General features: G+C 43.2%; 4 protein-coding genes and 1 long non-coding RNA gene across 5 annotated transcripts; all 5 read right to left on the bottom strand.

Moving 5' to 3' along the window:
• Nucleotides 1-1,155: 1,155 nt before the first annotated feature.
• LOC128458104 (ice-structuring protein A-like) lies at nt 1,156-2,596 on the bottom strand. Its single transcript, XM_053442759.1, has 2 exons — nt 2,256-2,596; nt 1,156-1,470 (listed from the first exon to the last, which is right to left on the bottom strand). Exons 1-2 carry the CDS (start codon nt 2,309-2,311, stop codon nt 1,251-1,253), a joined length of 276 nt encoding a protein of 91 aa, XP_053298734.1. The 5' UTR covers nt 2,312-2,596; the 3' UTR covers nt 1,156-1,250.
• Nucleotides 2,597-13,647: 11,051 nt separating this feature from the next.
• LOC128458108 (ice-structuring protein A-like) lies at nt 13,648-15,463 on the bottom strand. The gene is made up of 2 exons (XM_053442763.1): nt 14,748-15,463; nt 13,648-13,962 (listed from the first exon to the last, which is right to left on the bottom strand). The coding sequence occupies exons 1-2, from the start codon at nt 14,801-14,803 to the stop codon at nt 13,743-13,745; spliced, it is 276 nt and encodes a 91-aa protein (XP_053298738.1). The 5' UTR covers nt 14,804-15,463; the 3' UTR covers nt 13,648-13,742.
• A 10,682-nt stretch (nt 15,464-26,145) lies between these two features.
• Nucleotides 26,146-27,685, bottom strand: LOC128458106 (ice-structuring protein A-like). Its single transcript, XM_053442761.1, has 2 exons — nt 27,246-27,685; nt 26,146-26,460 (listed from the first exon to the last, which is right to left on the bottom strand). The coding sequence occupies exons 1-2, from the start codon at nt 27,299-27,301 to the stop codon at nt 26,241-26,243; spliced, it is 276 nt and encodes a 91-aa protein (XP_053298736.1). The 5' UTR covers nt 27,302-27,685; the 3' UTR covers nt 26,146-26,240.
• Nucleotides 27,686-29,237: 1,552 nt separating this feature from the next.
• On the bottom strand, nt 29,238-30,714 carry LOC128458114 (uncharacterized). Its single transcript, XR_008341987.1, has 2 exons — nt 30,421-30,714; nt 29,238-29,594 (listed from the first exon to the last, which is right to left on the bottom strand). It is a non-coding gene; the product is annotated as an uncharacterized LOC128458114 (long non-coding RNA).
• Nucleotides 30,715-37,814: 7,100 nt separating this feature from the next.
• On the bottom strand, nt 37,815-40,054 carry LOC128458105 (ice-structuring protein A-like). Its single transcript, XM_053442760.1, has 2 exons — nt 39,730-40,054; nt 37,815-38,944 (listed from the first exon to the last, which is right to left on the bottom strand). Exons 1-2 carry the CDS (start codon nt 39,783-39,785, stop codon nt 38,725-38,727), a joined length of 276 nt encoding a protein of 91 aa, XP_053298735.1. The 5' UTR covers nt 39,786-40,054; the 3' UTR covers nt 37,815-38,724.
• Between the last annotated feature and the right edge of the window lie 31,240 nt (nt 40,055-71,294).

Raw genomic sequence — 71,294 nt, 5'->3', positions numbered from 1 at the left:
GAAAACAAGTAACGAAGTAACCACAATGCTTGTGCCTTTATCAGCCAGGTGCTAAACAACTAAGCGTAATGCTTTTTCATGCAACAACGAGGAACACCTGCCATTTAGCGATCTTTTTCGTTTTTCAGGAACTACCTTTTCAAAATAAAAGTATAACATTTCTCCTTCCGTCTAAACCATTTCAAAATATTCAGAAGATGAATATTTTGAATGCCTGACCAATGGTCAAATTTTCATTTCAAGGTCCTTCATTTAAATTTTCTCATTCTAAGATCTGCCTTGTTCTGACCAGTTTTAGTTGTTTTTCATGTTCCATGTTTCCATTTTTTACACACTTACAATTAAATATAAGATTTAAAGATATAACATGTTGTCTTTATTGGTTTGTCTTAAAGGTTTTAACTTTGCAGATAATCCCTGGTAGATAACTTGTCATCCGCAGAATTGTAAGATAGAGTGTGAACAGTATTACAGAGGGTAAGCACAATAAGTACACCAACCTTTCCAATAAACAAATGTTGTTGCTTATAATTATTACTAGTAGTGACATCTGTAGAGGCATGAGTATTACCAGTAGCTATATCTGCATTCTTTATCAAAATGGCACAGCCTAGACATTGAGAGGCAGTACTTTTACTTTTAATACTTATAGTAAATTTAAAAGTAAGTACTTTTTACTTTTAATTAAGTAGGATTGTTGATGTAGTACTTTTACTTTTACTTAAGTATATATTTTCCTGGGTACTTGTACTTTTACTTAAGTACTAAACTTCAGGATTCCACCAACACTGTCCACATCTGTACTTGAAGGAGAAATACTCATAGAGCTGGTGAGAACGAAAATGTGAATAATAAGTCAGTATTTTAAAATCTAAATCAGTTATGAAACCTTGTAGACCTGCAGGTTTCAGGCAGCACAATGGCATCACTTCCTGGAGTCTACGTGTAAATATGAAGCTGCAGTCCGTTATCTGTTAGCTTAGCATAATGGAAACAAGAACCTCTTTAAGATCACTAACATATCATATCTTATGTATTTATTCTAACCCAAAGTCCAAACGTGACGCATCATGATTTCTGGAGGTTTATGTGTTAAAAACACGATCTACAGAAACTGTGAAGGAGTTTCAGAGATGAAATGAACAGGACACTTGGTTTTCAACAAACAGCTTCTCAGGTTTATTCAGCAGATTGGTAACATCTCGCTGGTCAGATGTTCACATGATCCCACATCAAGACGACCACGATCCTTAACCTCTGGCGGTGGCTGCGGCTGCTGCAGCGGCGTCTCGGGCGGTTTTTTCGGCGGCGGCTTTGGCGGCAGCGGCGGTGGCGGCTGCGGCGGCGGCGGCGTCAGAGGCAGTGTCGGCGGCTGCTGAGAAGGCGTCAGCGGCGGGGGCTACAGCGGCTGCGGCAGGGTCGGCGACTGCGGCAGCTTTGGCTGCGGGGTCGGGGTTGGCTTCATTGATTCTGCAGAGATTAATGGTATTATTAAAATTATTATGATAATATTATATATCACAACATTTACTGGTCCGTCACTTTCACCGAACCCAGTGATGACAGTGTTCAATATCTGTGTGTGATAGAAATTAAAGGCAGTTTTACTGTTCTACAAATTAGACAAGTTCTCTAGTTTTGTTTCATTTAAAATCATAATAATCAAGTAATTATTGAAATGAAAGGTAGGTCTTAAGTTGAGCTATATGCCAGTCTGGTGAGGTATATTGTGGTATATTATTAGTGTAATGCTGCTAATACTTCAACTCTGTCAGAAAACAGTAAAAAAAAAAATTGTGTGTACTGTGTTGTCAGCTTTATAGAGAATATGTAAGTCACTCTTGATAATTATGTACAACATTGATTTATCTCATTTACAAAATTTGCAGCATAATGCCCAGAAAAGAGAGACTCCAAAAGCAGAAGGACGGAACTGCAGCAAGCAGCTCAGGGTAGCAGCTCTCTTTTATCTTGGATCAGGCCATCAACTAGTAAAACAAATTATGGTTCATAATAGACAGTAGTATGAATTGAAAATATCCCACTGTGTTTTCTATTTATTCATTATTATTATTTTCAATTTTATAAATAATTTTGGCGATGGGTGCCCTTTTTTGGGGGTTTTAGCACTTGCCCCCCAAAATGTCTGTGCACGTGCCTGCCCCTCTGGGATAATGCAGATATCATTCCTTCCTTCCCAAGATATTTACAGTAAAACCAGATTTATAGAAGAAACAAAGTGAGTGTTCACGTACCTTATTGTCCAAAATAAGAAAATTAATTGTCCGACGGTGAAGAGTGAGAGAGCCATTTTGAGAGTTTTTAGGGAGCACTGCTTCACTACAAAATGAAGATGTGGTAAAGATACAGGCGAATGTGAGTCTGTTTTGTAGTAAATGGAGCCTGAGTCATCGCTTGACTGTCAACCAATCTGAGCAGATTGGCACAACACTCCCCCAGTTTTGTTTAAGTTCAAACATCTCATGAACTAAATCAATAGTTTAAATGTGACCCAGTTCACTTTGTTTTTCCCAGTTTAATGAACTCACACAGTTTTCCAGCCTGTGGGAAACGATGATGCCAGCGATGGTTCAGTCAAATCAACAAACTGCTTCTGAAACGAGGTCATGAACACGTTGCGTCAGGAAGTTAAACTCAAACGTGGCTCTCTTTGTTTCTGCGCTAATTCTCTGCTGCAACATTAATGAATGAACATTTATTATGAACATAATATAGTATAAAAACACAAATTGCTAACAACTTGCTAACTAAACAAAGTTGTGTATGTGAGTGTGTGTGTCTATGTAAATTGGAGTTCTCCCAAAATGGCGGCTGTCCAAAAGGTTAGCATCTTCCTCTGTGCTTCTAAGATGGTCGCTGGTCAACCTAAAGAAACAGCCCCCCTTCTTTTGAAGTGGTTTTACGACAGGTAGCGTGGGAGGAGATAACTATGTGAAGAGATATGCGTGTGTCTGTGTTGGTTCTAAGTCAGACAAAGGGTGTAGAATGAAATGCAAAGAAAGACTGGGGAGGAGGAGCCTAGCAAATTAAAATTACTTTCGAATAACTTATAACCAAAGTATCACAACACAAATCAAACTTATAAACACCACAAAAAATCGAATAAACAGTTTTGCTTAGCCTAGTATAATTGTTAAGCCCAGTTGTGTTACTCGTCCGAGGAAAAGGGAAAAAGGAAGTTGCAGTTCAGTTCGCAATTCTGTGAAGTCTTCTGGCTGGTCCTTTGATTTCTACCTTCGTGGTTCTGTTGAGCTGTGGAACTCGGTTGCTGGTTGAAGTTCCCCTGCAGGACATTGAGTTGCTACTAGGAGTTTGGTAGAGCTTGAGTTGCGAGGAGGTTTCCTTGGTGAGATGAGCTGGAAGCTGCACCTTTGCGCTCCTCTCGTAGAGTTGGACGCGTAGAGATGATACGAGCTGGAGAAATCAGGCTTCTCCTGTCTGCGATGCAGCAAGAGAGGCTGGACATCCTTCCGCCCTCAGACGGATTGAAGAAAGAGATCGGGGAGGGGGAGAAGCGACTTATATTGCCCAGGACCTCACAGGTCATGGGGTACAGAGTGACCAATAGGAGTGACCCTTGTGGCTTTTCACACCTCTGTGTGAAGTTGAGGAATCCTGGGAGACTGAGTTCCCTGTGATCTGGCTTTTTCCAGAACAATGGAACATGTGGTTTCAGGCTTTTGACTTCACATATAGGCTGAAGAGAAGGCCTTTGGTTTCATAAAGACACTGTCCCAACAGCGCCATCTACTGATCAAGTCTGTCTCTCTATCTTATACCTCCGGTACCAGAGCGACGAGCCCCCTCAGGGAGCCGGTCGACCCTCTCGCGGTGCTGGCCGGTCCCTCCCGGGAGCTCGTCGCCGTGGAGCGGGCCGCCACATCTGTGGCGGCACATCCTGAATCGAAAATGGTGGACTTCCCCTGAATGTTTACTTGAAGGAGGAATACTCATAAAGCTAGTGAGAGCGTTCTTTTTCTCGAATAATCAGAAATGTGAAAATCAGTCAGTATTTTAAAATCTAAATCAGTTGATATGAAACCTTGTAAACCTCTTTAGAAACTGACTTCTTTGTGTTGCCCTCTGCTGGTCAGACTGAGAATGCAGGTTTCAGGCAGCACATTGGCATCACTTTCTGGAGTCTAAGTGTAAATATAAAGCTGCAGTCCGTCATCTGTTAGCTTAGCATAATGGAAACAAGAACCTCTTTAAGATCACCAACATATCATATCTTATGTATTTATTCTGACCCAAATGCAAACGTGACGCATCATGATTTCTGGAGGTTTATGTGTTAAAAACATGATCTACAGAAACTGTGAAGGAGTTTCAGAGATGAAATGAACAGGACACTTGGTTTTCAAAAAACAGCTTCTCAGGTTTATTCAGCAGATTGGTAACATCTCGCTGCTCAGATGTTCACATGATCCCACATCAAGACGACCACGATCATTAATGGCCAGCTTTGGTGGCGGCTGCTGCTTTGGCAGCAGCGGCGGCGGTGGCTTCGGCGGCGGCTTTGGCGGCGGCTGCGGTGGCTGCGGCGGCTCTGGCTGGGGCGTCCATGTTGATGTCAGTGATTCTGCAGAAATTAATGGTATTATTAAAATTATTTTGAAAATATTATATATCCCAACATGTACTGGTCCGTCACTTTCACCGAATCCAGTGATGACAGTGTTCAGTATCCCCCCCCCCCCCCCCCCCCCAACATAAAATAAAATGACAGCTTCTTCATTCAAACTAAAATCATTTGTTCTTCTGCCTCTCAAACTCTGTTTCCTTCAACCAGCAGGTGTCACCAGATCATCAGGAAGTTTCCTTGAGGCCTTTTTAGGTTTAGGGCTGAAAACAGGAAGTGCTGATGTGAAACATTATGTTAATAAAGATGGTCTACGTTGTCATCTTGTGTTAAACAGGGTCAAACAGGGACTCCATCCGTTTTATATCATTCAAACCAAATTGATCAGAAACATGAGCAATGGAACTGGCCGGTGAAACTGAAGCAGACAGACTTTAACTGCTGCTGATGTTTCCACAGTGATGAAATAAAGATCACTTCTTCTTCTTCTGTGCATATAAACTAGTTTTCCAGTTTTTCAGAACAAACTTTCCATCCGACGAACACAGATGAAGATCTTCATCTTTTACCACTGGCTGTAAAACAAATGGCCCCTCTGGGATAATGCAGATATCCTTCCTTCCTTCCCAAGATATTTACAGTAAACCAGATTTGTAGAATCAGAATCAGAATTATTTTATTTGCCAAGTATGTTTGCACATACAGGAAATTGCCGTGTGTCGTTGGTGCACTGCACATAAAACAACAATATAAAAACAATATAGAACAAAACATATACAGTAACATAGTTATGGGCACGTGCGGTGCTAAAAAAAGTGAGTGTTCACGTACCTTAGTGTTCGACAGTGAAAAGTGTCTGAGTCCTGATGAAAACTTTTAGGGAGCACCTCTTATTTATTCACTTCGAGTTTGTGACGCAGCAGGTTGTCGGCTCTGACTGGTTCACCACAAAATTAAGGTGTGGCGAACATCCAGGCCAGTATGAACTTGTTTTGTAACACATTTTACATGGATGTCTCCTGCGTCATTAAAATTAATGACGCAGTTTAAATGGAACTCATCAGCTCGCGTGGTTCGTGTAAAAAATAATAAATAAACATTCGTATTGCACCACAGCTTGGTTGTATTTCCTCTTGTGAAGCTTTCTTTAAATCTTTGAAAAAATTTTAAGGACCCATCGTATGCCCATTTCACCACAGTTGATATGGCTCCTTGGGGTCTTAATGAAATGTCTGTAACATATTTTGGTCAAAATACCACAAGGATCATTTAAAGCAGCCCTCCTCAGATTGACCTGTTTTGAGTGTAAGTGAATGATTCTGAACCAAACCAGGGGATTTTATTTTTGAAATTGACACTTTGAACCAAACAGTTCTAAAAGTTGATTTAACTTTTAAAAGATGCAGCAACAGTTTAACTCGATGGTAAACTGCATTTAACTCAGATTCACTGATGAGAACTTCTTTGTTTCCATCTGAATTCTTCGCTGCAGCTTTTCACAGAGAGAACAACATGTGGTGACTCTTCAGTGATGAGGTTTCTCCTCTGTGCTTCTTTCATGTGTCGACGGTGCCTTCGTCTCAGACAATACAATTCTTCACTTTCCAACACACTGGTTCAGAAATAATCAATCTAACAAACCGAGGCGTCGTGTTTTCAGGTTGTTTGTTCGTCCCGTCCTTGTGAACACGATATATCAGCAACAGCTTAAAGGAATCTCTTCACATTTGGTACAAACACTCAGTTTGACTCAAAGATGAACTGAATAGATTTTGGTGTTTTAGTTCAAAGGTCAAGGTCACGATGACCACATGTTCTTGTGAAGGTGATTTATCCGAATCCCCCGTAACGTTCACTCTGACTCACGTGAGCTTGTTATCTTACGAACGCCTCGACTGAATCCTTTTGTCTCTAACGTTCACTTGGAATCACAGACTCAATGATTATATTTCAGAGGTCAAAGGTCAAAGATCATAGTGAATAATGTTGAGTGAATTCATTTTTCTATCGTCTGAGGTTCACTCCCTGTCTCGCTTTATATTTCTGATGTTTCTAACAGCCTCTGAAGATTGGTGATGATTCATATCTGAGAAATGTGATTATGATGTGTGAACTGGGTCACAAAGTGAACTATGACCCAGTTCAACTGTTTTTTTCCCAGTTTAACGTGACTCACGCAGTGTTCCAACCTGTTTGAACACGATGATGCCAGACAAATCAACAAACTGCTTCTGAATCTAGGTCATGGACACGTTACAACAGGAAGTTAATCTGAAACGATTGCTCTGTTTGTTTATGAACCAGTTCTCTGCTGCACCTTCATCACAGAAGAAAACACGACACACTCACTCTGAGTCTTTCAACTATTTTTTTTAACAATAAAAAAATAAAAATGCACAAATAAAATGGTATTTATAGATCAAGATATATAGATCACGTGAGAGCCGAATTAACTAGAAATGTGATTAATTTAAATTAATTATGAATAAAATCATGTCACATCAGGTAAACTTTTAAAAATGCACTTAGTTTAAATATGTTAAAGCAGTTTAGCATCTCGTACTTCTGTCTTTTAGGAAGAACGTGGTTCAGATGAGAAGAAAACACATTTCATGAAGTAATGGATTAGATTTTTATGGAAATTGAAGAATTTTTTCTATTTTTACCAATAAGTCACATCAATCAATATCAATGTATATTAATATACTGTGAGGACCCAGCTGGTGAGCAGTGCCCCACATGGCTGAGGACAGCCAGGCAGAGGAAGCTAAGAGGCGTGGTGTTGGATGGGCGGTACTACTCCAGAGGATCCTCATAGGGAACTCCTCCCCTCCCAGGTGGCTCTGATTGTCCCTTACAGCTGGAGTGAATCAGCCAGGCAATCAGGAGCCATCTTAAAACCTCAAACAAGGGAGTGAGAGGCCGAGAGCTTCAGAGGAGTGAGACCCAAACGCTGTGGCCAGACAGTCTCAGGGTAAGAGGCCAGCGGCCTGCCTGTTTGTGAATGAAGAGGATTAATTGCTGTCTCTCTCTCTCGCTGGATCAGGAAGAGCCCGACGGAATCCCAGATGCCAGTCCGGTTTAGTGTTCTGAGTTACCTTTGTGCGCCCTTTTCACCTCAACTTATGAATAAACCTCATATGTTATGTTCACCACAACCTCCGCTTCTGACTGCTCTTTTTCCGGTTTGTGTACCCACTGTCTGCTTTTGCATAGCAAGGCTCCCACAATACATGTCTGTAAATGAATATGTTCAGTTGATCAATATAATACACTCTATCAATAAGGTTTCAAGTATATTCATGTTTGTGGTTCTATGAGAAAAAGAGACGACCCTCGTCCACCATACATCATATATTTGTTATAAGTGATTGAATAACACATGTCGGTGCAGTAAAGTGAATCATGTTTAATTCAAACGTTTAGAGGAAGAAGAACTCTAAATTACAGGGAGTGAATAAAATACAAAAATAAACTTGTATTCTTTCCTCTCTCTGGACAGAACATGTCGCACCTTGTTGAGTACGATGAGGGAAACTGTGGTTTGTGAATATGATCTGAACAAATAAAATGTCGTTTGAACACCTTTGCAACACCCACCCTGTCCTCTAGAGGGCGCTGCAGTCTTGAACACTTCAGTTGATGGATCATAGCAGCAGGCAAAACAGCAACTGTATGAAAATGTAAGATAATAATTTATCAACTGCTGAAAACGTGGCTGTTTCTATGGGGTGTTTTTATTGGAAGAAGCATTTTGTAAAATGTATTGGTTTAAAAATAAGGTAGGAAGGTAGCTTGTGTGTGTTTGTGTGTGTCCTTGGTTGTGTCTTTCTATGGTCGAGTCAACACGACCATAGGTCTTTACCCAAAACAGAGACACACCAACCAGTGTGTTACACTCACACTGATCACACACAGGAGTTCCCTGCTCGCTGTGTCTTCACGTCTCTTATTAGTCATTTCACTTTCAGACCGAGCTGCTGCTCCTTCATTTCATCCCTTCTTTCTTCTCTCGTCCGTCTCTCATACGCCGTCTCTCTTCACCTCCAAAACTCCCGTCCTATAAAAAGTGCTGGCATGTATCTCTAATGTCTCTACTCTCTACTGTCTGGACATATCACAGCACACACACACACACACAGGAAAGATCACAGGGCATCCAGTTAACTGTAATGAAAGGTTGTAAAAATGGATCCCTGCAATATAACCCATGTTTTTGCTCCTCTCTCTCTCTCTCACACAGACACACACACACAGACAAACAGACACACACACTCACAGCATGTACAGTATTTTCACTTCTTAACAACACGTTGGAACACCTGGATGCCTGCAGGTAAAGCAACACACACAATAATATAATTTGCTCAACGTGAGAAAACAAATTCACTGTTCCCACACACACACACACACACACACACACATGCATAGCAGGACTTATATTGATCTTAAGTTCATCATAACAAAATGAGAATCAAAACTCAGAAATGCCTTTTTAGCTAATCAGAACTATTAATCATGCTAGCTAGGTACAGGTAATTAATGTAATTTGAGGGTTCAACACTGCTTATACTTATTTAAGATACAACTGTGGTTACCTTATGCTTTACTTTTGCTCCTCTTCACAAGTTCTTATCTTCTTAGCTAGTTTCTCCAGCAAATAATCTTCTATTAAGATTAAGATAAGTTTATTTATACCAAACACATGTACAGACATGCACTACACACTCATGCAATGGTAGGTAAATTTAACCTCTGCATTTAACCCATCTGTGTGCAGGACACACAGAGCAGTGAGCGACCATGTACGGCGCTCGATGATAGCTACCTCTTGATGCTGAAAATGTCATCGCTGCTTGAATCATTACTAATGGGGACCAGGAAGTGGGTGGCACCCAACCATATTTGGAAGATGTGTGTGTGTGAAGCAGTGGGTGCAGTACTAGCTAGAAACAGAAGGGCCACCAATGAGCAATGCTCACACACTCACACTCACGTAAAAACATGTCTTATGGGCTAATGCTTAAAACATCAAGGGCACCTTCAGAGTAGCTCTAGTAGTCATTTAAAAGGGTTATCCTCATGGGGACCGGGATTTTGGACCCCAAAACGCAACCGGTCCCCATCACGTGACTGTGTAAACAGTCAACGGTCCCCACAGCGTGATGATTACAAGAACACACACACACACACACACAAACAGAGATGATGCAAAGTGGAATAAAGCTGGAAATCAAATAGAAGTGAGACCTGAAAGTGACAATTAGCTTTAAATGAGCAAATAACCTTCGTTCCCCTCGTGCGTGTAAAGGACCAGTGTCGTGTTGTCAGACCAGTTTAATGATTCCTCTCCCAGTGGATCAGGGTTTGAATGAAGCTCTTCATCACTGAGCTCCACGACAGACTCACAGTGTGAAGGATGTGTGCGTGTTTACCTGAAGGTGAACGTGTTAGCTGGAGGTTCAGGTTCAGACCTGATTCACAACATGAAGGAAACGAGCAGCGAGCTTCTAACGGCAGAGAGACGTCACACAAAAGTCCTTTAACACAACGGGACATTTAACAGGTTTTAGTTTGTGTTACACGGACACACGATGGAGAACTAGACTGAAGATCATTTAGGAACACATCCGCCTCGGTCTTACATTCGGCGCGGATATGATCGATTAATCGACATTTCATTCAGCAGATATCAATGTTTTGTGTTCGCAGCTCGGTTGAACGGAGCCGGGCTCGATCCAGTGAAGTTGTGTCCAGGTCTGATTCGCTTCTGGGTTAAATGATGAATGTGTTCAGTCGAGCTGCTTCACACACGAGTCGTTGTTTCCTCAGCTGATCCGCGGGAGAAGCGTTAAATCTACACACTTCACAACGAGGCTCGTGAAGCAGCTGCAGCATCTTCACGTGTCCACCACACAACCCTCGGGATTCGAACCTACCGCCTGCAGCTGGTGTCGAGCGGCCGCCTTCCCGAGTAGCGGCGGCGGGTCGCCCCTCTTCCAGCGCGGCTGCTCCCCGCCGGCTCGCTCCTCTCTCCTCTCCCGGCTCCTGGCGCCTCCGTCCAGGCTGCCGAAGTTCCACACGACCAGGGTCTGCAGCAGCAGCGCGGCCACCGCCGCCAGCAGGAGCCCGGAGCGGAGCCGGGCCGGCCTGCGGGAGCACAGGTTCATCTCTCTCCTCCCTCCGGACCATCTGAGGAGCAGCGAGGAGAGGGGTCCAGGAGGAGGAGAGGGGGAGGAGGGGGGAGGAGGAGGAGGAGGAGGAGGGGGAGGAGGGAGCTGGCAAAGGCTGCAAATGAGGAGAGAGTCTGCAGCAGCACAGAGGAGGAGGACGCCCCCATGTGGCCATCAGAGAGTAAACGGTTTACAAAGGGAGGGGCAGGGCCGGAGCCAGCGCCTCCACGGCCCCGGACGACAGAGTTTAACCTGAAACCACATCTGTCCACAGCAGAGCTTCAGTCCCTGGTCATTCTGCTGAGCTCCAGTAAACCCAGTGAAGTATTACATCATTGTTACTGGTTTATGGAGAAGAGACTAAATGAGTTCAGCTTTAAACTGAATCTAAACTTTCAGTGTGAGTTTGTTCTCAGATTGAACTCTGGACACAAATGTTCTGGAGTTTGTCTTTTCACAAAAGAAGAAGTCGGTTCTCTGATCAGAGCGACAGTGAAAAGAGATTTATTCAGCACAGCTACAATTCAATCCACATGAAGAAAGTCTGGAAGAAACAGGAATAAAAAATGAAAGTTGTTATCGTGCAAAATATCTCAACACAACAGTAAAAAGTTCAAAGATGAATTAAACTGAAGCAGCAGAACTTTCACATTATGTGTTTATGACCTGAGGAGATGATCACTTCGTCACTGCTTCTCCTCCTCTCCGTTACTGCTCCTTCTCCTCCTCTACGTCAGTGCTCCTCCAGCTCTCCTCCCCCACTCCGTCTGCTCCTCCTCCTCCTCTCCGTCACTGCTCCTCCTCCTCTCCGTTACTGCTCCTCCTCCTCCTCTCCTCTCCGTCAGTGCTCCTCCAGCTCTCCTCTCCGTCAGTGCTCCTTCTCCGCTCCGTCTGCTCCTCCTCCTTCTCTCCGTCACTGCTCCTCCTCCTCGTCTCCGCTCCATCACTGCTCCTCCTCGTCTCCAGCAGTGTTTCTCCTCCTCTCCGTCTGCTCCTCCTCTCCGTCACTGCTCCTCCTCCTCATCTCCGCTCCGTCACTGCTCCTCCTCCTCTCCGTCACTGCTCCTCCTCCTCTCCGTCACGGCTCCTCCTCTAACACACTTTCCAGCAGATTAGTCTGATTTCATGCACATTGCAGAGAAATGCCACTGATCTAATTGTGCAAACGTCTAGAAATAGAGACGACTTCTTCCCTTGTCTGCCCTTTCTTTCTTTCTTTCTTTCTTTCTTTCTTTCTTTATTTATCTCTTTTTTTCGTTGCTTCAGTTATTTTTATTCTGAAGTCTTGGTTCTGGATCTTCGTCCTTCAACCTTTATCTCCCTCCTCGCTCAGCGTGAATCACGTCTAGTGTGTGTGAAGTTTATCCTCTGTCCAGATCCGATCCTGAACTTTCATTTATTAATAATCCACATCCAGAGGTGGAATGTTACGAAGTATTTTTACTTCATTACTGTACTTAAGAAAATGTTTACGTATCTGTACTTGACTTAAGTTAAAACTTTTACTCCGTTACATTTTGCAGCTATTATCTATACTTTTACTCCACTACATTTCTACAATATGTGTTGTTACTCGTTACATTTTATGAACACAGCTTCGGGAAATATGGATTACGTTGCTGTTTTGGAAGTTTAAACACGGACACACACACACACGTGTCCTTACACCGCAAAAAGACGTTTAGAATTATGTTTATAATAATGAAAACAAGTAACGAAGTAACCACAATGCTTGTGCCTTTATCAGCCAGGTGCTAAACAACTAAGCGTAATGCTTTTTCATGCAACAACGAGGAACACCTGCCATTTAGCGATCTTTTTCGTTTTTCAGGAACTACCTTTTCAAAATAAAAGTATAACATTTCTCCTTCCGTCTAAACCATTTCAAAATATTCAGAAGATGAATATTTTGAATGCCTGACCAATGGTCAAATTTTCATTTCAAGGTCCTTCATTTAAATTTTCTCATTCTAAGATCTGCCTTGTTCTGACCAGTTTTAGTTGTTTTTCATGTTCCATGTTTCCATTTTTTACACACTTACAATTAAATATAAGATTTAAAGATAAAACATGTTGTCTTTATTGGTTTGTCTTAAAGGTTTTAACTTTGCAGATAATCCCTGGTAGATAACTTGTCATCCGCAGAATTGTAAGATAGAGTGTGAACAGTATTACAGAGGGTAAGCACAATAAGTACACCAACCTTTCCAATAAACAAATGTTGTTGCTTATAATTATTACTAGTAGTGACATCTGTAGAGGCATGAGTATTACCAGTAGCTATATCTGCATTCTTTATCAAAATGGCACAGCCTAGACATTGAGAGGCAACCCATTGCGTCAATACTTTTACTTTTAATACTTATAGTAAATTTAAAAGTAAGTACTTTTTACTTTTAATTAAGTAGGATTGTTGATGTAGTACTTTTACTTTTACTTAAGTATATATTTTCCTGGGTACTTGTACTTTTACTTAAGTACTAAACTTCAGGATTCCACCAACACTGTCCACATCTGTACTTGAAGGAGAAATACTCATAGAGCTGGTGAGAACGAAAATGTGAATAATAAGTCAGTATTTTAAAATCTAAATCAGTTATGAAACCTTGTAGACCTGCAGGTTTCAGGCAGCACAATGGCATCACTTCCTGGAGTCTACGTGTAAATATGAAGCTGCAGTCCGTTATCTGTTAGCTTAGCATAATGGAAACAAGAACCTCTTTAAGATCACTAACATATCATATCTTATGTATTTATTCTAACCCAAAGTCCAAACGTGACGCATCATGATTTCTGGAGGTTTATGTGTTAAAAACACGATCTACAGAAACTGTGAAGGAGTTTCAGAGATGAAATGAACAGGACACTTGGTTTTCAACAAACAGCTTCTCAGGTTTATTCAGCAGATTGGTAACATCTCGCTGGTCAGATGTTCACATGATCCCACATCAAGACGACCACGATCCTTAACCTCTGGCGGTGGCTGCGGCTGCTGCAGCGGCGTCTCGGGCGGTTTTTTCGGCGGCGGCTTTGGCGGCAGCGGCGGTGGCGGCTGCGGCGGCGGCGGCGTCAGAGGCAGTGTCGGCGGCTGCTGAGAAGGCGTCAGCGGCGGGGGCTACAGCGGCTGCGGCAGGGTCGGCGACTGCGGCAGCTTTGGCTGCGGGGTCGGGGTTGGCTTCATTGATTCTGCAGAGATTAATGGTATTATTAAAATTATTATGATAATATTATATATCACAACATTTACTGGTCCGTCACTTTCACCGAACCCAGTGATGACAGTGTTCAATATCTGTGTGTGATAGAAATTAAAGGCAGTTTTACTGTTCTACAAATTAGACAAGTTCTCTAGTTTTGTTTCATTTAAAATCATAATAATCAAGTAATTATTGAAATGAAAGGTAGGTCTTAAGTTGAGCTATATGCCAGTCTGGTGAGGTATATTGTGGTATATTATTAGTGTAATGCTGCTAATACTTCAACTCTGTCAGAAAACAGTAAAAAAAAAAATTGTGTGTACTGTGTTGTCAGCTTTATAGAGAATATGTAAGTCACTCTTGATAATTATGTACAACATTGATTTATCTCATTTACAAAATTTGCAGCATAATGCCCAGAAAAGAGAGACTCCAAAAGCAGAAGGACGGAACTGCAGCAAGCAGCTCAGGGTAGCAGCTCTCTTTTATCTTGGATCAGGCCATCAACTAGTAAAACAAATTATGGTTCATAATAGACAGTAGTATGAATTGAAAATATCCCACTGTGTTTTCTATTTATTCATTATTATTATTTTCAATTTTATAAATAATTTTGGCGATGGGTGCCCTTTTTTGGGGGTTTTAGCACTTGCCCCCCAAAATGTCTGTGCACGTGCCTGCCCCTCTGGGATAATGCAGATATCATTCCTTCCTTCCCAAGATATTTACAGTAAAACCAGATTTATAGAAGAAACAAAGTGAGTGTTCACGTACCTTATTGTCCAAAATAAGAAAATTAATTGTCCGACGGTGAAGAGTGAGAGAGCCATTTTGATAGTTTTTAGGGAGCACTGCTTCACTACAAAATGAAGATGTGGTAAAGATACAGGCGAATGTGAGTCTGTTTTGTAGTAAATGGAGCCTGAGTCATCGCTTGACTGTCAACCAATCTGAGCAGATTGGCACAACACTCCCCCAGTTTTGTTTAAGTTCAAACATCTCATGAACTAAATCAATAGTTTAAATGTGACCCAGTTCACTTTGTTTTTCCCAGTTTAATGAACTCACACAGTTTTCCAGCCTGTGGGAAACGATGATGCCAGCGATGGTTCAGTCAAATCAACAAACTGCTTCTGAAACGAGGTCATGAACACGTTGCGTCAGGAAGTTAAACTCAAACGTGGCTCTCTTTGTTTCTGCGCTAATTCTCTGCTGCAACATTAATGAATGAACATTTATTATGAATATAATATAGTATAAAAACACAAATTGCTAACAACTTGCTAACTAAACAAAGTTGTGTATGTGAGTGTGTGTGTCTATGTAAATCGGAGTTCTCCCAAAATGGCGGCTGTCCAAAAGGTTAGCATCTTCCTCTGTGCTTCTAAGATGGTCGCTGGTCAACCTAAAGAAACAGCCCCCCTTCTTTTGAAGTGGTTTTACGACAGGTAGCGTGGGAGGAGATAACTATGTGAAGAGATATGCGTGTGTCTGTGTTGGTGCTAAGTCAGACAAAGGGTGTAGAATGAAATGCAAAGAAAGACTGGGGAGGAGGAGCCTAGCAAATTAAAATTACTTTCGAATAACTTATAACCAAAGTATCACAACACAAATCAAACTTATAAACACCACAAAAAATCGAATAAACAGTTTTGCTTAGCCTAGTATAATTGTTAAGCCCAGTTGTGTTACTCGTCCGAGGAAAAGGGAAAAAGGAAGTTGCAGTTCAGTTCGCAATTCTGTGAAGTCTTCTGGCTGGTCCTTTGATTTCTACCTTCGTGGTTCTGTTGAGCTGTGGAACTCAGTTGCTGGTTGAAGTTCCCCTGCAGGACATTGAGTTGCTACTAGGAGTTTGGTAGAGCTTGAGTTGCGAGGAGGTTTCCTTGGTGAGATGAGCTGGAAGCTGAACCTTTGCGCTCCTCTCGTAGAGTTGGACGCGTAGAGATGATACGAGCTGGAGAAATCAGGCTTCTCCTGTCTGCGATGCAGCAAGAGAGGCTGGACATCCTTCCGCCCTCAGACGGATTGAAGAAAGAGATCGAGGAGGGGGAGAAGCGGGCTTATATTGCCCGGGACCTCACAGGTCATGGGGTACAGAGTGACCAATAGGAGTGACCCTTGTGGCTTTTCACACCTCTGTGTGAAGTTGAGGAATCCTGGGAGACTGAGTTCCCTGTGATCTGGCTTTTTCCAGAACAATGGAACATGTGGTTTCAGGCTTTTGACTTCACATATAGGCTGAAGAGAAGGCCTTTGGTTTCATAAAGACACTGTCCCAACAGCGCCATCTACTGATCAAGTCTGTCTCTCTATCTTATACCTCCGGTACCAGAGCGACGAGCCCCCTCAGGGAGCCGGTCGACCCTCTCGCGGTGCTGGCCGGTCCCTCCCGGGAGCTCGTCGCCGTGGAGCGGGCCGCCACATCTGTGGCGGCACATCCTGAATCGAAAATGGTGGACTTCCCCTGAATGTTTACTTGAAGGAGGAATACTCATAAAGCTAGTGAGAGCGTTATTTTTCTCGAATAATCAGAAATGTGAAAATCAGTCAGTATTTTAAAATCTAAATCAGTTGATATGAAACCTTGTAAACCTCTTTAGAAACTGACTTCTTTGTGTTGCCCTCTGCTGGTCAGACTGAGAATGCAGGTTTCAGGCAGCACATTGGCATCACTTTCTGGAGTCTAAGTGTAAATATGAAGCTGCAGTCCGTCATCTGTCAGCTTAGCATAATGGAAACAAGAACCTCTTTAAGATCACCAACATATCATATCTTATGTATTTATTCTGACCCAAATGCAAACGTGACGCATCATGATTTCTGGAGGTTTATGTGTTAAAAACATGATCTACAGAAACTGTGAAGGAGTTTCAGAGATGAAATGAACAGGACACTTGGTTTTCAAAAAACAGCTTCTCAGGTTTATTCAGCAGATTGGTAACATCTCGCTGCTCAGATGTTCACATGATCCCACATCAAGACGACCACGATCATTAATGGCCAGCTTTGGTGGCGGCTGCTGCTTTGGCAGCAGCGGCGGCGGTGGCTTCGGCGGCGGCTTTGGCGGCGGCTGCGGTGGCTGCGGCGGCTTTGGCTGGGGCGTCCATGTTGATGTCAGTGATTCTGCAGAAATTAATGGTATTATTAAAATTATTTTGAAAATATTATATATCCCAACATGTACTGGTCCGTCACTTTCACCGAATCCAGTGATGACAGTGTTCAGTATCCCACCCCCCCCCCCCCCCCAACATAAAATAAAATGACAGCTTCTTCATTCAAACTAAAATCATTTGTTCTTCTGCCTCTCAAACTCTGTTTCCTTCAACCAGCAGGTGTCACCAGATCATCAGGAAGTTTCCTTGAGGCCTTTTTAGGTTTAGGGCTGAAAACAGGAAGTGCTGATGTGAAACATTATGTTAATAAAGATGGTCTACGTTGTCATCTTGTGTTAAACAGGGTCAAACAGGGACTCCATCCGTTTTATATCATTCAAACCAAATTGATCAGAAACATGAGCACTGGAACTGGCCGGTGAAACTGAAGCAGACAGACTTTAACTGCTGCTGATGTTTCCACAGTGATGAAATAAAGATCACTTCTTCTTCTGTGCATATAAACTAGTTTTCCAGTTTTTCAGAACAAACTTTCCATCCGACGAACACAGATGAAGATCTTCATCTTTTACCACTGGCTGTAAAACAAATGGCCCCTCGGGGATAATGCAGATATCCTTCCTTCCTTCCCAAGATATTTACAGTAAACCAGATTTGTAGAATCAGAATCAGAATTATTTTATTTGCCAAGTATGTTTGCACATACAGGAAATTGCCGTGTGTCGTTGGTGCACTGCACATAAAACAACAATATAAAAACAATATAGAACAAAACATATACAGTAACATAGTTATGGGCACGTGCGGTGCTAAACAAAGTGAGTGTTCACGTACCTTAGTGTTCGACAGTGAAAAGTGTCTGAGTCCTGATGAAAACTTTTAGGGAGCACCTCTTATTTATTCACTTCGAGTTTGTGACGCAGCAGGTTGTCGGCTCTGACTGGTTCACCACAAAATTAAGGTGTGGCGAACATCCAGGCCAGTATGAACTTGTTTTGTAACACATTTTACATGGATGTCTCCTGCGTCATTAAAATTAATGACGCAGTTTAAATGGAACTCATCAGCTCGCGTGGTTCGTGTAAAAAATAATAAATAAACATTCGTATTGCACCACAGCTTGGTTGTATTTCCTCTTGTGAAGCTTTCTTTAAATCTTTGAAAAAATTTTAAGGACCCATCGTATGCCCATTTCACCACAGTTGATATGGCTCCTTGGGGTCTTAATGAAATGTCTGTAACATATTTTGGTCAAAATACCACAAGGATCATTTAAAGCAGCCCTCCTCAGATTGACCTGTTTTGAGTGTAAGTGAATGATTCTGAACCAAACCAGGGGATTTTATTTTTGAAATTGACACTTTGAACCAAACAGTTCTAAAAGTTGATTTAACTTTTAAAAGATGCAGCAACAGTTTAACTCAATGGTAAACTGCATTTAACTCAGATTCACTGATGAGAACTTCTTTGTTTCCATCTGAATTCTTCGCTGCAGCTTTTCACAGAGAGAACAACATGTGGTGACTCTTCAGTGATGAGGTTTCTCCTCTGTGCTTCTTTCATGTGTCGACGGTGCCTTCGTCTCAGACAATACAATTCTTCACTTTCCAACACACTGGTTCAGAAATAATCAATCTAACAAACTGAGGCGTCGTGTTTTCAGGTTGTTTGTTCGTCCCGTCCTTGTGAACACGATATATCAGCAACACCATAAAGGAATCTCTTCACATTTGGTACAAACACTCAGTTTGACTCAAAGATGAACTGAATAGATTTTGGTGTTTTAGTTCAAAGGTCAAGGTCACGATGACCACATGTTCTTGTGAAGGTGATTTATCCGAATCCCCCGTAACATTCACTCTGACTCACGTGAGCTTGTTATCTTACGAACGCCTCGACTGAATCCTTTTGTCTCTAACGTTCACTTGGAATCACAGACTCAATGATTATATTTCAGAGGTCAAAGGTCAAAGATCATAGTGAATAATGTTGAGTGAATTCATTTTTCTATCGTCTGAGGTTCACTCCCTGTCTCGCTTTATATTTCTGATGTTTCTAACAGCCTCTGAAGATTGGTGATGATTCATATCTGAGAAATGTGATTATGATGTGTGAACTGGGTCACAAAGTGAACTATGACCCAGTTCAACTGTTTTTTTCCCAGTTTAACGTGACTCACGCAGTGTTCCAACCTGTTTGAACACGATGATGCCAGACAAATCAACAAACTGCTTCTGAATCTAGGTCATGGACACGTTACAACAGGAAGTTAATCTGAAACTATTGCTCTGTTTGTTTATGAACCAGTTCTCTGCTGCACCTTCATCACAGAAGAAAACACGACACACTCACTCTGAGTCTTTCAACTTTTTTTTTAACAATAAAAAAATAAAAATGCACAAATAAAATGGTATTTATAGATCAAGATATATAGATCGAGTGAGAGCCGAATTAACTAGAAATGTGATTAATTTAAATTAATTATGAATAAAATCATGTCACATCAGGTAAACTTTTAAAAATGCACTTAGTTTAAATATGTTAAAGCAGTTTAGCATCTCGTACTTCTGTCTTTTAGGAAGAACGTGGTTCAGATGAGAAGAAAACACATTTCATGAAGTAATGGATTAGATTTTTATATTGAAATTGAAGAATTTTTTCTATTTTTACCAATAAGTCACATCAATCAATATCAATGTATATTAATATACTGTGAGGACCCAGCTGGTGAGCAGTGCCCCACATGGCTGAGGACAGCCAGGCAGAGGAAGCTAAGAGGCGTGGTGTTGGATGGGCGGTACTACTCCAGAGGATCCTCATAGGGAACTCCTCCCCTCCCAGGTGGCTCTGATTGTCCCTTACAGCTGGAGTGAATCAGCCAGGCAATCAGGAGCCATCTTAAAACCTCAAACAAGGGAGTGAGAGGCCGAGAGCTTCAGAGGAGTGAGACCCAAACGCTGTGGCCAGACAGTCTCAGGGTAAGAGGCCAGCGGCCTGCCTGTTTGTGAATGAAGAGGATTAATTGCTGTCTCTCTCTCTCGCTGGATCAGGAAGAGCCCGACGGAATCCCAGATGCCAGTCCGGTTTAGTGTTCTGAGTTACCTTTGTGCGCCCTTTTCACCTCAACTTATGAATAAACCTCATATGTTATGTTCACCACAACCTCCGCTTCTGACTGCTCTTTTTCCGGTTTGTGTACCCACTGTCTGCTTTTGCATAGCAAGGCTCCCACAATACATGTCTGTAAATGAATATGTTCAGTTGATCAATATAATACACTCTGTCAATAAGGTTTCAAGTATATTCATATTTGTGGTTCTATGAGAAAAAGAGACGACCCTCGTCCACCATACATCATATATTTGTTATAAGTGATTGAATAACACATGTCGGTGCAGTAAAGTGAATCATGTTTAATTCAAACGTTTAGAGGAAGAAGAACTCTAAATTACAGGGAGTGAATAAAATACAAAAATAAACTTGTATTCTTTCCTCTCTCTGGACAGAACATGTCGCACCTTGTTGAGTACGATGAGGGAAACTGTGGTTTGTGAATATGATCTGAACAAATAAAATGTCGTTTGAACACCTTTGCAACACCCACCCTGTCCTCTAGAGGGCGCTGCAGTCTTGAACACTTCAGTTGATGGATCATAGCAGCAGGCAAAACAGCAACTGTATGAAAATGTAAGATAATAATTTATCAACTGCTGAAAATGTGGCTGTTTCTATGGGGTGTTTTTATTGGAAGAAGCATTTTGTAAAATGTATTGGTTTAAAAATAAGGTAGGAAGGTAGCTTGTGTGTGTTTGTGTGTGTCCTTGGTTGTGTCTTTCTATGGTCGAGTCAACACGACCATAGGTCTTTACCCAAAACAGAGACACACCAACCAGTGTGTTACACTCACACTGATCACACACAGGAGTTCCCTGCTCGCTGTGTCTTCACGTCTCTTATTAGTCATTTCACTTTCAGACCGAGCTGCTGCTCCTTCATTTCATCCCTTCTTTCTTCTCTCGTCCGTCTCTCATACGCCGTCTCTCTTCACCTCCAAAACTCCCGTCCTATAAAAAGTGCTGGCATGTATCTCTAATGTCTCTACTCTCTACTGTCTGGACATATCACAGCACACACACACACACACACAGGAAAGATCACAGGGCATCCAGTTAACTGTAATGAAAGGTTGTAAAAATGGATCCCTGCAATATAACCCATGTTTTTGCTCCTCTCTCTCTCTCTCACACAGACACACACACACAGACAAACAGACACACACACACTCACAGCATGTACAGTATTTTCACTTCTTAACAACACGTTGGAACACCTGGATGCCTGCAGGTAAAGCAACACACACAATAATATAATTTGCTCAACGTGAGAAAACAAATTCACTGTTCCCACACACACACACACACACACACACACACATGCATAGCAGGACTTATATTGATCTTAAGTTCATCATAACAAAATGAGAATCAAAACTCAGAAATGCCTTTTTAGCTAATCAGAACTATTAATCATGCTAGCTAGGTACAGGTAATTAATGTAATTTGAGGGTTCAACACTGCTTATACTTATTTAAGATACAACTGTGGTTACCTTATGCTTTACTTTTGCTCCTCTTCACAAGTTCTTATCTTCTTAGCTAGTTTCTCCAGCAAATAATCTTCTATTAAGATTAAGATAAGTTTATTTATACCAAACACATGTACAGACATGCACTACACACTCATGCAATGGTAGGTAAATTTAACCTCTGCATTTAACCCATCTGTGTGCAGGACACACAGAGCAGTGAGCGACCATGTACGGCGCTCGATGATAGCTACCTCTTGATGCTGAAAATGTCATCGCTGCTTGAATCATTACTAATGGGGACCAGGAAGTGGGTGGCACCCAACCATATTTGGAAGATGTGTGTGTGTGAAGCAGTGGGTGCAGTACTAGCTAGAAACAGAAGGGCCACCAATGAGCAATGCTCACACACTCACACTCACGAAAAAAAACATGTCTTATGGGCTAATGCTTAAAACATCAAGGGCACCTTCAGAGTAGCTCTAGTAGTCATTTAAAAGGGTTATCCTCATGGGGACCGGGATTTTGGACCCCAAAACGCAACCGGTCCCCATCACGTGACTGTGTAAACAGTCAACGGTCCCCACAGCGTGATGATTACAAGAACACACACACACACACACACAAACAGAGATGATGCAAAGTGGATGAAAGCTGGAAATCAAATAGAAGTGAGACCTGAAAGTGACAATTAGCTTTAAATGAGCAAATAACCTTCGTTCCCCTCGTGCGTGTAAAGGACCAGTGTCGTGTTGTCAGACCAGTTTAATGATTCCTCTCCCAGTGGATCAGGGTTTGAATGAAGCTCTTCATCACTGAGCTCCACGACAGACTCACAGTGTGAAGGATGTGTGCGTGTTTACCTGAAGGTGAACGTGTTAGCTGGAGGTTCAGGTTCAGACCTGATTCACAACATGAAGGAAACGAGCAGCGAGCTTCTAACGGCAGAGAGACGTCACACAAAAGTCCTTTAACACAACGGGACATTTAACAGGTTTTAGTTTGTGTTACACGGACACACGATGGAGAACTAGACTGAAGATCATTTAGGAACACATCCGCCTCGGTCTTACATTCGGCGCGGATATGATCGATTAATCGACATTTCATTCAGCAGATATCAATGTTTTGTGTTCGCAGCTCGGTTGAACGGAGCCGGGCTCGATCCAGTGAAGTTGTGTCCAGGTCTGATTCGCTTCTGGGTTAAATGATGAATGTGTTCAGTCCAGCTGCTTCACACACGAGTCGTTGTTTCCTCAGCTGATCCGCGGGAGAAGCGTTAAATCTACACACTTCACAACGAGGCTCGTGAAGCAGCTGCAGCATCTTCACGTGTCCACCACACAACCCTCGGGATTCGAACCTACCGCCTGCAGCTGGTGTCGAGCGGCCGCCTTCCCGAGTAGCGGCGGCGGGTCGCCCCTCTTCCAGCGCGGCTGCTCCCCGCCGGCTCGCTCCTCTCTCCTCTCCCGGCTCCTGGCGCCTCCGTCCAGGCTGCTGAAGTTCCACACGACCAGGGTCTGCAGCAGCAGCGCGGCCACCGCCGCCAGCAGGAGCCCGGAGCGGAGCCGGGCCGGCCTGCGGGAGCACGGGTTCATCTCTCTCCTCCCTCCGGACCATCCGAGGAGCAGCGAGGAGAGGGGTCCAGGAGGAGGAGAGGGGGAGGAGGGGGGAGGAGGAGGAGGAGGAGGAGGGGGAGGAGGGAGCTGGCAAAGGCTGCAAATGAGGAGAGAGTCTGCAGCAGCACAGAGGAGGAGGACGCCCCCATGTGGCCATCAGAGAGTAAACGGTTTACAAAGGGAGGGGCAGGGCCGGAGCCAGCGCCTCCACGGCCCCGGACGACAGAGTTTAACCTGAAACCACATCTGTCCACAGCAGAGCTTCAGTCCCTGGTCATTCTGCTGAGCTCCAGTAAACCCAGTGAAGTATTACATCATTGTTACTGGTTTATGGAGAAGAGACTAAATGAGTTCAGCTTTAAACTGAATCTAAACTTTCAGTGTGAGTTTGTTCTCAGATTGAACTCTGGACACAAATGTTCTGGAGTTTGTCTTTTCACAAAAGAAGAAGTCGGTTCTCTGATCAGAGCGACAGTGAAAAGAGATTTATTCAGCACAGCTACAATTCAATCCACATGAAGAAAGTCTGGAAGAAACAGGAATAAAAAATGAAAGTTGTTATCGTGCAAAATATCTCAACACAACAGTAAAAAGTTCAAAGATGAATTAAACTGAAGCAGCAGAACTTTCACATTATGTGTTTATGACCTGAGGAGATGATCACTTCGTCACTGCTTCTCCTCCTCTCCGTTACTGCTCCTTCTCCTCCTCTACGTCAGTGCTCCTCCAGCTCTCCTCCCCCACTCCGTCTGCTCCTCCTCCTCCTCTCCGTCACTGCTCCTCCTCCTCTCCGTTACTGCTCCTCCTCCTCCTCTCCTCTCCGTCAGTGCTCCTCCAGCTCTCCTCTCCGTCAGTGCTCCTTCTCCGCTCCGTCTGCTCCTCCTCCTTCTCTCCGTCACTGCTCCTCCTCCTCGTCTCCGCTCCATCACTGCTCCTCCTCGTCTCCAGCAGTGTTTCTCCTCCTCTCCGTCTGCTCCTCCTCTCCGTCACTGCTCCTCCTCCTCATCTCCGCTCCGTCACTGCTCCTCCTCCTCTCCGTCACTGCTCCTCCTCCTCTCCGTCACGGCTCCTCCTCTAACACACTTTCCAGCAGATTAGTCTGATTTCATGCATATTGCAGAGAAATGCCACTGATCTAATTGTGCAAACGTCTAGAAATAGAGACGACTTCTTCCCTTGTCTGCCCTTTCTTTCTTTCTTTCTTTCTTTCTTTCTTTCTTTATTTATCTCTTTTTTTCGTTGCTTCAGTTATTTTTATTCTGAAGTCTTGGTTCTGGATCTTCGTCCTTCAACCTTTATCTCCCTCCTCGCTCAGCGTGAATCACGTCTAGTGTGTGTGAAGTTTATCCTCTGTCCAGATCCGATCCTGAACTTTCATTTATTAATAATCCACATCCAGAGGTGGAATGTTACGAAGTATTTTTACTTCATTACTGTACTTAAGAAAATGTTTACGTATCTGTACTTGACTTAAGTTAAAACTTTTACTCCGTTACATTTTGCAGCTATTATCTATACTTTTACTCCACTACATTTCTACAATATGTGTTGTTACTCGTTACATTTTATGAACACAGCTTCGGGAAATATGGATTACGTTGCTGTTTTGGAAGTTTAAACACGGACACACACACACACGTGTCCTTACACCGCAAAAAGACGTTTAGAATTATGTTTATAATAATGAAAACAAGTAACGAAGTAACCACAATGCTTGTGCCTTTATCAGCCAGGTGCTAAACAACTAAGCGTAATGCTTTTTCATGCAACAACGAGGAACACCTGCCATTTAGCGATCTTTTTCGTTTTTCAGGAACTACCTTTTCAAAATAAAAGTATAACATTTCTCCTTCCGTCTAAACCATTTCAAAATATTCAGAAGATGAATATTTTGAATGCCTGACCAATGGTCAAATTTTCATTTCAAGGTCCTTCATTTAAATTTTCTCATTCTAAGATCTGCCTTGTTCTGACCAGTTTTAGTTGTTTTTCATGTTCCATGTTTCCATTTTTTACACACTTACAATTAAATATAAGATTTAAAGATATAACATGTTGTCTTTATTGGTTTGTCTTAAAGGTTTTAACTTTGCAGATAATCCCTGGTAGATAACTTGTCATCCGCAGAATTGTAAGATAGAGTGTGAACAGTATTACAGAGGGTAAGCACAATAAGTACACCAACCTTTCCAATAAACAAATGTTGTTGCTTATAATTATTACTAGTAGTGACATCTGTAGAGGCATGAGTATTACCAGTAGCTATATCTGCATTCTTTATCAAAATGGCACAGCCTAGACATTGAGAGGCAACCCATTGCGTCAATACTTTTACTTTTAATACTTATAGTAAATTTAAAAGTAAGTACTTTTTACTTTTAATTAAGTAGGATTGTTGATGTAGTACTTTTACTTTTACTTAAGTATATATTTTCCTGGGTACTTGTACTTTTACTTAAGTACTAAACTTCAGGATTCCACCAACACTGTCCACATCTGTACTTGAAGGAGAAATACTCATAGAGCTGGTGAGAACGAAAATGTGAATAATAAGTCAGTATTTTAAAATCTAAATCAGTTATGAAACCTTGTAGACCTGCAGGTTTCAGGCAGCACAATGGCATCACTTCCTGGAGTCTACGTGTAAATATGAAGCTGCAGTCCGTTATCTGTTGGCTTAGCATAATGGAAACAAGAACCTCTTTAAGATCACTAACATATCATATCTTATGTATTTATTCTAACCCAAAGTCCAAACGTGACGCATCATGATTTCTGGAGGTTTATGTTTTAAAAACACGATCTACAGAAACTGTGAAGGAGTTTCAGAGATGAAATGAACAGGACACTTGGTTTTCAACAAACAGCTTCTCAGGTTTATTCAGCAGATTGGTAACATCTCGCTGGTCAGATGTTCACATGATCCCACATCAAGACGACCACGATCCTTAACCTCTGGCGGTGGCTGCGGCTGCTGCAGCGGCGTCTCGGGCGGTTTTTTCGGCGGCGGCTTTGGCGGCAGCGGCGGTGGCGGCTGCGGCGGCGGCGGCGTCAGAGGCAGTGTCGGCGGCTGCTGAGAAGGCGTCAGCGGCGGGGGCTACAGCGGCTGCGGCAGGGTCGGCGACTGCGGCAGCTTTGGCTGCGGGGTCGGGGTTGGCTTCATTGATTCTGCAGAGATTAATGGTATTATTAAAATTATTATGATAATATTATATATCACAACATTTACTGGTCCGTCACTTTCACCGAACCCAGTGATGACAGTGTTCAATATCTGTGTGTGATAGAAATTAAAGGCAGTTTTACTGTTCTACAAATTAGACAAGTTCTCTAGTTTTGTTTCATTTAAAATCATAATAATCAAGTAATTATTGAAATGAAAGGTAGGTCTTAAGTTGAGCTATATGCCAGTCTGGTGAGGTATATTGTGGTATATTATTAGTGTAATGCTGCTAATACTTCAACTCTGTCAGAAAACAGTAAAAAAAAAAATTGTGTGTACTGTGTTGTCAGCTTTATAGAGAATATGTAAGTCACTCTTGATAATTATGTACAACATTGATTTATCTCATTTACAAAATTTGCAGCATAATGCCCAGAAAAGAGAGACTCCAAAAGCAGAAGGACGGAACTGCAGCAAGCAGCTCAGGGTAGCAGCTCTCTTTTATCTTGGATCAGGCCATCAACTAGTAAAACAAATTATGGTTCATAATAGACAGTAGTATGAATTGAAAATATCCCACTGTGTTTTCTATTTATTCATTATTATTATTTTCAATTTTATAAATAATTTTGGCGATGGGTGCCCTTTTTTGGGGGTTTTAGCACTTGCCCCCCAAAATGTCTGTGCACGTGCCTGCCCCTCTGGGATAATGCAGATATCATTCCTTCCTTCCCAAGATATTTACAGTAAAACCAGATTTATAGAAGAAACAAAGTGAGTGTTCACGTACCTTATTGTCCAAAATAAGAAAATTAATTGTCCGACGGTGAAGAGTGAGAGAGCCATTTTGAGAGTTTTTAGGGAGCACTGCTTCACTACAAAATGAAGATGTGGTAAAGATACAGGCGAATGTGAGTCTGTTTTGTAGTAAATGGAGCCTGAGTCATCGCTTGACTGTCAACCAATCTGAGCAGATTGGCACAACACTCCCCCAGTTTTGTTTAAGTTCAAACATCTCATGAACTAAATCAATAGTTTAAATGTGACCCAGTTCACTTTGTTTTTCCCAGTTTAATGAACTCACACAGTTTTCCAGCCTGTGGGAAACGATGATGCCAGCGATGGTTCAGTCAAATCAACAAACTGCTTCTGAAACGAGGTCATGAACACGTTGCGTCAGGAAGTTAAACTCAAACGTGGCTCTCTTTGTTTCTGCGCTAATTCTCTGCTGCAACATTAATGAATGAACATTTATTATGAATATAATATAGTATAAAAACACAAATTGCTAACAACTTGCTAACTAAACAAAGTAGTGTATGTGAGTGTGTGTGTCTATGTAAATCGGAGTTCTCCCAAAATGGCGGCTGTCCAAAAGGTTAGCATCTTCCTCTGTGCTTCTAAGATGGTCGCTGGTCAACCTAAAGAAACAGCCCCCCTTCTTTTGAAGTGGTTTTACGACAGGTAGCGTGGGAGGAGATAACTATGTGAAGAGATATGCGTGTGTCTGTGTTGGTTCTAAGTCAGACAAAGGGTGTAGAATGAAATGCAAAGAAAGACTGGGGAGGAGGAGCCTAGCAAATTAAAATTACTTTCGAATAACTTATAACCAAAGTATCACAACACAAATCAAACTTATAAACACCACAAAAAATCGAATAAACAGTTTTGCTTAGCCTAGTATAATTGTTAAGCCCAGTTGTGTTACTCGTCCGAGGAAAAGGGAAAAAGGAAGTTGCAGTTCAGTTCGCAATTCTGTGAAGTCTTCTGGCTGGTCCTTTGATTTCTACCTTCGTGGTTCTGTTGAGCTGTGGAACTCAGTTGCTGGTTGAAGTTCCCCTGCAGGACATTGAGTTGCTACTAGGAGTTTGGTAGAGCTTGAGTTGCGAGGAGGTTTCCTTGGTGAGATGAGCTGGAAGCTGCACCTTTGCGCTCCTCTCGTAGAGTTGGACGCGTAGAGATGATACGAGCTGGAGAAATCAGGCTTCTCCTGTCTGCGATGCAGCAAGAGAGGCTGGACATCCTTCCGCCCTCAGACGGATTGAAGAAAGAGATCGAGGAGGGGGAGAAGCGGGCTTATATTGCCCGGGACCTCACAGGTCATGGGGTACAGAGTGACCAATAGGAGTGACCCTTGTGGCTTTTCACACCTCTGTGTGAAGTTGAGGAATCCTGGGAGACTGAGTTCCCTATGATCTGGCTTTTTCCAGAACAATGGAACATGTGGTTTCAGGCTTTTGACTTCACATATAGGCTGAAGAGAAGGCCTTTGGTTTCATAAAGACACTGTCCCAACAGCGCCATCTACTGATCAAGTCTGTCTCTCTATCTTATACCTCCGGTACCAGAGCGACGAGCCCCCTCAGGGAGCCGGTCGACCCTCTCGCGGTGCTGGCCGGTCCCTCCCGGGAGCTCGTCGCCGTGGAGCGGGCCGCCACATCTGTGGCGGCACATCCTGAATCGAAAATGGTGGACTTCCCCTGAATGTTTACTTGAAGGAGGAATACTCATAAAGCTAGTGAGAGCGTTCTTTTTCTCGAATAATCAGAAATGTGAAAATCAGTCAGTATTTTAAAATCTAAATCAGTTGATATGAAACCTTGTAAACCTCTTTAGAAACTGACTTCTTTGTGTTGCCCTCTGCTGGTCAGACTGAGAATGCAGGTTTCAGGCAGCACATTGGCATCACTTTCTGGAGTCTAAGTGTAAATATAAAGCTGCAGTCCGTCATCTGTTAGCTTAGCATAATGGAAACAAGAACCTCTTTAAGATCACCAACATATCATATCTTATGTATTTATTCTGACCCAAATGCAAACGTGACGCATCATGATTTCTGGAGGTTTATGTGTTAAAAACATGATCTACAGAAACTGTGAAGGAGTTTCAGAGATGAAATGAACAGGACACTTGGTTTTCAAAAAACAGCTTCTCAGGTTTATTCAGCAGATTGGTAACATCTCGCTGCTCAGATGTTCACATGATCCCACATCAAGACGACCACGATCATTAACGGCCAGCTTTGGTGGCGGCTGCTGCTTTGGCAGCAGCGGCGGCGGTGGCTTCGGCGGCGGCTTTGGCGGCGGCTGCGGTAGCTGCGGCGGCTTTGGCTGGGGCGTCCATGTTGATGTCAGTGATTCTGCAGAAATTAATGGTATTATTAAAATTATTTTGAAAATATTATATATCCCAACATGTACTGGTCCGTCACTTTCACCGAATCCAGTGATGACAGTGTTCAGTATCCCACCCCCCCCCCCCAACATAAAATAAAATGACAGCTTCTTCATTCAAACTAAAATCATTTGTTCTTCTGCCTCTCAAACTCTGTTTCCTTCAACCAGCAGGTGTCACCAGATCATCAGGAAGTTTCCTTGAGGCCTTTTTAGGTTTAGGGCTGAAAACAGGAAGTGCTGATGTGAAACATTATGTTAATAAAGATGGTCTACGTTGTCATCTTGTGTTAAACAGGGTCAAACAGGGACTCCATCCGTTTTATATCATTCAAACCAAATTGATCAGAAACATGAGCAATGGAACTGGCCGGTGAAACTGAAGCAGACAGACTTTAACTGCTGCTGATGTTTCCACAGTGATGAAATAAAGATCACTTCTTCTTCTTCTGTGCATATAAACTAGTTTTCCAGTTTTTCAGAACAAACTTTCCATCCGACGAACACAGATGAAGATCTTCATCTTTTACCACTGGCTGTAAAACAAATGGCCCCTCTGGGATAATGCAGATATCCTTCCTTCCTTCCCAAGATATTTACAGTAAACCAGATTTGTAGAATCAGAATCAGAATTATTTTATTTGCCAAGTATGTTTGCACATACAGGAAATTGCCGTGTGTCGTTGGTGCACTGCACATAAAACAACAATATAAAAACAATATAGAACAAAACATATACAGTAACATAGTTATGGGCACGTGCGGTGCTAAAAAAAGTGAGTGTTCACGTACCTTAGTGTTCGACAGTGAAAAGTGTCTGAGTCCTGATGAAAACTTTTAGGGAGCACCTCTTATTTATTCACTTCGAGTTTGTGACGCAGCAGGTTGTCGGCTCTGACTGGTTCACCACAAAATTAAGGTGTGGCGAACATCCAGGCCAGTATGAACTTGTTTTGTAACACATTTTACATGGATGTCTCCTGCGTCATTAAAATTAATGACGCAGTTTAAATGGAACTCATCAGCTCGCGTGGTTCGTGTAAAAAATAATAAATAAACATTCGTATTGCACCACAGCTTGGTTGTATTTCCTCTTGTGAAGCTTTCTTTAAATCTTTGAAAAATTTTAAGGACCCATCGTATGCCCATTTCACCACAGTTGATATGGCTCCTTGGGGTCTTAATGAAATGTCTGTAACATATTTTGGTCAAAATACCACAAGGATCATTTAAAGCAGCCCTCCTCAGATTGACCTGTTTTGAGTGTAAGTGAATGATTCTGAACCAAACCAGGGGATTTTATTTTTGAAATTGACACTTTGAACCAAACAGTTCTAAAAGTTGATTTAACTTTTAAAAGATGCAGCAACAGTTTAACTCGATGGTAAACTGCATTTAACTCAGATTCACTGATGAGAACTTCTTTGTTTCCATCTGAATTCTTCGCTGCAGCTTTTCACAGAGAGAACAACATGTGGTGACTCTTCAGTGATGAGGTTTCTCCTCTGTGCTTCTTTCATGTGTCGACGGTGCCTTCGTCTCAGACAATACAATTCTTCACTTTCCAACACACTGGTTCAGAAATAATCAATCTAACAAACTGAGGCGTCGTGTTTTCAGGTTGTTTGTTCGTCCCGTCCTTGTGAACACGATATATCAGCAACACCATAAAGGAATCTCTTCACATTTGGTACAAACACTCAGTTTGACTCAAAGATGAACTGAATAGATTTTGGTGTTTTAGTTCAAAGGTCAAGGTCACGATGACCACATGTTCTTGTGAAGGTGATTTATCCGAATCCCCCGTAACATTCACTCTGACTCACGTGAGCTTGTTATCTTACGAACGCCTCGACTGAATCCTTTTGTCTCTAACCTTCACTTGGAATCACAGACTCAATGATTATATTTCAGAGGTCAAAGGTCAAAGATCATAGTGAATAATGTTGAGTGAATTCATTTTTCTATCGTCTGAGGTTCACTCCCTGTCTCGCTTTATATTTCTGATGTTTCTAACAGCCTCTGAAGATTGGTGATGATTCATATCTGAGAAATGTGATTATGATGTGTGAACTGGGTCACAAAGTGAACTATGACCCAGTTCAACTGTTTTTTTCCCAGTTTAACGTGACTCACGCAGTGTTCCAACCTGTTTGAACACGATGATGCCAGACAAATCAACAAACTGCTTCTGAATCTAGGTCATGGACACGTTACAACAGGAAGTTAATCTGAAACTATTGCTCTGTTTGTTTATGAACCAGTTCTCTGCTGCACCTTCATCACAGAAGAAAACACGACACACTCACTCTGAGTCTTTCAACTTTTTTTTTTAACAATAAAAAAATAAAAATGCACAAATAAAATGGTATTTATAGATCAAGATATATAGATCACGTGAGAGCCGAATTAACTAGAAATGTGATTAATTTAAATTAATTATGAATAAAATCATGTCACATCAGGTAAACTTTTAAAAATGCACTTAGTTTAAATATGTTAAAGCAGTTTAGCATCTCGTACTTCTGTCTTTTAGGAAGAACGTGGTTCAGATGAGAAGAAAACACATTTCATGAAGTAATGGATTAGATTTTTATGGAAATTGAAGAATTTTTTCTATTTTTACCAATAAGTCACATCAATCAATATCAATGTATATTAATATACTGTGAGGACCCAGCTGGTGAGCAGTGCCCCACATGGCTGAGGACAGCCAGGCAGAGGAAGCTAAGAGGCGTGGTGTTGGATGGGCGGTACTACTCCAGAGGATCCTCATAGGGAACTCCTCCCCTCCCAGGTGGCTCTGATTGTCCCTTACAGCTGGAGTGAATCAGCCAGGCAATCAGGAGCCATCTTATAACCTCAAACAAGGGAGTGAGAGGCCGAGAGCTTCAGAGGAGTGAGACCCAAACGCTGTGGCCAGACAGTCTCAGGGTAAGAGGCCAGCGGCCTGCCTGTTTGTGAATGAAGAGGATTAATTGCTGTCTCTCTCTCTCGCTGGATCAGGAAGAGCCCGACGGAATCCCAGATGCCAGTCCGGTTTAGTGTTCTGAGTTACCTTTGTGCGCCCTTTTCACCTCAACTTATGAATAAACCTCATATGTTATGTTCACCACAACCTCCGCTTCTGACTGCTCTTTTTCCGGTTTGTGTACCCACTGTCTGCTTTTGCATAGCAAGGCTCCCACAATACATGTCTGTAAATGAATATGTTCAGTTGATCAATATAATACACTCTATCAATAAGGTTTCAAGTATATTCATGTTTGTGGTTCTATGAGAAAAAGAGACGACCCTCGTCCACCATACATCATATATTTGTTATAAGTGATTGAATAACACATGTCGGTGCAGTAAAGTGAATCATGTTTAATTCAAACGTTTAGAGGAAGAAGAACTCTAAATTACAGGGAGTGAATAAAATACAAAAATAAACTTGTATTCTTTCCTCTCTCTGGACAGAACATGTCGCACCTTGTTGAGTACGATGAGGGAAACTGTGGTTTGTGAATATGATCTGAACAAATAAAATGTCGTTTGAACACCTTTGCAACACCCACCCTGTCCTCTAGAGGGCGCTGCAGTCTTGAACACTTCAGTTGATGGATCATAGCAGCAGGCAAAACAGCAACTGTATGAAAATGTAAGATAATAATTTATCAACTGCTGAAAACGTGGCTGTTTCTATGGGGTGTTTTTATTGGAAGAAGCATTTTGTAAAATGTATTGGTTTAAAAATAAGGTAGGAAGGTAGCTTGTGTGTGTTTGTGTGTGTCCTTGGTTGTGTCTTTCTATGGTCGAGTCAACACGACCATAGGTCTTTACCCAAAACAGAGACACACCAACCAGTGTGTTACACTCACACTGATCACACACAGGAGTTCCCTGCTCGCTGTGTCTTCACGTCTCTTATTAGTCATTTCACTTTCAGACCGAGCTGCTGCTCCTTCATTTCATCCCTTCTTTCTTCTCTCGTCCGTCTCTCATACGCCGTCTCTCTTCAACTCCAAAACTCCCGTCCTATAAAAAGTGCTGGCATGTATCTCTAATGTCTCTACTCTCTACTGTCTGGACATATCACAGCACACACACACACACAGGAAAGATCACAGGGCATCCAGTTAACTGTAATGAAAGGTTGTAAAAATGGATCCCTGCAATATAACCCATGTTTTTGCTCCTCTCTCTCTCTCTCACACAGACACACACACACAGACAAACAGACACACACACTCACAGCATGTACAGTATTTTCACTTCCTTAACAACACGTTGGAACACCTGGATGCCTGCAGGTAAAGCAACACACACAATAATATAATTTGCTGAACGTGAGAAAACAAATTCACTGTTCCCACACACACACACACACACACACACACATGCATAGCAGGACTTATATTGATCTTAAGTTCATCATAACAAAATGAGAATCAAAACTCAGAAATGCCTTTTTAGCTAATCAGAACTATTAATCATGCTAGCTAGGTACAGGTAATTAATGTAATTTGAGGGTTCAACACTGCTTATACTTATTTAAGATACAAATGTGGTTACCTTATGCTTTACTTTTGCTCCTCTTCACAAGTTCTTATCTTCTTAGCTAGTTTCTCCAGCAAATAATCTTCTATTAAGATTAAGATAAGTTTATTTATACCAAACACATGTACAGACATGCACTACACACTCATGCAATGGTAGGTAAATTTAACCTCTGCATTTAACCCATCTGTGTGCAGGACACACAGAGCAGTGAGCGACCATGTACGGCGCTCGATGATAGCTACCTCTTGATGCTGAAAATGTCATCGCTGCTTGAATCATTACTAATGGGGACCAGGAAGTGGGTGGCACCCAACCATATTTGGAAGATGTGTGTGTGTGAAGCAGTGGGTGCAGTACTAGCTAGAAACAGAAGGGCCACCAATGAGAAATGCTCACACACTCACACTCACGAAAAAACATGTCTTATGGGCTAATGCTTAAAACATCAAGGGCACCTTCAGAGTAGCTCTAGTAGTCATTTAAAAGGGTTATCCTCATGGGGACCGGGATTTTGGACCCCAAAACGCAACCGGTCCCCATCACGTGACTGTGTAAACAGTCAACGGTCCCCACAGCGTGATGATTACAAGAACACACACACACACACACAAACAGAGATGATGCAAAGTGGAATAAAGCTGGAAATCAAATAGAAGTGAGACCTGAAAGTGACAATTAGCTTTAAATGAGCAAATAACCTTCGTTCCCCTCGTGCGTGTAAAGGACCAGTGTCGTGTTGTCAGACCAGTTTAATGATTCCTCTCCCAGTGGATCAGGGTTTGAATGAAGCTCTTCATCACTGAGCTCCACGACAGACTCACAGTGTGAAGGATGTGTGCGTGTTTACCTGAAGGTGAACGTGTTAGCTGGAGGTTCAGGTTCAGACCTGATTCACAACATGAAGGAAACGAGCAGCGAGCTTCTAACGGCAGAGAGACGTCACACAAAAGTCCTTTAACACAACGGGACATTTAACAGGTTTTAGTTTGTGTTACACGGACACACGATGGAGAACTAGACTGAAGATCATTTAGGAACACATCCGCCTCGGTCTTACATTCGGCGCGGATATGATCGATTAATCGACATTTCATTCAGCAGATATCAATGTTTTGTGTTCGCAGCTCGGTTGAACGGAGCCGGGCTCGATCCAGTGAAGTTGTGTCCAGGTCTGATTCGCTTCTGGGTTAAATGATGAATGTGTTCAGTCGAGCTGCTTCACACACGAGTCGTTGTTTCCTCAGCTGATCCGCGGGAGAAGCGTTAAATCTACACACTTCACAACGAGGCTCGTGAAGCAGCTGCAGCATCTTCACGTGTCCACCACACAACCCTCGGGATTCGAACCTACCGCCTGCAGCTGGTGTCGAGCGGCCGCCTTCCCGAGTAGCGGCGGCGGGTCGCCCCTCTTCCAGCGCGGCTGCTCCCCGCCGGCTCGCTCCTCTCTCCTCTCCCGGCTCCTGGCGCCTCCGTCCAGGCTGCCGAAGTTCCACACGACCAGGGTCTGCAGCAGCAGCGCGGCCACCGCCGCCAGCAGGAGCCCGGAGCGGAGCCGGGCCGGCCTGCGGGAGCACAGGTTCATCTCTCTCCTCCCTCCGGACCATCTGAGGAGCAGCGAGGAGAGGGGTCCAGGAGGAGGAGAGGGGGAGGAGGGGGGAGGAGGAGGAGGAGGAGGAGGGGGAGGAGGGAGCTGGCAAAGGCTGCAAATGAGGAGAGAGTCTGCAGCAGCACAGAGGAGGAGGACGCCCCCATGTGGCCATCAGAGAGTAAACGGTTTACAAAGGGAGGGGCAGGGCCGGAGCCAGCGCCTCCACGGCCCCGGACGACAGAGTTTAACCTGAAACCACATCTGTCCACAGCAGAGCTTCAGTCCCTGGTCATTCTGCTGAGCTCCAGTAAACCCAGTGAAGTATTACATCATTGTTACTGGTTTATGGAGAAGAGACTAAATGAGTTCAGCTTTAAACTGAATCTAAACTTTCAGTGTGAGTTTGTTCTCAGATTGAACTCTGGACACAAATGTTCTGGAGTTTGTCTTTTCACAAAAGAAGAAGTCGGTTCTCTGATCAGAGCGACAGTGAAAAGAGATTTATTCAGCACAGCTACAATTCAATCCACATGAAGAAAGTCTGGAAGAAACAGGAATAAAAAATGAAAGTTGTTATCGTGCAAAATATCTCAACACAACAGTAAAAAGTTCAAAGATGAATTAAACTGAAGCAGCAGAACTTTCACATTATGTGTTTATGACCTGAGGAGATGATCACTTCGTCACTGCTTCTCCTCCTCTCCGTTACTGCTCCTTCTCCTCCTCTACGTCAGTGCTCCTCCAGCTCTCCTCCCCCACTCCGTCTGCTCCTCCTCCTCCTCTCCGTCACTGCTCCTCCTCCTCTCCGTTACTGCTCCTCCTCCTCCTCTCCTCTCCGTCAGTGCTCCTCCAGCTCTCCTCTCCGTCAGTGCTCCTTCTCCGCTCCGTCTGCTCCTCCTCCTTCTCTCCGTCACTGCTCCTCCTCCTCGTCTCCGCTCCATCACTGCTCCTCCTCGTCTCCAGCAGTGTTTCTCCTCCTCTCCGTCTGCTCCTCCTCTCCGTCACTGCTCCTCCTCCTCATCTCCGCTCCGTCACTGCTCCTCCTCCTCTCCGTCACTGCTCCTCCTCCTCTCCGTCACGGCTCCTCCTCTAACACACTTTCCAGCAGATTAGTCTGATTTCATGCATATTGCAGAGAAATGCCACTGATCTAATTGTGCAAACGTCTAGAAATAGAGACGACTTCTTCCCTTGTCTGCCCTTTCTTTCTTTCTTTCTTTCTTTCTTTCTTTCTTTATTTATCTCTTTTTTTCGTTGCTTCAGTTATTTTTATTCTGAAGTCTTGGTTCTGGATCTTCGTCCTTCAACCTTTATCTCCCTCCTCGCTCAGCGTGAATCACGTCTAGTGTGTGTGAAGTTTATCCTCTGTCCAGATCCGATCCTGAACTTTCATTTATTAATAATCCACATCCAGAGGTGGAATGTTACGAAGTATTTTTACTTCATTACTGTACTTAAGAAAATGTTTACGTATCTGTACTTGACTTAAGTTAAAACTTTTACTCCGTTACATTTTGCAGCTATTATCTATACTTTTACTCCACTACATTTCTACAATATGTGTTGTTACTCGTTACATTTTATGAACACAGCTTCGGGAAATATGGATTACGTTGCTGTTTTGGAAGTTTAAACACGGACACACACACACACGTGTCCTTACACCGCAAAAAGACGTTTAGAATTATGTTTATAATAATGAAAACAAGTAACGAAGTAACCACAATGCTTGTGCCTTTATCAGCCAGGTGCTAAACAACTAAGCGTAATGCTTTTTCATGCAACAACGAGGAACACCTGCCATTTAGCGATCTTTTTCGTTTTTCAGGAACTACCTTTTCAAAATAAAAGTATAACATTTCTCCTTCCGTCTAAACCATTTCAAAATATTCAGAAGATGAATATTTTGAATGCCTGACCAATGGTCAAATTTTCATTTCAAGGTCCTTCATTTAAATTTTCTCATTCTAAGATCTGCCTTGTTCTGACCAGTTTTAGTTGTTTTTCATGTTCCATGTTTCCATTTTTTACACACTTACAATTAAATATAAGATTTAAAGATATAACATGTTGTCTTTATTGGTTTGTCTTAAAGGTTTTAACTTTGCAGATAATCCCTGGTAGATAACTTGTCATCCGCAGAATTGTAAGATAGAGTGTGAACAGTATTACAGAGGGTAAGCACAATAAGTACACCAACCTTTCCAATAAACAAATGTTGTTGCTTATAATTATTACTAGTAGTGACATCTGTAGAGGCATGAGTATTACCAGTAGCTATATCTGCATTCTTTATCAAAATGGCACAGCCTAGACATTGAGAGGCAACCCATTGCGTCAATACTTTTACTTTTAATACTTATAGTAAATTTAAAAGTAAGTACTTTTTACTTTTAATTAAGTAGGATTGTTGATGTAGTACTTTTACTTTTACTTAAGTATATATTTTCCTGGGTACTTGTACTTTTACTTAAGTACTAAACTTCAGGATTCCACCAACACTGTCCACATCTGTACTTGAAGGAGAAATACTCATAGAGCTGGTGAGAACGAAAATGTGAATAATAAGTCAGTATTTTAAAATCTAAATCAGTTATGAAACCTTGTAGACCTGCAGGTTTCAGGCAGCACAATGGCATCACTTCCTGGAGTCTACGTGTAAATATGAAGCTGCAGTCCGTTATCTGTTAGCTTAGCATAATGGAAACAAGAACCTCTTTAAGATCACTAACATATCATATCTTATGTATTTATTCTAACCCAAAGTCCAAACGTGACGCATCATGATTTCTGGAGGTTTATGTGTTAAAAACACGATCTACAGAAACTGTGAAGGAGTTTCAGAGATGAAATGAACAGGACACTTGGTTTTCAACAAACAGCTTCTCAGGTTTATTCAGCAGATTGGTAACATCTCGCTGGTCAGATGTTCACATGATCCCACATCAAGACGACCACGATCCTTAACCTCTGGCGGTGGCTGCGGCTGCTGCAGCGGCGTCTCGGGCGGTTTTTTCGGCGGCGGCTTTGGCGGCAGCGGCGGTGGCGGCTGCGGCGGCGGCGGCGTCAGAGGCAGTGTCGGCGGCTGCTGAGAAGGCGTCAGCGGCGGGGGCTACAGCGGCTGCGGCAGGGTCGGCGACTGCGGCAGCTTTGGCTGCGGGGTCGGGGTTGGCTTCATTGATTCTGCAGAGATTAATGGTATTATTAAAATTATTATGATAATATTATATATCACAACATTTACTGGTCCGTCACTTTCACCGAACCCAGTGATGACAGTGTTCAATATCTGTGTGTGATAGAAATTAAAGGCAGTTTTACTGTTCTACAAATTAGACAAGTTCTCTAGTTTTGTTTCATTTAAAATCATAATAATCAAGTAATTATTGAAATGAAAGGTAGGTCTTAAGTTGAGCTATATGCCAGTCTGGTGAGGTATATTGTGGTATATTATTAGTGTAATGCTGCTAATACTTCAACTCTGTCAGAAAACAGTAAAAAAAAAAATTGTGTGTACTGTGTTGTCAGCTTTATAGAGAATATGTAAGTCACTCTTGATAATTATGTACAACATTGATTTATCTCATTTACAAAATTTGCAGCATAATGCCCAGAAAAGAGAGACTCCAAAAGCAGAAGGACGGAACTGCAGCAAGCAGCTCAGGGTAGCAGCTCTCTTTTATCTTGGATCAGGCCATCAACTAGTAAAACAAATTATGGTTCATAATAGACAGTAGTATGAATTGAAAATATCCCACTGTGTTTTCTATTTATTCATTATTATTATTTTCAATTTTATAAATAATTTTGGCGATGGGTGCCCTTTTTTGGGGGTTTTAGCACTTGCCCCCCAAAATGTCTGTGCACGTGCCTGCCCCTCTGGGATAATGCAGATATCATTCCTTCCTTCCCAAGATATTTACAGTAAAACCAGATTTATAGAAGAAACAAAGTGAGTGTTCACGTACCTTATTGTCCAAAATAAGAAAATTAATTGTCCGACGGTGAAGAGTGAGAGAGCCATTTTGAGAGTTTTTAGGGAGCACTGCTTCACTACAAAATGAAGATGTGGTAAAGATACAGGCGAATGTGAGTCTGTTTTGTAGTAAATGGAGCCTGAGTCATCGCTTGACTGTCAACCAATCTGAGCAGATTGGCACAACACTCCCCCAGTTTTGTTTAAGTTCAAACATCTCATGAACTAAATCAATAGTTTAAATGTGACCCAGTTCACTTTGTTTTTCCCAGTTTAATGAACTCACACAGTTTTCCAGCCTGTGGGAAACGATGATGCCAGCGATGGTTCAGTCAAATCAACAAACTGCTTCTGAAACGAGGTCATGAACATGTTGCGTCAGGAAGTTAAACTCAAACGTGGCTCTCTTTGTTTCTGCGCTAATTCTCTGCTGCAACATTAATGAATGAACATTTATTATGAATATAATATAGTATAAAAACACAAATTGCTAACAACTTGCTAACTAAACAAAGTAGTGTATGTGAGTGTGTGTGTCTATGTAAATCGGAGTTCTCCCAAAATGGCGGCTGTCCAAAAGGTTAGCATCTTCCTCTGTGCTTCTAAGATGGTCGCTGGTCAACCTAAAGAAACAGCCCCCCTTCTTTTGAAGTGGTTTTACGACAGGTAGCGTGGGAGGAGATAACTATGTGAAGAGATATGCGTGTGTCTGTGTTGGTTCTAAGTCAGACAAAGGGTGTAGAATGAAATGCAAAGAAAGACTGGGGAGGAGGAGCCTAGCAAATTAAAATTACTTTCGAATAACTTATAACCAAAGTATCACAACACAAATCAAACTTATAAACACCACAAAAAATCGAATAAACAGTTTTGCTTAGCCTAGTATAATTGTTAAGCCCAGTTGTGTTACTCGTCCGAGGAAAAGGGAAAAAGGAAGTTGCAGTTCAGTTCGCAATTCTGTGAAGTCTTCTGGCTGGTCCTTTGATTTCTACCTTCGTGGTTCTGTTGAGCTGTGGAACTCAGTTGCTGGTTGAAGTTCCCCTGCAGGACATTGAGTTGCTACTAGGAGTTTGGTAGAGCTTGAGTTGCGAGGAGGTTTCCTTGGTTAGATGAGCTGGAAGCTGCACCTTTGCGCTCCTCTCGTAGAGTTGGACGCGTAGAGATGATACGAGCTGGAGAAATCAGGCTTCTCCTGTCTGCGATGCAGCAAGAGAGGCTGGACATCCTTCCGCCCTCAGACGGATTGAAGAAAGAGATCGAGGAGGGGGAGAAGCGGGCTTATATTGCCCGGGACCTCACAGGTCATGGGGTACAGAGTGACCAATAGGAGTGACCCTTGTGGCTTTTCACACCTCTGTGTGAAGTTGAGGAATCCTGGGAGACTGAGTTCCCTGTGATCTGGCTTTTTCCAGAACAATGGAACATGTGGTTTCAGGCTTTTGACTTCACATATAGGCTGAAGAGAAGGCCTTTGGTTTCATAAAGACACTGTCCCAACAGCGCCATCTACTGATCAAGTCTGTCTCTCTATCTTATACCTCCGGTACCAGAGCGACGAGCCCCCTCAGGGAGCCGGTCGACCCTCTCGCGGTGCTGGCCGGTCCCTCCCGGGAGCTCGTCGCCGTGGAGCGGACCGCCACATCTGTGGCGGCACATCCTGAATCGAAAATGGTGGACTTCCCCTGAATGTTTACTTGAAGGAGGAATACTCATAAAGCTAGTGAGAGCGTTCTTTTTCTCGAATAATCAGAAATGTGAAAATCAGTCAGTATTTTAAAATCTAAATCAGTTGATATGAAACCTTGTAAACCTCTTTAGAAACTGACTTCTTTGTGTTGCCCTCTGCTGGTCAGACTGAGAATGCAGGTTTCAGGCAGCACATTGGCATCACTTTCTGGAGTCTAAGTGTAAATATAAAGCTGCAGTCCGTCATCTGTTAGCTTAGCATAATGGAAACAAGAACCTCTTTAAGATCACCAACATATCATATCTTATGTATTTATTCTGACCCAAATGCAAACGTGACGCATCATGATTTCTGGAGGTTTATGTGTTAAAAACATGATCTACAGAAACTGTGAAGGAGTTTCAGAGATGAAATGAACAGGACACTTGGTTTTCAAAAAACAGCTTCTCAGGTTTATTCAGCAGATTGGTAACATCTCGCTGCTCAGATGTTCACATGATCCCACATCAAGACGACCACGATCATTAACGGCCAGCTTTGGTGGCGGCTGCTGCTTTGGCAGCAGCGGCGGCGGTGGCTTCGGCGGCGGCTTTGGCGGCGGCTGCGGTAGCTGCGGCGGCTTTGGCTGGGGCGTCCATGTTGATGTCAGTGATTCTGCAGAAATTAATGGTATTATTAAAATTATTTTGAAAATATTATATATCCCAACATGTACTGGTCCGTCACTTTCACCGAATCCAGTGATGACAGTGTTCAGTATCCCACCCCCCCCCCCCAACATAAAATAAAATGACAGCTTCTTCATTCAAACTAAAATCATTTGTTCTTCTGCCTCTCAAACTCTGTTTCCTTCAACCAGCAGGTGTCACCAGATCATCAGGAAGTTTCCTTGAGGCCTTTTTAGGTTTAGGGCTGAAAAAGGAAGTGCTGATGTGAAACATTATGTTAATAAAGATGGTCTACGTTGTCATCTTGTGTTAAACAGGGTCAAACAGGGACTCCATCCGTTTTATATCATTCAAACCAAATTGATCAGAAACATGAGCAATGGAACTGGCCGGTGAAACTGAAGCAGACAGACTTTAACTGCTGCTGATGTTTCCACAGTGATGAAATAAAGATCACTTCTTCTTCTTCTGTGCATATAAACTAGTTTTCCAGTTTTTCAGAACAAACTTTCCATCCGACGAACACAGATGAAGATCTTCATCTTTTACCACTGGCTGTAAAACAAATGGCCCCTCTGGGATAATGCAGATATCCTTCCTTCCTTCCCAAGATATTTACAGTAAACCAGATTTGTAGAATCAGAATCAGAATTATTTTATTTGCCAAGTATGTTTGCACATACAGGAAATTGCCGTGTGTCGTTGGTGCACTGCACATAAAACAACAATATAAAAACAATATAGAACAAAACATATACAGTAACATAGTTATGGGCACGTGCGGTGCTAAAAAAAGTGAGTGTTCACGTACCTTAGTGTTCGACAGTGAAAAGTGTCTGAGTCCTGATGAAAACTTTTAGGGAGCACCTCTTATTTATTCACTTCGAGTTTGTGACGCAGCAGGTTGTCGGCTCTGACTGGTTCACCACAAAATTAAGGTGTGGCGAACATCCAGGCCAGTATGAACTTGTTTTGTAACACATTTTACATGGATGTCTCCTGCGTCATTAAAATTAATGACGCAGTTTAAATGGAACTCATCAGCTCGCGTGGTTCGTGTAAAAAATAATAAATAAACATTCGTATTGCACCACAGCTTGGTTGTATTTCCTCTTGTGAAGCTTTCTTTAAATCTTTGAAAAATTTTAAGGACCCATCGTATGCCCATTTCACCACAGTTGATATGGCTCCTTGGGGTCTTAATGAAATGTCTGTAACATATTTTGGTCAAAATACCACAAGGATCATTTAAAGCAGCCCTCCTCAGATTGACCTGTTTTGAGTGTAAGTGAATGATTCTGAACCAAACCAGGGGATTTTATTTTTGAAATTGACACTTTGAACCAAACAGTTCTAAAAGTTGATTTAACTTTTAAAAGATGCAGCAACAGTTTAACTCGATGGTAAACTGCATTTAACTCAGATTCACTGATGAGAACTTCTTTGTTTCCATCTGAATTCTTCGCTGCAGCTTTTCACAGAGAGAACAACATGTGGTGACTCTTCAGTGATGAGGTTTCTCCTCTGTGCTTCTTTCATGTGTCGACGGTGCCTTCGTCTCAGACAATACAATTCTTCACTTTCCAACACACTGGTTCAGAAATAATCAATCTAACAAACTGAGGCGTCGTGTTTTCAGGTTGTTTGTTCGTCCCGTCCTTGTGAACACGATATATCAGCAACACCATAAAGGAATCTCTTCACATTTGGTACAAACACTCAGTTTGACTCAAAGATGAACTGAATAGATTTTGGTGTTTTAGTTCAAAGGTCAAGGTCACGATGACCACATGTTCTTGTGAAGGTGATTTATCCGAATCCCCCGTAACATTCACTCTGACTCACGTGAGCTTGTTATCTTACGAACGCCTCGACTGAATCCTTTTGTCTCTAACCTTCACTTGGAATCACAGACTCAATGATTATATTTCAGAGGTCAAAGGTCAAAGATCATAGTGAATAATGTTGAGTGAATTCATTTTTCTATCGTCTGAGGTTCACTCCCTGTCTCGCTTTATATTTCTGATGTTTCTAACAGCCTCTGAAGATTGGTGATGATTCATATCTGAGAAATGTGATTATGATGTGTGAACTGGGTCACAAAGTGAACTATGACCCAGTTCAACTGTTTTTTTCCCAGTTTAACGTGACTCACGCAGTGTTCCAACCTGTTTGAACACGATGATGCCAGACAAATCAACAAACTGCTTCTGAATCTAGGTCATGGACACGTTACAACAGGAAGTTAATCTGAAACTATTGCTCTGTTTGTTTATGAACCAGTTCTCTGCTGCACCTTCATCACAGAAGAAAACACGACACACTCACTCTGAGTCTTTCAACTTTTTTTTTTAACAATAAAAAAATAAAAATGCACAAATAAAATGGTATTTATAGATCAAGATATATAGATCACGTGAGAGCCGAATTAACTAGAAATGTGATTAATTTAAATTAATTATGAATAAAATCATGTCACATCAGGTAAACTTTTAAAAATGCACTTAGTTTAAATATGTTAAAGCAGTTTAGCATCTCGTACTTCTGTCTTTTAGGAAGAACGTGGTTCAGATGAGAAGAAAACACATTTCATGAAGTAATGGATTAGATTTTTATGGAAATTGAAGAATTTTTTCTATTTTTACCAATAAGTCACATCAATCAATATCAATGTATATTAATATACTGTGAGGACCCAGCTGGTGAGCAGTGCCCCACATGGCTGAGGACAGCCAGGCAGAGGAAGCTAAGAGGCGTGGTGTTGGATGGGCGGTACTACTCCAGAGGATCCTCATAGGGAACTCCTCCCCTCCCAGGTGGCTCTGATTGTCCCTTACAGCTGGAGTGAATCAGCCAGGCAATCAGGAGCCATCTTATAACCTCAAACAAGGGAGTGAGAGGCCGAGAGCTTCAGAGGAGTGAGACCCAAACGCTGTGGCCAGACAGTCTCAGGGTAAGAGGCCAGCGGCCTGCCTGTTTGTGAATGAAGAGGATTAATTGCTGTCTCTCTCTCTCGCTGGATCAGGAAGAGCCCGACGGAATCCCAGATGCCAGTCCGGTTTAGTGTTCTGAGTTACCTTTGTGCGCCCTTTTCACCTCAACTTATGAATAAACCTCATATGTTATGTTCACCACAACCTCCGCTTCTGACTGCTCTTTTTCCGGTTTGTGTACCCACTGTCTGCTTTTGCATAGCAAGGCTCCCACAATACATGTCTGTAAATGAATATGTTCAGTTGATCAATATAATACACTCTATCAATAAGGTTTCAAGTATATTCATGTTTGTGGTTCTATGAGAAAAAGAGACGACCCTCGTCCACCATACATCATATATTTGTTATAAGTGATTGAATAACACATGTCGGTGCAGTAAAGTGAATCATGTTTAATTCAAACGTTTAGAGGAAGAAGAACTCTAAATTACAGGGAGTGAATAAAATACAAAAATAAACTTGTATTCTTTCCTCTCTCTGGACAGAACATGTCGCACCTTGTTGAGTACGATGAGGGAAACTGTGGTTTGTGAATATGATCTGAACAAATAAAATGTCGTTTGAACACCTTTGCAACACCCACCCTGTCCTCTAGAGGGCGCTGCAGTCTTGAACACTTCAGTTGATGGATCATAGCAGCAGGCAAAACAGCAACTGTATGAAAATGTAAGATAATAATTTATCAACTGCTGAAAACGTGGCTGTTTCTATGGGGTGTTTTTATTGGAAGAAGCATTTTGTAAAATGTATTGGTTTAAAAATAAGGTAGGAAGGTAGCTTGTGTGTGTTTGTGTGTGTCCTTGGTTGTGTCTTTCTATGGTCGAGTCAACACGACCATAGGTCTTTACCCAAAACAGAGACACACCAACCAGTGTGTTACACTCACACTGATCACACACAGGAGTTCCCTGCTCGCTGTGTCTTCACGTCTCTTATTAGTCATTTCACTTTCAGACCGAGCTGCTGCTCCTTCATTTCATCCCTTCTTTCTTCTCTCGTCCGTCTCTCATACGCCGTCTCTCTTCACCTCCAAAACTCCCGTCCTATAAAAAGTGCTGGCATGTATCTCTAATGTCTCTACTCTCTACTGTCTGGACATATCACAGCACACACACACACACAGGAAAGATCACAGGGCATCCAGTTAACTGTAATGAAAGGTTGTAAAAATGGATCCCTGCAATATAACCCATGTTTTTGCTCCTCTCTCTCTCTCTCACACAGACACACACACACAGACAAACAGACACACACACTCACAGCATGTACAGTATTTTCACTTCCTTAACAACACGTTGGAACACCTGGATGCCTGCAGGTAAAGCAACACACACAATAATATAATTTGCTGAACGTGAGAAAACAAATTCACTGTTCCCACACACACACACACACACACATGCATAGCAGGACTTATATTGATCTTAAGTTCATCATAACAAAATGAGAATCAAAACTCAGAAATGCCTTTTTAGCTAATCAGAACTATTAATCATGCTAGCTAGGTACAGGTAATTAATGTAATTTGAGGGTTCAACACTGCTTATACTTATTTAAGATACAACTGTGGTTACCTTATGCTTTACTTTTGCTCCTCTTCACAAGTTCTTATCTTCTTAGCTAGTTTCTCCAGCAAATAATCTTCTATTAAGATTAAGATAAGTTTATTTATACCAAACACATGTACAGACATGCACTACACACTCATGCAATGGTAGGTAAATTTAACCTCTGCATTTAACCCATCTGTGTGCAGGACACACAGAGCAGTGAGCGACCATGTACGGCGCTCGATGATAGCTACCTCTTGATGCTGAAAATGTCATCGCTGCTTGAATCATTACTAATGGGGACCAGGAAGTGGGTGGCACCCAACCATATTTGGAAGATGTGTGTGTGTGAAGCAGTGGGTGCAGTACTAGCTAGAAACAGAAGGGCCACCAATGAGAAATGCTCACACACTCACACTCACGAAAAAACATGTCTTATGGGCTAATGCTTAAAACATCAAGGGCACCTTCAGAGTAGCTCTAGTAGTCATTTAAAAGGGTTATCCTCATGGGGACCGGGATTTTGGACCCCAAAACGCAACCGGTCCCCATCACGTGACTGTGTAAACAGTCAACGGTCCCCACAGCGTGATGATTACAAGAACACACACACACACACACACACAAACAGAGATGATGCAAAGTGGAATAAAGCTGGAAATCAAATAGAAGTGAGACCTGAAAGTGACAATTAGCTTTAAATGAGCAAATAACCTTCGTTCCCCTCGTGCGTGTAAAGGACCAGTGTCGTGTTGTCAGACCAGTTTAATGATTCCTCTCCCAGTGGATCAGGGTTTGAATGAAGCTCTTCATCACTGAGCTCCACGACAGACTCACAGTGTGAAGGATGTGTGCGTGTTTACCTGAAGGTGAACGTGTTAGCTGGAGGTTCAGGTTCAGACCTGATTCACAACATGAAGGAAACGAGCAGCGAGCTTCTAACGGCAGAGAGACGTCACACAAAAGTCCTTTAACACAACGGGACATTTAACAGGTTTTAGTTTGTGTTACACGGACACACGATGGAGAACTAGACTGAAGATCATTTAGGAACACATCCGCCTCGGTCTTACATTCGGCGCGGATATGATCGATTAATCGACATTTCATTCAGCAGATATCAATGTTTTGTGTTCGCAGCTCGGTTGAACGGAGCCGGGCTCGATCCAGTGAAGTTGTGTCCAGGTCTGATTCGCTTCTGGGTTAAATGATGAATGTGTTCAGTCGAGCTGCTTCACACACGAGTCGTTGTTTCCTCAGCTGATCCGCGGGAGAAGCGTTAAATCTACACACTTCACAACGAGGCTCGTGAAGCAGCTGCAGCATCTTCACGTGTCCACCACACAACCCTCGGGATTCGAACCTACCGCCTGCAGCTGGTGTCGAGCGGCCGCCTTCCCGAGTAGCGGCGGCGGGTCGCCCCTCTTCCAGCGCGGCTGCTCCCCGCCGGCTCGCTCCTCTCTCCTCTCCCGGCTCCTGGCGCCTCCGTCCAGGCTGCCGAAGTTCCACACGACCAGGGTCTGCAGCAGCAGCGCGGCCACCGCCGCCAGCAGGAGCCCGGAGCGGAGCCGGGCCGGCCTGCGGGAGCACGGGTTCATCTCTCTCCTCCCTCCGGACCATCTGAGGAGCAGCGAGGAGAGGGGTCCAGGAGGAGGAGAGGGGGAGGAGGGGGGAGGAGGAGGAGGAGGAGGAGGAGGAGGGGGAGGAGGGAGCTGGCAAAGGCTGCAAATGAGGAGAGAGTCTGCAGCAGCACAGAGGAGGAGGACGCCCCCATGTGGCCATCAGAGAGTAAACGGTTTACAAAGGGAGGGGCAGGGCCGGAGCCAGCGCCTCCACGGCCCCGGACGACAGAGTTTAACCTGAAACCACATCTGTCCACAGCAGAGCTTCAGTCCCTGGTCATTCTGCTGAGCTCCAGTAAACCCAGTGAAGTATTACATCATTGTTACTGGTTTATGGAGAAGAGACTAAATGAGTTCAGCTTTAAACTGAATCTAAACTTTCAGTGTGAGTTTGTTCTCAGATTGAACTCTGGACACAAATGTTCTGGAGTTTGTCTTTTCACAAAAGAAGAAGTCGGTTCTCTGATCAGAGCGACAGTGAAAAGAGATTTATTCAGCACAGCTACAATTCAATCCACATGAAGAAAGTCTGGAAGAAACAGGAATAAAAAATGAAAGTTGTTATCGTGCAAAATATCTCAACACAACAGTAAAAAGTTCAAAGATGAATTAAACTGAAGCAGCAGAACTTTCACATTATGTGTTTATGACCTGAGGAGATGATCACTTCGTCACTGCTTCTCCTCCTCTCCGTTACTGCTCCTTCTCCTCCTCTACGTCAGTGCTCCTCCAGCTCTCCTCCCCCACTCCGTCTGCTCCTCCTCCTCCTCTCCGTCACTGCTCCTCCTCCTCTCCGTTACTGCTCCTCCTCCTCCTCTCCTCTCCGTCAGTGCTCCTCCAGCTCTCCTCTCCGTCAGTGCTCCTTCTCCGCTCCGTCTGCTCCTCCTCCTTCTCTCCGTCACTGCTCCTCCTCCTCGTCTCCGCTCCATCACTGCTCCTCCTCGTCTCCAGCAGTGTTTCTCCTCCTCTCCGTCTGCTCCTCCTCTCCGTCACTGCTCCTCCTCCTCATCTCCGCTCCGTCACTGCTCCTCCTCCTCTCCGTCACTGCTCCTCCTCCTCTCCGTCACGGCTCCTCCTCTAACACACTTTCCAGCAGATTAGTCTGATTTCATGCATATTGCAGAGAAATGCCACTGATCTAATTGTGCAAACGTCTAGAAATAGAGACGACTTCTTCCCTTGTCTGCCCTTGTCTGCCCTTTCTTTCTTTCTTTCTTTCTTTCTTTATTTATCTCTTTTTTTCGTTGCTTCAGTTATTTTTATTCTGAAGTCTTGGATCTGGATCTTCGTCCTTCAACCTTTATCTCCCTCCTCGCTCAGCGTGAATCACGTCTAGTGTGTGTGAAGTTTATCCTCTGTCCAGATCCGATCCTGAACTTTCATTTATTAATAATCCACATCCAGAGGTGGAATGTTACGAAGTATTTTTACTTCATTACTGTACTTAAGAAAATGTTTACGTATCTGTACTTGACTTAAGTTAAAACTTTTACTCCGTTACATTTTGCAGCTATTATCTATACTTTTACTCCACTACATTTCTACAATATGTGTTGTTACTCGTTACATTTTATGAACACAGCTTCGGGAAATATGGATTACGTTGCTGTTTTGGAAGTTTAAACACGGACACACACACACACGTGTCCTTACACCGCAAAAAGACGTTTAGAATTATGTTTATAATAATGAAAACAAGTAACGAAGTAACCACAATGCTTGTGCCTTTATCAGCCAGGTGCTAAACAACTAAGCGTAATGCTTTTTCATGCAACAACGAGGAACACCTGCCATTTAGCGATCTTTTTCGTTTTTCAGGAACTACCTTTTCAAAATAAAAGTATAACATTTCTCCTTCCGTCTAAACCATTTCAAAATATTCAGAAGATGAATATTTTGAATGCCTGACCAATGGTCAAATTTTCATTTCAAGGTCCTTCATTTAAATTTTCTCATTCTAAGATCTGCCTTGTTCTGACCAGTTTTAGTTGTTTTTCATGTTCCATGTTTCCATTTTTTACACACTTACAATTAAATATAAGATTTAAAGATATAACATGTTGTCTTTATTGGTTTGTCTTAAAGGTTTTAACTTTGCAGATAATCCCTGGTAGATAACTTGTCATCCGCAGAATTGTAAGATAGAGTGTGAACAGTATTACAGAGGGTAAGCACAATAAGTACACCAACCTTTCCAATAAACAAATGTTGTTGCTTATAATTATTACTAGTAGTGACATCTGTAGAGGCATGAGTATTACCAGTAGCTATATCTGCATTCTTTATCAAAATGGCACAGCCTAGACATTGAGAGGCAACCCATTGCGTCAATACTTTTACTTTTAATACTTATAGTAAATTTAAAAGTAAGTACTTTTTACTTTGAATTAAGTAGGATTGTTGATGTAGTACTTTTACTTTTACTTAAGTATATATTTTCCTGGGTACTTGTACTTTTACTTAAGTACTAAACTTCAGGATTCCACCAACACTGTCCACATCTGTACTTGAAGGAGAAATACTCATAGAGCTGGTGAGAACGAAAATGTGAATAATAAGTCAGTATTTTAAAATCTAAATCAGTTATGAAACCTTGTAGACCTGCAGGTTTCAGGCAGCACAATGGCATCACTTCCTGGAGTCTACGTGTAAATATGAAGCTGCAGTCCGTTATCTGTTAGCTTAGCATAATGGAAACAAGAACCTCTTTAAGATCACTAACATATCATATCTTATGTATTTATTCTAACCCAAAGTCCAAACGTGACGCATCATGATTTCTGGAGGTTTATGTGTTAAAAACACGATCTACAGAAACTGTGAAGGAGTTTCAGAGATGAAATGAACAGGACACTTGGTTTTCAACAAACAGCTTCTCAGGTTTATTCAGCAGATTGGTAACATCTCGCTGGTCAGATGTTCACATGATCCCACATCAAGACGACCACGATCCTTAACCTCTGGCGGTGGCTGCGGCTGCTGCAGCGGCGTCTCGGGCGGTTTTTTCGGCGGCGGCTTTGGCGGCAGCGGCGGTGGCGGCGGCGGCGGCGGCGGCGTCAGAGGCAGTGTCGGCGGCTGCTGAGAAGGCGTCAGCGGCGGGGGCTACAGCGGCTGCGGCAGGGTCGGCGACTGCGGCAGCTTTGGCTGCGGGGTCGGGGTTGGCTTCATTGATTCTGCAGAGATTAATGGTATTATTAAAATTATTATGATAATATTATATATCACAACATTTACTGGTCCGTCACTTTCACCGAACCCAGTGATGACAGTGTTCAATATCTGTGTGTGATAGAAATTAAAGGCAGTTTTACTGTTCTACAAATTAGACAAGTTCTCTAGTTTTGTTTCATTTAAAATCATAATAATCAAGTAATTATTGAAATGAAAGGTAGGTCTTAAGTTGAGCTATATGCCAGTCTGGTGAGGTATATTGTGGTATATTATTAGTGTAATGCTGCTAATACTTCAACTCTGTCAGAAAACAGTAAAAAAAAATAATTGTGTGTACTGTGTTGTCAGCTTTATAGAGAATATGTAAGTCACTCTTGATAATTATGTACAACATTGATTTATCTCATTTACAAAATTTGAGGCATAATGCCCAGAAAAGAGAGACTCCAAAAGCAGGAGGACGGAACTGCAGCAAGCAGCTCAGGGTAGCAGCTCTCTTTTATCTTGGATCAGGCCATCAACTAGTAAAACAAGTGATGGTTCATAATAGACAGTAGTATGGATTGAAAATATCCCACTGTGTTTTCTATTTATTCATTATTATTATTTTTAATTTTATAAATAATTTTGGCGATGGGTGCCCTTTTTTGGGGGTTTTAGCACTTGCCCCCCAAAATGTCTGTGCACGTGCCTGCCCCTCTGGGATAATGCAGATATCATTCCTTCCTTCCCAAGATATTTACAGTAAAACCAGATTTATAGAAGAAACAAAGTGAGTGTTCACGTACCTTATTGTCCAAAATAAGAAAATTAATTGTCCGACGGTGAAGAGTGAGAGAGCCATTTTGAGAGTTTTTAGGGAGCACTGCTTCACTACAAAATGAAGATGTGGTAAAGATACAGGCGAATGTGAGTCTGTTTTGTAGTAAATGGAGCCTGAGTCATCGCTTGACTGTCAACCAATCTGAGCAGATTGGCACAACACTCCCCCAGTTTTGTTTAAGTTCAAACATCTCATGAACTAAATCAATAGTTTAAATGTGACCCAGTTCACTTTGTTTTTCCCAGTTTAATGAACTCACACAGTTTTCCAGCCTGTGGGAAACGATGATGCCAGCGATGGTTCAGTCAAATCAACAAACTGCTTCTGAAACGAGGTCATGAACACGTTTCGTCAGGAAGTTAAACTCAAACGTGGCTCTCTTTGTTTCTGCGCTAATTCTCTGCTGCAACATTAATGAATGAACATTTATTATGAATATAATATAGTATAAAAACACAAATTGCTAACAACTTGCTAACTAAACAAAGTTGTGTATGTGAGTGTGTGTGTCTATGTAAATCGGAGTTCTCCCAAAATGGCGGCTGTCCAAAAGGTTAGCATCTTCCTGTGTGCTTCTAAGATGGTCGCTGGTCAACCTAAAGAAACAGCCCCCCTTCTTTTGAAGTGGTTTTACGACAGGTAGCGTGGGAGGAGATAACTATGTGAAGAGATATGCGTGTGTCTGTGTTGGTTCTAAGTCAGACAAAGGGTGTAGAATGAAATGCAAAGAAAGACTGGGGAGGAGGAGCCTAGCAAATTAAAATTACTTTCGAATAACTTATAACCAAAGTATCACAACACAAATCAAACTTATAAACACCACAAAAAATCGAATAAACAGTCTTGCTTAGCCTAGTATAATTGTTAAGCCCAGTTGTGTTACTCGTCCGAGGAAAAGGGAAAAAGGAAGTTGCAGTTCAGTTCGCAATTCTGTGAAGTCTTCTGGCTGGTCCTTTGATTTCTACCTTCGTGGTTCTGTTGGGCTGTGGAACTCGGTTGCTGGTTGAAGTTCCCCTGCAGGACATTGATTTGCTACTAGGAGTTTGCTAGAATCAAGAAAGTTCTCCTGATGTTGTACAGCATGAATCTACAGGACCGTGTTGTTGCAGTAATGTTGGCAGTAAGGGAGAGTTGGCTGTCGAGTGTTACGCCCAGGTTCCTAGCCGTCTGAGTGGGGGTTAACACAGAGTTGTCAAAGTTAATAGTCAGGTCGTGGATGGGAGAGTCTTTCCCTGGAAGGAAAAGTATTTCAGTCTTGTCAAGGTTAATCTTCAGGTGGTGTTGAGACATCCACTGAGAGATGTCGGTCAGACAGGCAGTGATTCGTGCTGCTACCTGTGTTTCAGATCGGGGAAAAGACAGGATTAGTTGGGTGTCATCGGCATAGCTATGGTAGGAAAAGCCGTGTGAGTGAATGACAGAGCCGAGGGAGTTGGTGTACAAAGAGAAGAGGAGAGGACCAAGGACAGAACCTTGAGGGACCCCAGTAGTGAGGGGACAAGGTTCAGACACAGATCCTCTCCAAGTTACCCTATAAGTGCGTTCATTGAGGTAGGAAGAGAGCAGGGAGAGAGCAGAGCCTGAGACACCGAGGTCCTGAAGGGAGGAAATGAGGATCTGGTGGTTCACTGTGTCAAATGCAGCAGAGAGGTCTAGAAGGATGAGGACAGAGGAGAGAGAGGCTGCTCTAGCAGTGTGAAGCTGCTGAGAGACAGCAAGGAGGGCAGTCTCAGTTGAGTGACCTACCTTGAAACCAGACTGGTGAGGGTCAAGAAGATTATTGTGGTTAAGATAGGAGGAAAGTTGATTAATGATGGCACGCTCAAGAATTTTGGAAACAAAGGGAAGGAGAGAGACAGGTCTGTAGTTATTTACTTCAGACGGGTCGAGGGTGGGTTTCTTCAGGAGAGGATTTACTCTTGCCTCCTTCAGAGAATTAGGGAAACAGCCAGTTGACAGGGAAGTGTTGATAAGATGGGTAAGAAAAGAAAGAAGGTGAGGATCAATAGACTGGAGAATGTGAGAAGGGATGGGGTCAAGGGGGCAGGGCATTGGGCGGGCGGAGGTTATCAAGGTCAGAACTTGATTGGGAGACAGGGGGGTGAAAGAGGAGAGCGAAGGGGTTGAAGATGAAGTTGATGGAAGTGTGGTTATGGAAGGAGCATCAGAAAATGAAGAGCGTATGTCATCTATCTTTTTTGTAAAGTAGTTGACAAAGTGGCTTGGTAGAAGGGAGGAAGGAGGAAGGAGGAGGGGGACTGGGAGGGTTGAGGAGGTTGGAAAAGATGGAGAAGAGTTTTTGGGGGTTAGAAAATGAGGCTTGAGTTGCAGTTTGGTAAAAAGTGCTTTTGGCTGTGGAAATAGAGGCAGAAAAGAGGAGAGAAGAGACTGATAAGCTAGCAGGTCGTCCAGGTGTTTAGATTTCCGCCATTTCCTTTCTGATGCTCGCATAGTGGCTCTGACGGCACGCACCGAGTCAGACAACCACGGAGCTGGGGGGGACTTGCGGACCTGTCGTGACGTAAGAGGACAGAGAGAGTCAAGAGAGGAGGACAGAGTAGAAAGGAGAATGTCTGTGGCAGAGTTAGGATGCATGAGTGAGTAAGAGTCAGTGGAAGGGAGGGCTGATAATAGAGAGGAAGGAGAGAGGGAACGAATGTTGCGACGGACAGGTACAGACTCTGTTGATGTGTTAAAGTTGTCAGTTTGCGATAATGGGAGAGAGTAAGAGATAAAGAAGTGGTCGCCGACATGAAGTGGGGTTACAGTGAGGTTAGATGTTGAGCAGTTTCTGGTGAAAATATAGTCCAGGTGGTTACCGGCTTTGTGAGTAGGAGGGGAAGGACTGAGTGAGAGAGCAAAAGAAGACAGTAAAAGTAAAAGGTCAGATGACTTGTCTGTCTGGATGTTAAAGTCACCCAGAAGGATAAGTGCAGGGCCATTTTCTGGGAAGTTTGACAGGAGGACGTCTAATTCCTCCAAAAAATCTCCCAAAGAACCTGGTGGACGGTAGAGAACAACAATAGTTAATTGTACCGGTTGAGTAACAGTCACAGCGTGAAATTCAAACGATGTTGGGGTAAAAATTGGAAGCGAGTAGAGAAAAGACTCCATTTGTGTGAAATGAGTAAACCTGTATCGCCACCCCTACCAGTGGGTCTAGGTGTGTGGGTGAAAGAAAAGGCAGTGGAGAGGGCAGCTGGGGTGGATGTGTTGTCCGGTGTAATCCAGGTCTCAGTGAGAGCAAGGAAGTCAAGCGCTTGCTGTGTAGCAAAGCCAGAGATGAAGTCTGCCTTGCGGGTAGCTGACTGGCAGTTCCATAGGCCCCCTGTGACAAGGTGTTGGGTATGTGTGGAGCGGGTTGGATAGATGAGAGAGGAAAGGTTACAGTGTTGGTTTGAACGAGTCCAAGGCCTATAGTAACTACGATGAGAAATTCGCACAGAAAGTTTACACATATTAAAAATAAAAATGCAGCTTTATACTCAGCCTCCCCCGAAAGACTCCTATGTCTTTATCCTCCGAGTCTTCACAGACGCTGAAGCTGACGCTCCAAACAATTCCTGGTTTTAAACCAAAGTTGACGATGGTTGGCTACAGCTGTGCTGACCAGTTAGTTTCCCTAAATTTACTATTTGGCCAGAAACTGTTTCTGGACAAAGGCTATTTACCTCAGCAGGTAGAAAGTATAATAGAATTTAGTCTTTAACAGAATTGGAATAAAAAGAAAGCAATTTAACCTTTAGCTGGTTCCTATTTTAACTCTCTATCACCTGATTGAAACTAGAAGCAGTAAACAGAATTAAAAAACAAAGAATCACCTGTGTCATACAATTCCAGGTGAGACCAAACAATTGAAACTATCAATCTAGTTAACCTAAGACAAGAGATACAATAGTAATTTAGTAGAGAAGCTTAATAAAGAATACACTTATCCTGAATCTAAGAAGTCCAGTAGTATGAAGGCCCCAGAAGTCAAAATGCACACTTTTTAGTTCAAAGGTCAAGGTCACGATGATCACATGTTCTTGTGAAGGTCATTTATCCGAATCCCCCGTAACGTTCACTCTGACTCAAGTGAGCTTTTTATTTTACGAACGCCTCGACTGAATCCTTTCATCTCTAACGTTCACTTGGACTCACAGACTCACTGATTATATCAGTTTATATATAATGAGGTCAAAGGTCAAAGATCATAGTGAATCATGTTGAGTGAATTCATTTTTCTATCGTCTGAGTTTCACTCCCTGACTCGCTTTATATTTCTGATGTTTCTAACAGCCTCTGAAGATTGGTGATGATTCATCTCTGAGAAATGTGATTATGATGTGTGAACTGGGTCACAAAGTGAACTATGACCCAGTTCACTTGGTTTGTCCCAGTTGAAGGTGACTCACACAGTGTTCCAACCTGTTTGAACACGATGATGCAAGACAAATCAACAAACTGCTTCTGAAACTAGGTCATGGACACGATACGATAGTTCACTTTGTATCTGAACCAGTTCTCTGCTGCACCTTCATCACAGAAGAAAACACGACACACTCACTCTTTCAACTTTTTATTGAACAATATAAAAATAAAAATGCACAAATAAAATGGCATTTATAGATCAAGATATATATATATAGATCACGTGAGAGCCGAATTAACTAGAAATGTGATTCATTTAAATTAATCATGAATAAAATCAGGTAAACTTTTAAAAATGCACTTCGTTTAAATATGTTAAAGCAGTTTAGCATCTCGTACTTCTGTCTTTTAGGAAGAATGTGGTTCAGATGAGAAGAAAACACACTTCATGAAGTAATGGATTTGATTTTTATGGAAATTGAAGCATTTTTTCTATATTTACCAATAAGTCTTATATTAATATACATATATGTAAATTTATGTGAAGTTCAGTTGATCAATATAATACACTCTATCAATAAAGTTTCAAGTATATTCATGTTTGTGGTTCTATGAGAAAAAGAGACGACCTTCGTCCACCATACATCATATATTTGTTATAAGTGATTGAATAAAACATGTCGGTGCAGTAAAGTGAATCATGTTTAATTCAAACGTTTAGTGGAAGAAGAACTCTAAATTACAGGGAGTGAATAAAATACAAAAATAAACATGTATTCTTTCCTCTCTCTGGACAGAACATGTCGCACCTTGTTGAGTACGATGAGGGAAACTGTGGTTTGTGAATATGATCTGCACAAATAAAATGTCATCGTTTGATTGAAAACTTTTGCAACACCCACCCTGTCCTCTAGAGGGCGGTGCAGTCTTGAACACTTCAGTTGATGGATCATAGCAGCAGGCAAAGCAGCAACTGTATGAAAATATAAGATAATAATAATAATTTATCAACTGCTGAAAACGTGGCTGTTTCTATGGGATTTTTAATTGGAAGAAGCATTTTGTAAAATGTATTGGTTTAAAAAATAAGGTAGAAAGGTAGCTTGTGTGTGTGTTTGTATGTGTGTGTGCGTGTGTCTATCCTCCCACAGATTGATGAATTAGGTCTGTGATACAACAACATAGATCCCATCACATTATACATTTATGTATTTTTTTGTAAATTTTGGCTGTGTGTCTTTCTGTGACAACAGTGTCAACACAACCATAGTAAGACACACTCGGTTGTTCTACTGTCTCTTTATGGAATTTTTACCTCTTTGTGGCCATTTTAAAATATTTTGTCCTCACTTATCTCTCTTCCATCGTTTTGTGTCTCTGTAGCAGTTTTGTGTCTTTGTAGTGGTTTTGTGTCTTTGTAATGGTGTGTCTCTGTGTGTATCTCATGGCTGTTTTGTGTGTCTGCATTGTGCTTTGTATCCGTCTTGAAAACAGACTCTGGCCCATCCATGGCCCACTTCCTTAAAACCTCCTATATTCAACCTTGTTTGCAGAACTCTGACGCAGCTGAGACCAAACATCTCTCCAGCTTCACACACACCGACCCCGGTCTTTACCCAAAACAGACACACACCAGTCGGTGTGTTACACTCACACTGATCACACACAGAAGTTCCCTGCTCGCCGTGTCTTCACGTCTCTAATTAGGGCCCGAGCACCGAATGGTGAGAGGCCCTATTGAATCTGTAAGGATTTTTATTATTATTATTATTATTATTATTATTATTATTATTATTATTTCCCTTTGGGGGGCTTTTTCAGGGTCTAGACATGCTCCAAAAGTTATGAAACTTTGCAGGAAATTCAAGGTCTGCGGATATTTTAGTATTCTGGAGTAATTGGAATTGGGCGTGGCAAAATGGCTCTACAGCGCCCCCTGGAACCAGCCCCTAGGTTTCCACATAACGGATTTTCATCAAAATCTGGATATAGGTGTATCGTGACCAGTCATGAAAAAAAGTCTCATGGAGCATTATGAAAAACGCAACAGGAAGTCCGCCATTTTGCTTTTAGTGGCCATTTTGGCAATATCCCACATTTTTACTTTTACGTACTTGTCCCAGGGCTTTCATCAGATCAACTTCAAATTCAGATGAGTGTCATCACAACAAGATGGAGATAAAAAATGATTGAGGGATTTTTTTTTTATCACACCGTGTGACCGTGGCATGGCGTTAAAAATTGGTTACACGCCATCAAAACACGGGCATCTGTATCTCGGACATACATGTTCCAATCAAGTCCAAACTAGACATGTAAGACAATAGTCCCCGCCTGATGACATCTATGCATAAATGATGACTTAAAACCGCAGCGCCCCCTGGTGGCAACAGGAAATGTCTTGTTTTTTGCTTGTCTTACACTTGGATGAATTTCTCCTCATCCACTGACCTCAACCATGTCAAACTGTATCAAATGGGTCCCAAGACATTGACAATGAAGACATAAGATTACCGTGACTTTTCGTCAAACGCCATATGAATGGCGTGGCATTAAAGTTCATCAACTCGCCGTGAAACACGAAATTGCTGTAACTTCAGTGTTCATGATTCTATCTCTCTCAAACTACATGTGTGTAACAACAGCCCCCCCCTGAAGATATTCATATGGTTTTAAGAAATGGGCGTGGCAAAAAAACTGACCAGCGCCCCCTATAGGGCAACCCCGGCACTACGATGGCCGACATTTATACAAATCTATCGGGACATGTGTCGTTTCATAACAAACAAAAAAATATCTTGGATAGGTATGCTTGACCAAACAGGGAGGCCGCCATTTTGGATTAAGTGGCCATTTTTTTTCCATATTCCACATTTTTACTTGATGCACTTGTCCCAGGGCTTTCATCAGATTAACTTCAAATTAAGATCAGTGCCATCACAACAAGATGGAGATAAAAAGTGATTAAGAGATTGACCTTTCGTCACACCGTGTGACCGTGGCGTGGCGTCTTGAGTTTGATTAAACGCCATCAAAACACGAGGTTCTGTATCTCGGACATACATTGTCCAATCGAGTCCAAACTAGACATGTAAGACAAGGGTGCCATCCTGATGACATCTACACAGAAATTATGACTTGAAATTACAGCGCCCCCTGGTGGCTACAGGAAGTGACATGTTTTATACTTTGATGAACTGCTCCTGGCTGATTTACAATATACAGCTCAAATCAGATCAGTCAAGTCATTAGATCATGGTCAGAATTGTGACGTTTCCTCAAACCGTGTAAACATTGATGTGCGGCGAAGGATTTTCCTTCGCCAAAGGACACGATGTTATCATAACTCCACTGTGCATTGTCCTATCACTACAAAACTTCTGTCACATGGTCAGAGTCCAAGCCTGAACAGCTCTATGTGTCAATATTTCCTCAGTGTCATAGCGCCACCTACTGATTCGCCAGGAAACAGGAAGTACTTTGTTAATCCACTCTGCATTATCCAACCGGCTCCAAACTACTGACCTATGATCACAATCCTGAATAGAACAGCTCCATATATGAATATTAGTTCAGGATCATAGCGCCACCTATTGATCAGTGTGAAAATTAAGTTGCGGAAACATTGTCCAATTGACACAAAATTTCTCACGCTACATCAGAGCGCCTACTTGAACAGATCTATATGTCTGTGCGTAATAATAGTGATGGCTCCACCTACTGGCAAACCTACTGCCGCAGAGCGCAAAACGCATTTAACGTGGAGAAGTGCATGCTCGATCGATGATGTGCGCTTGGTCATCGATCGCTCTCTCCACCGACCGCAACAGGCTTCAACGTGCGGGTGCTCGGGCCCGCAAGTGCTACAACGTAGCCCTAGTTAGTCATTTAGCTTTCACACCGAGCTGCTGCTCCTTCATTTCATCCCTTCTTTCTTCTCTCGTTCGTCTCTCACACTCCGTCTCTCTTCACCTCCAAAACTCCCGTCCTATAAAAAGTGCTGGCATGTATCTCTAATGTTTTAAGAACCAGAAACTGTCTGGACATATCACCACATACACACAGAATCACACACAATCACACACAATACCACACAAGCACACAATCCCACACAAACACACACACACACACACACACACACACAGCATGTACAGTACTTCTTAACAACACGTTGGAAAACCTGGATGTCTGCAGGTAAAGCACACACAAATTATATAATTAGCTAAAACGTGAAAAAACAAATTCACTGTTCCCACACACACACGCACACACACACACACACGCACACACACGCACACACACACACGGCTGAACGGAGCCGGGCTCGATCCAGTGAAGTTGTGTCCAGGTCTGATTCGCTTCTGTGTTAAATGATGAATGTGTTCAGTCGAGCTGCTTCACACACGAGTCGTTGTTTCCTCAGCTGATCCGCGGGAGAAGCGTTAAATCTACACACTTCACAACGAGGCTCGTGAAGCAGCTGCAGCATCTTCACGTGTCCACCACACAACCCTCGGGATTCGAACCTTCCGCCTGCAGCTGGTGTCAAGCGGCCGCTCCTCTCTCCTCTCCCGGCTCCTGGCGCCTCCTTCCAGGCTGCTGAAGTTCCACACGACCAGGGTCTGCAGCAGCAGCGCGGCCACCGCCGCCAGCAGGAGCCCGGAGCGGAGCCGGGCCGGCCTGCGGGAGCACGGGTTCATCTCTCTCCTCCCTCCGGACCATCTGAGGAGCAGCGAGGAGAGGGGTCCAGGAGGAGAAGCGGGAGAGGAGGGGAGGAGGAGGAGGAGGGGGGAGGGAGCTGGCAAAGGCTGCAAATGAGGAGAGAGTCTGCAGCAGCACAGAGGAGGAGGACGCCCCCATGTGGCCATCAGAGAGTAAACGGTTTACAAAGGGAGGGGCAGGGCCGGAGCCGGCGCCTCCACGTCACCGGACCCCGGGCCCCGGGCGACAGAGTTTAACCTTAAACCACATCTGTCCCCAGCAGAGCTTCAGTCCCTGGTCATTCTGCTGAGCTCCAGTAAACCCAGTGAAGTATTACATCATTGTTACTGGTTTGTGGAGAAGAGACTAAATGAGTTGGTCCTTCTTCTCACTCCAGATTCCAGCGTTTCCAGAGCTGATGTGTTTTCAAACGAGGATGTAGCTTCAGTTCTGAATGTAATAATAATATCACTACTACTAACACCAGTACCCCATGAATAACCATAACAATCCCTTTTGAGAGTTAATAACTGAATTCAGCTTTAAACTGAATCTAAACTTTCAGCGTGAGTTTGTTCTCAGATTGAACTCTGGACACAAATGTTCTGGAGTTTGTCTTTTCACAAAAGAAGAAGTCGGTTCTCTGATCAGAGCGACAGTGAAAAGAGATTTATTCAGCACAGCTACAATTCAATCCAGATGAAGAAAGTCTGGAAGAAACAGGAATAAAAAATGAAAGTTGTTATCGTTCAAAATATCTCAACACAACAAAAAAAAGTTGAAAGAGGAATTAAACTGAAGCAGCAGAACTTTCACATTATGTGTTTATGACCTGAGGAGATGATCACTTCGTCACTGCTTCTCCTCCTCTCCGTTACTGCTCCTTCTCCTCCTCTCCGTCAGTGCTCCTCCTCCTCTCCGTTACTGCTCCTCCTCCTCCTCTCCGTCACTGCTCCTCCTCTCCTCTCCGTTACTTCTACTCCTCGTCCTCTCCTCTCCGTCAGTGCTCTTCCAGCTCTCCTCCTCTGCTCCTCCTCTTCTCCGTCTGCTCCTCCTCTGCTCTGTGTGCTCCTCCTCTGCTCCTCCTCTGCTCCTCCTCTGCTCTGTCTGCTCCTCCTCCTCTCCGTCACGGCTCCTCCTCTAACACACTTTCCAGCAGATTAGTCTGATTTCATGCATATTGCAGAGAAATGCCACTGATCTAATTGTGCAAACGTCTAAAAATAGAGACGACTTCTTCCCTTGTCTGCCCTTTCTTTCTTTCTTTCTTTCCAGATCTGATCCTGATGTTTAATTTATTAATAATCCACATCTGCACTTGAAGAAGAAATACTCATAGAGCTGGTGAGAAGGAAAATGTGAATAATTAGTAATAACTGTGAAGGAGTTTCAGTGATGAAATGAACAGGACACTTGGTTTTCAACAAACAGCTTCTCAGGTTTATTCAGCAGATTGGTAACATCTCGCTGCTCAGATGTTCACATGATCCCACATCAAGACAAAATACTAATAACTTTTTGAAACTTACACTTTAGTAGCACTTAAATGGCACTTACTTATAGCACTTTGTAGTTTTGCTTTATTTTGAAGTAATTGTACTTTCTTGAATCTTGTCCTGGGTCTGTACCCTCGGGGTTGAATGCACTTATTGTTAGTCGCTTTGGATAAAAGCGTCAGCTAAATGAAATGAAATGTAAAAGACAACGACTATCCTTAACGTGCAGCGGCGGTGGCTGCAGCGGCTGCGGCGGCGGCTTCGATGGTTGCGGCGGCGGCGGCGGCAGCAGCAGCAGCTGCGGTGGCGGTGGCGGCTTCGATGGTTGCGGCGGCGGCGGCAGTGGTGGCGGCAGTGGCGGCGGCTGCTGTGGAGGCGGCGTCGATAGTTGCTTTGGTTGCAGCGGCGGCGGCAGCGGCGGTGGCGGCTGTGGCGGCTGCGGCGGCGGCGGCGGCTGCTGCTGTGGTGGCGGCGGCTGCGGCAGCGTCGTTGATGGTTGCTTTGGCTGCTGCGGCGGCGGTAGCGGCGGTGGCGGCAGCAGCGGCGGCGGCAACAGCGGCGGCGGTGGCTGTGGCGGCTGCGACGATGGTTGCGGCAGCTGCGGCGGCGGCGTCGGAGGCGATGGCGGAGGCGGAGGCCTCGATGGTTGCGGCGGCTGTGGTGGCGGCGGCGGCTGCGGTGGCTGCAGCGGCTGCGGCGGCGGTGGCGGCGGTGAGGGAGGCGGCTGCGGCGGCGTCGGCTGCAGTGGCTTCGGCAGCAGCTTTGGCAGTGGCAGCAGTGGCTGCGGCGGTCTTTGCTGGGGCGGCTGCACCGGCGGCGGTGGGTGCGGCGGCGGCTGCGGCGGCGGCAGTGGCTGCGGCGGCTGCGGCGGCGGTGGCGGCGGTGAGGGCGGCGGCTGCGGCGGCGTCGGCGGCGGTGGCTTCGGCAGCGGCTTTGGCGGTGGCGGCAGTGGCTGCAGCGGCTTTGGCTGGGGCGGCTGCGCCGGCTGCGGCGGCGGTGGCGGCGGTGAGGGCGGCGGCTGCTGCGGCGTCGGCGGCAGTTGCTTCGGCGGCAGCTTTGGCGGTGGCGGCGGTGAGGGCGGCGGCTGCGGCGGCGTCGGCGGCGGTGGCTGCGGCGGCTCTGGCTGGGGCGTCCATGTTAGTTTTAGTGATTCTGCAGAGATTAATGGTATTATTATAATTATTATGATAATGTTATATTTCACAACATGTACTGGTCCGTCACTTTCACCGTACCCAGTGATGACAGTGTTCAGTATCCCACCCCCCCCCCCCCCCCCACAACATAATATCAAATGACAGCTTCTTCATTCAAACTAAAATCATTTGTTCTTCTGCCTCTCAAACTCTGTTTCCTTCAACCAGCAGGTGTCACCAGATCATCAGGAAGTTTCCATGAGGCCTTTTTAGGTTTAGGGCTGAAAACAGGAAGTGCTCATGTAAAACATTATGTTAATAAAGATGGTCCACGTGGCCATCTTGTGATCAACAGGGTCAAACAGGGACTCCATCCGTTTTATATCATTCAAATAAAGCTGATCAGAAACATGAGCACTGGAACTGGCCGGTGATACTGAAGCAGACAGACTTTAACTGCTGCTGATGTTTCCACAGTGATGAACTAAAGATCACTTCTTCTTCTTCTGTGCATATAAAATAGTTTTCCAGTGTTTCAGAACAAACTTTCCATCAGACGAACACGGATGAAGATCTTCATCTTTTACCACTGGCTGTAAAACAAATGGCCCCTCTGGGATAATGCAGATATCCTTCCTTCCTTCCCAAGATATTTACAGTAAACCAGATTTGTAGAATCAGAATCAGAATTATTTTATTTGCCAAGTATGTTTGCACATACAGGAAATTGCCGTGTGTCGTTGGTGCACTGCACATAAAACAACAATAAAGAAACAATATAGAACAAAACATATACAGTAACATAGTTATGGGCACGTGCGGTGCTAAACAAAGTGAGTGTTCACGTACCTTAGTGTTCGACAGTGAAAAGTGTCTGAGTCCTGATGAAAACCTTTAGGGAGCAGCTCTTATTTATCCACTTCGAGTTTGTGACGCAGCAGGTTGTCGGCTCCGACTGGTTCACAACTAAATTAAGGTGTGGCGAACATCCAGGCCAGTATGAACTTGTTTTGTCGCCACTGGAGCCTGAGTCATCGATTGACTGTCGACCAATCAGAGCAGAGCCCTCAACAGAGACAAGACACCCGTTAACCTTTTCTATCATCAGCTCCAGAAAAACATCTTTATTTCAGAAAATGATTTATTAAAACTCTATAGATGTAGATCTGTGATATTGGTACATGTAGTGATTCACAGGTCAACAACGGTTAATGTTTGTCAACCTCCCCAGTATGTGAATTGAGTTCAAACAGGTAACCAGTATATTCATTGTCAGTTGTCAAACTGGTGATTGAAGGTGGCGAGTGAGACGTCTCGCTTCTTGATCATCTTTGTGGAGAAATGCAAATGTGCAGTTCAGGGGGAAACACAACTTTGCTTTTCACTCATATTTTAATGAATCGACATCTTTCAGAAAAGTTGTACCTCAATGTGGCCTCTCTGCTTAAATAAAGGTTTAAAAATAATAAATAAAATATATAAAAATATACATCCTCATGTCTGTAAACTGCTGCGACTCCTCAGTCTTCTCTGTTTCATAAAGTGAATTCTAAAACACTCGGAGATCAAACTGATGTAAATTAGAAAGAAATCCTTGAAAGGCACATTGTGAGACTTTCAGACACCACAGTCCAACACAAGAGCTGCGTGAGAACTCTCCAGCAAATAGAGGAATGTCTGTGTTGCACGTTGAACATGATGCAAACCTCAGAACGTGAAATAATGAAAATCTCACTCACATGATGCAGTCGACTGAATGTTAAATACAAACATTAACAGAAACATTATTCAAAAGCGAAATGTGAAATTACCAAAATAGAAATGTAACGAGAGAATATAACAAGCTAGAAAAGTTGTTGATAAAAATGTGTGATGGTTTTACACATGAAGGGACTCAGAGCTCTGAAGTGTCTCCGCTCACTTGGAGTCTGTTTTCTAAATGTTCGACTGTAAAACCTGAGGCGATGCAACGATGATGTAATACAAAGTGCTGGTAATAATGTCTATCTGCAACCTGAGGATGAGCCGCACCTCTCACGTCATTTCATTCGCTGTGTGTAATGATCCATCGGTGCCGTGAACATAACAATTGTGATAAAGTTTGTGAGAGACGACCTCACAACAAGAAGACCTTCATTTACACCTCCCCTCATTGACAGAGGGTCATTTAGCAGTGGTGTGACTCTTCATGTGCAGCCTCACGTTCGTCTTTCGGTGGAAGCCTTTCCCACACACGTCACAGCGGTTTCTCCCCGGTGTGCGTGCTGCCGTGCAGTTTCAGCTAGGAGTGGTCGCTGAATGAGCGTCCGCACGTGTTACACAGGTACGGCTTCTCTCCCGTGTGAGTCCTGATGTGTCGCATCAGGTTGTATCGGCAGTTGAAGGACTTCCCACACTCGCTGCAGAGGAACAGCTTCTCCCCCGTGTGAGTCCTCATGTGCATCTCCAGGTTCCCCTGGCTGTCGAAGCACTTGCCGCACACGTCACAGACCTTCCCGTTAATGTGAGTTTTCAGGTGAAGTTTAAAGTTTTCCTCTGAATCAAAATGTGTCCCACAGACGCCACACAGGTCTGTGGAGTGGCTTTTGGTGTGATTCACCAGGGAAACCATGGAGTGGAACATTTTCCCACACACATTTGGTCCGAGTCTGCTGCTTTTTTGACGACGGGTCTTTGACCTTCCTGTTGCCGTCGTTGCCACTTTCTTTCTCTTTTGTGTTATCGTGGTTGAGGTAACACATGCAGCTTCAGAGCCGTTTGTAAACGAGGGCCCTTCTTCTTCTTCGTTTTCCATTTGCTTGTGCCGTCACTGCCGCTGTTGTCACTCGGAGACCCCACGCTGCCGTCCTCCGCCTTTGTCTCAGCCGGCTCAGCTGAGGTGCTCTGTGGAGGATCTCCACCTCCTCCTCCTCCTCCTCCAGGACTCTGGTGGTTGAGCTCGTTCTTAAAGTGTGGCCCTGTGAAGACGAAGCTGACGGGCTGGTCCTCCTCCTTACTGGGGAGCTCCTCTGGGTTCTTCTCAGGCTCCTCGTGGTCCTGTTCCAGGGCGGAGGTCCAGTCGGGCTCACACCGCTCGTCCTGCTGCTGCTGCGGTTGGTCTGCAGGAAAAGAATCACTCATATCAGCCCTTTGAAATTACATAAAATATCAAACCTTTAAATATTTTCCTATATCTGGCTCAGACACGTACTAATCTGCTGAAGGCTGCTCATGAAGAAGATTAAACACGAGGTAACGACAGATTCAATGTGATGTTTTTCATATTTATATTAACATCGGCTTTTTCCAAATGATTCAAATACAATCCATAATTCAAAGAGCAAATATTACTGTGTGTTTATAATCTCAACACTATTAGAATAAGTTTATTGTGTAAATGTTGATGACAAGATAAACATTTTTTCGTCATTTCAAGCTACTTGGTGAATCACGTGAGAGCCGAGTTAACTAGAAATGTGATTAATTTAATTTAATTATGAATAAAATCATGTCACATCAGGTAAACTTTAAAAAATGCACTTAGTTTAAATATGTTAAAGCAGTTTAGCATCTCGTACTTCTGTCCTTTAAGAAGAACGTGGTTCAGATGAGAAGTAAGCACACTTAGTGACGTCAGGGAACTAAACGGAAACTTTGGATGTTTTATTATGTAATGGAGTTTGGAGACGTGTAGGTAGAAGATGGGCCCGGTTACTCTTAGCATTTAGCTAACCTTATCACGGTCATTTTAAAGGGAAACAGCGGCTACAGCTAAGCTAAGCTAAGCAGCTAGGTGTCATCAGGAGAAGTGGGTGTTGGCGGAGTGATTCAGAGCATAGACGGAGCCCGGCGCGGCTCTCAGACCTTGCGGCTTGTGGAGCTCGGGCTCCGGGCGGATGAAGCTCCGCAGCAGATCTCCTCTGCGGCCGCCGACAGACGCTCGTCGACGAGCGCTCTGAGCCGCTGGATGCTGCACATGATGCGGCTTCACCTCCTCCCTCCACCCACAGCACGCAGCATGGGGCCCGGCTAATGGCTGGAGCAGCGTCCACCTGCCGTCGATCACTTCCGTGGTTATTTTCAAAATAAAAGCTTAAAAATAATGGATTAGACTTTTATGGAAATTGAAGCATTTTTCTTAAAATTATTTAATTATTAAGTCACATCGATCAATATCAATGTATATTAATATACATATATGTAAATTAACATATAAAGTTGAGTTGATCAATATGATAGTTACACTCTATCAATAAAGTTTCATAGAGTATATTAATGTCTGTGGTTCTATGAGAAAAAGACACAACCCCTCGTCCACCATACAACATATTTTATTTGTTATAAGTGATTGAATAAAACATGTCGGTGCAGTAAAGTGAATCATGTTTAATTCAAACGTTTAGTGGAAGAAGAACTCTAAATTACAGGGAGTAAATAAAATACAAAAATAAACATGTATTCTTTCCTCTCTCTGGACAGAACATGTCGCACCTTGTTGAGTACGATGAGGGAAACTGTGGTTTGTGAATATGATCTGCACAAATAAAATGTCATCGTTTGATTGAACACTTTTGCAACACCCACCCTGTCCTCTAGAGGGCGCTGCAGACTTGAACATGTCAGTTGATGGATCATAGCAGCAGGCAAAACAGCAACTTTATGAAAATATAAGATAATAATAATTTATCAACTGCTGAAAACGTGGCTGTTTCTATGGGATTTTTAATTGGAAGAATCATTTTGTAAAATGCATTGGTTTGGTAGAAAGGTAGCTGTGTGTGTGTGTGTGTGTGTGTGTATGAATATGTGTGTGTGTGTGTGTGTGTGTGTGTGTGTGTGTGTGTGTGTATGTGTGACTCACCGGAGCCTGACTCACCACTGCTCTTTTTGCTGTGTGCATGTGCTTGTGTGTACGTGCACTCTACACATGCACCAGTGAGATAAGAACTACCCACAGTGACAGGAACCATCTTAAAGAGTATTTGATGTGTAGTTAGATTCTTTTATTTGGTCCACGTCCCATCCACTCACATGGAGGAGGCAGGCTTTGTGACCAGTACTGCAGGCGGCTGCCAGGTGGCGATGGAGAAGCTTGTCTCTCTTCACTGAAAGGCTGAGGGTCGAACTCAGAGTTACTGATGATTCTTTGTGGTTTTTCTGATCAGGCCACGTATCGATCAAGTTGATTATTGATTATAGCCACTTTGATGAATCTATGGAAAACAAAGGTGTTTATCTTTTGGATCAGAATCAAACAGGACTTGGTTTTGTATAAGAACACACAGAGTGTATCGTTTTATCATTTAGAATTTAATGAACGATACAAAGATGTTGGATGTGATGGTGCGACCTTTCACTTTGACCTTTTTTAACCCGTCAGTATTATCCTGCTCCAAAGTCATCCACCAATCAGCAAAGTCCTTTAAACATTACCCAGAAGGCACCTGTGGAGCAGTCTGACTGAGGACAGCGTCTCCATGGCAACAACATCATTACCAGAATAGCTCTTTCTTTCTCTATTTCGGTCTCTCACTCTTTCTCTCCTTTATATCCCTCCTCCTGCTCGTGTTTTCTCGCCCCTGTTCCTCTGCTCATGCATAACATTTCTCCTCTTTTCCTGTTTCTCCTCTCCTTCATCTTTCCTCGTCCTTTAGTCCCCTGACTTCCTTCATCCCCTGTTTCCTTCTTTCCTCCATCTATCCTTGAACCTCCCTGCTCAGTCACGTTCTGCTACCTTATTCCCCACTCTCTGTTTTCGCTCCAACCTTCTCTTCTCCTCCCTCCTCCTCCCTCCTCTGTCTATTTTTCTGTCTATTTCGCAGTCACATTGCACCAAGAGTGAAGATATTTAAAGCCTCAACTGTGATTCCTCCTCTTCTCTCCTCATACTGTAAACACAGACGAATCAGAGGGACTTCTTGCTTTTCGTCCATTTTAGATTTTGTAAATGTTTATTGTTATTTTTCATTGTTTGCATCGTTGCTAAAGATATTTCTTAATGACCAGTTTGCCAGACATCCAGTGGCACCTCTGTCATGACAGACTCTTGCAGCCTATTTAGCGATTTTGTTTCTCATCAACAACCTGCAGCTAATGTTGTGTTAAAGTTTGTACCCATTAACCAGACATGTTTAATACAGTGAGGGGAAGATTCACGTCCATCTGAATGATAGAAAGATAAATACTTATATAATAACAATACACTGTGACCCCCTCGCCCGTTGTTTTTGTCAATATCCAAACAGAATATTCAGAATAATATAACAGCTGACCTTTAGTCTTGTGCTCAGGTGTAACTGGAGTTTACTGTGATAACAGGACGTTCACCATCAACAGGTGAAAGGACAGAGGAGCTCACCCTGAAACATCTCCATCTGCCTGTCTGTCTGCATATCTGTCTCTACCTGTCTGTCTATCTCTATGTATATCTGAATGTCTATCTACCTGTCTGTCTGTATCTATCTGTCTGTCTGTATCTATCTGTCTGTCTCTATCTGCCTGTCTCTATCTGAATGTGTCTCTACCTGTCTGTCTATCTGTCTGTATATCTGAATGTCTGTCTACCTGTCTGCCTCTATCTACCTGTCTGTCTATCTGTCTGTCTGTATCTATCTGTTTATCTGCGTGTCTGTCCGTCTCTACCTGGCTGTCTCTATCTGAATGTCTGTCTGCCTGTCTGTCTCTGCCTGTCTCTGCCTGTCTGTATCTATCTACCTGTCTTTCTGCCTGCCTGTCTGTCTCTACCTGTCTTTCTGCCTGTCTGTCTCTGCCTGTCTCTGCCTGTCTGTATCTATCTACCTGTCTTTCTGCCTGCCTGTCTGTCTCTATCTATCTACCTGTCCGTTTGTCTCTTTCTACCTGTCTGCCTGCCTGTCTGTCCGCCTCCATTGGTTTCCATAGAGTGTATTTTTAGCAGCAGCCTGGTCACGTGGCAGGGGGAGGACGTCAGTAATGTTGTTGTTGGTGGAGAGAGAGAGAGAAAGAGAAAGAGAGAGAGAGAGAGAGAGAGAGAGAGAGAGAGAGAGAGAGAGAGAGAGTAAATATGGAGGAGGAGGTGAAGATCCGCTGCTTTTGTTCCAAAATAAAATAAAGGAGCAGGACAGGAGCTCCGCGGGGAGGGAGACACACCGAGGCTCGGCAGAAACCAAGCCGGGAGGAAGCGACCTCTGCGCGGATAACGCGTTCCAGAAGGACCCGCCGACATCCACGGAGCCGAGAGGTTTGTGGAAGTGTGAGTGTGAGAGTGTGAGTCGGTGTGTGTCTGTGTGTGTCTGTGTGCGTGAGTCCATGCAGGATAAACCCGGACAGGAAGTTGAAGGTTTCTGGGAGAAACAACACGATTTAAACACTGCAGCTAACTTTGACGTTAGCTGCA

Source organism: Pleuronectes platessa, chromosome 16, assembly GCF_947347685.1.
Source record: "Pleuronectes platessa chromosome 16, fPlePla1.1, whole genome shotgun sequence".
NCBI lineage: Eukaryota > Metazoa > Chordata > Actinopteri > Pleuronectiformes > Pleuronectidae > Pleuronectes > Pleuronectes platessa.
The sequence above is the reverse complement of the archived record's forward strand: the minus strand, read 5'-3'. Positions and strand labels throughout refer to the sequence as shown.

What these genes read in the sequence shown, in the direction of transcription:
- LOC128458104 (XM_053442759.1), bottom strand. Translation starts at nt 2,311, where the DNA reads ATGGCTCTCTCACTCTTCACCGTCGGACAATTAATTTTCTTATTTTGG. An exon ending in TTCTTATTTTGGACAATAAG is followed by an intron (nt 1,471 to 2,255) that starts GTACGTGAACAC and finishes TAATCTCTGCAG; the next exon opens with AATCAATGAAGCCAACCCCG.
- LOC128458108 (XM_053442763.1), bottom strand. Translation starts at nt 14,803, where the DNA reads ATGGCTCTCTCACTCTTCACCGTCGGACAATTAATTTTCTTATTTTGG. An exon ending in TTCTTATTTTGGACAATAAG is followed by an intron (nt 13,963 to 14,747) that starts GTACGTGAACAC and finishes TAATCTCTGCAG; the next exon opens with AATCAATGAAGCCAACCCCG.
- LOC128458106 (XM_053442761.1), bottom strand. Translation starts at nt 27,301, where the DNA reads ATGGCTCTCTCACTCTTCACCGTCGGACAATTAATTTTCTTATTTTGG. An exon ending in TTCTTATTTTGGACAATAAG is followed by an intron (nt 26,461 to 27,245) that starts GTACGTGAACAC and finishes TAATCTCTGCAG; the next exon opens with AATCAATGAAGCCAACCCCG.
- LOC128458105 (XM_053442760.1), bottom strand. Translation starts at nt 39,785, where the DNA reads ATGGCTCTCTCACTCTTCACCGTCGGACAATTAATTTTCTTATTTTGG. An exon ending in TTCTTATTTTGGACAATAAG is followed by an intron (nt 38,945 to 39,729) that starts GTACGTGAACAC and finishes TAATCTCTGCAG; the next exon opens with AATCAATGAAGCCAACCCCG.